Source organism: Denticeps clupeoides, unplaced genomic scaffold (assembly GCF_900700375.1).
Source record: "Denticeps clupeoides unplaced genomic scaffold, fDenClu1.1, whole genome shotgun sequence".
In the NCBI taxonomy this organism is placed as follows: Eukaryota; Metazoa; Chordata; class Actinopteri; order Clupeiformes; family Denticipitidae; genus Denticeps; species Denticeps clupeoides.
Window position 1 is genome coordinate 16,039 of NW_021629819.1, and position 69,466 is coordinate 85,504.

A 69,466-nucleotide genomic window follows, 5' to 3' on the forward strand; every position below is an offset into this window, starting at 1 on the left:
CTGCATAAAGAATTTATGCCCCTCTTGATGCAGCCCTCCATATATACCTAAGTACCAGAAAATAAATGTTAATGTTAATTAAAACCTGATGCAACAAAGTCAAATGTTTAATTTAATACATTTAACATGGAATAATTCACACCAGCTTTATGCAAATTACAATAGGTACATCTATATAATGGCCAGGCCAGGGTCGGACGTCTGGACAGCCCGGACCTTAGTCTCCAGGGACCACCGGAGAGGACCTAACATGCAATGAGGTGGGAGAATGGGTTCGGGGTCAGAGGATAAGGAATCTGCAGCGTGCTGTCGGGACAGTGAGGGACGGTAAGATAGTTGGAAGTTGAATTGTTCGAAGAAAATGGCCTACCTCGCCTGACAGGGATTGAGTTGCTTGGAAGCTTTGATGGTGATTAGGTTTTGATGATTGGTCCAGACATCTTACTTGTGTTTGTGTCTTGCCTTTTCCTTATGTGTTTTTCACGCAAGTAGTAAAATCTGTTGGTGTTACAAGAAACGCTGTCTCAGAATAAAACAATGGTGATTTCACCAGCCTCCTTGCACTGCTCCGTAACTCCGCATGTTCTGGCTGCCATCTTCTGTCCATTTAAGGCAGCACCCTTTCCACCACATCTTCCACCCTCTTAAAATCCAAGAATAAGACCATATAGCAATTTGTGGCTGAGGCTCTTTACCGGCCGCGGCAGGGTTCTTTTTTTGGTTTTAAGAAGGATGTTGAGTTAAGGCCCTGCACTGACTACCACAGCATCAACAAGATAGCAATCAAGAAACAGACCCCCCTAACACTCACACCACCCTCAACGCACTCTCGGGTGTTGGATCTCTGCTCAGTTTGATCAGTTTCTTGGTACATGCAGTTTTTCTTTAGAATGTCTAATGACACACTTTTTCCCGGGCGCCTTTCATGCCTGCCCACTGCTCACAAAGGGTGATGGTTAAATGCAGAGGGCTCATTTAGTTGTGTGCCCCATGTGCTGTGTTTGCAGGTTTTTGACACAGACATTGAATAAATATGCTGTGCTTATTCTCTGTGGCTTCATAATGGTAAAACCCCTCACTGTAAGTTGGGTCATCTTTTTACAAGCAAATATAAAAAAAAAAATCTGCATGTTGTATCCTGACTTGCCATACCCATTTTTGCTGTGGCCCTTGAAGCAGAATACTTTCAAAATGAGCCAATGTTGAGTGTATGAATATTTTTGAGAAGTTGCACCGAGGGTTACAAAACAGGGTTATATCATTTTCATTGGGAAAAAATAATAAGACAGTAAATACATTGAAATTGAACACAAAAAATAAATAAATAAAATCAATAAATGATTCATAGGTTATGACATTATAAGATTACAAAGTAAAAAATTAAGAAGTATTTTATGTTTAACTAGTATTTGTAACGCGAACCGGGACCAGAACGAGAGAGACGTGTAGGAGGAAACGAGAGACCTCAGTGCGGTGGGACGCAGGGAGGCAGGTAAGTTCCTCCACGTTAATCTGCGAACGGGGACGGCACGAGCCGCAACACCACACTGATGTTGTCGTTCGCGTATTAAGACATGATACAGGGCAGGACAGGGCGACAGGAAGGAGTTCGAGGGTCAGGAGAACAGAGAGGACAGGTACGGTCTTACTGGGTTGCAGGTTTTCGGGGCCGAGTCGAATGGCGTGCGTCATTCAATGACTGAGCAATTTGCAGCTGCTCTCCAGCCTAATATATAGGAGTCACGTTACCTCGTTTCCGTGTTACTCCCGGTCACATGACGAAATCATGTGACAGTACCCCCCCCCTCCAGGGCCGACCCCCGACGGCCCCGGAGCGGCGGCGGTACGCTGCCGGTACTCAGTCACCAGAGAAGGGTCCAGGATGAAACGACTCGGGATCCACGACCGTTCTTCTGGTCCATAGCCGGTCCAATGCACCAGGTACTGGACCACCCAGACCTCTGCGGCGAGAGGCAATAATGCGCTCCACAGTGTAGGCGGGTCCCCCGTCGACGATGCGTGGCGGATCCGGAGCCGGAGGATGAAGCGAGGATCGGACAAAGGGTTTGAGTTTACTGACATGGAAGACAGGATGGACGCGGATGGCAGGAGGGAGTTGGAGACGGTATGTGAGGGGGTTGATCCGACTGAGGATCTGGAATGGTCCGATGTATCGAGGGGACAGTTTGTGTGACTCAGTCCTGAGAAGTAGGTCTTTGGTGGACAGCCACACCCTTTGTCCCACTCGGAAGTGCAGTCGACGAGGGTGCCGGCGATCGTGCTGGGTGGACATCCTTCGGGAGGCGATGAGGAGGGCCGACCTCGCAGATTTCCAGGCCTTTTGGCAACCGCGGATCATCTGACGGGCCGAGGGGACCCCGCCTGCAGGCACCTGGTGCGTGAAGATGGGGGGCTGATATCCATGGCAGATCTCAAAGGGACTATGGCCGGTGGCGGAGGAGACTTGCAGGTTGTGGGCCAGCTCCGCCCACAGGAGAAACCCGGGCCAGGTGCGTTCTGACGCAAAGCACCGCAGGTATCGTCCCAGCTGTTGGTTGGCCCTCTCCACCTGACCGTTGGTCTGGGGATGGTAGCCAGAGGAGAGGCTGCAGGTCAATCCAATAAGGCGACAGAACGCCTTCCACACAGCTGAGACGAATTGGGGTCCCCGATCAGAGACGATGTCTTGGGGGAACCCATGGAGGCAGACCACGTGTTGAAGCACGAGGTCAGCGGTTGTGGCAGAGGACGGTAGGCCGGGCAGGGCGACCAAGTGGACCGCTTTGGAGAAACGATCCACTATGGTCAGGATGGTGGTCATACCACTAGCTTCAGGGAGGCCGGTGATGAAGTCCAAGGCGAGGTGGGTCCAGGGGCGATGAGGAATGGGAAGGGGACGCAGGGGCCCAGCAGCCGGAGTGTTGGGAGTCTTAGCCCGGGCGCAGACGTCACAGGCATCCACGTAGGCCTGTACGTCCCGCCGTACTGAAGGCCACCAGAATGCTCGGCGAATGAAGGAGAGGGTCCGTTGGCGTCCTGGATGGCCTGAGAGGACGGAGGAATGGCCCCAATGCAGTACATCAGGCCGGCAGGTATTTGGGACGTACAGGCACCCGGGTGGGGTGTTGTCTGGGCCAGGGTCGGATGCCTGGGCCGCCCGGACCTTCGTCTCGAGGGACCACCGGAGAGGGCCTAGGATGCGATGAGGAGGAAGGACGGGTTCGGGGTCAGAGGATGGTGAGTCTGGGGCGTGTTGACGGGAAAGAGCATCGGCCTTTTGATTTTTGGATCCGGGACGGTAGGAGAGTTGAAAGTTGAATTGCTCGAAAAATAATGCCCACCTCGCCTGGCGGGGATTCAGTTGTTTGGTAGCTTTGATTGATATGAGGTTTTGGTGATCGGTCCAGACCAGAAAGGGGGTGTCACTGCCTTGCAGCCAGTGCCGCCACTCCTCGAGGGCCCACCTGACTGCCAGCAGCTCACGGTCCCCCACCCCGTATCGCCGCTGTGCAGGGGTGAACTTCCGCGAGAAGAAGCAACACGGGTGCAATTTCCGGTCCGGACCGCGTTGAGAGAGGACGGCGCCAGCACCCACCTCTGACGCGTCCACTTCTACAACAAACGGAAGGGTAGGATCTGGGTGTTGAAGAATGGGAGCGGTGGTGAAATGACGACACAAAGATTGAAACGCTTGAATGGCCTCATCGCGGGAGCCTGATTTGTCTTGCATAACAGATGTCTGCAGGGGGAAGTGTGACATTCCTGTGTCGATGGTTGAGGGTGAAGATTCGACACCCCGGTTTTTACATGCCTTTTGTCCGACATCAACGTGCGAAGTATCAGCCGTCAGGACCGCCCACCCTCTTTGTCTTCACCAAATGGGAGGCACCGGGGGCGTGACATCAGAAACAACAGGTTCTGATTGGTCAGTGACAACTTCCTGTAGGCCAGTGACAACTTCCTGTAGGACAGTGACAACTTCCTGTAGGCCAGGGGTATAAAGGTCTGCGCACATGTGGAAAAGGAGGCCTCTGAGCTATCTTGCTCAGGGGGGTTTTTCCCTCAGAAGCCGGAAGGCTTCTGGGGCTTTTATCTTCCCTTCTCTTTCTCTTCTCCCTCTTTACCCTTTCTTCTCATGTTTACTTTCTCTGTAACCTTGGTACCTTTTTACATTCAATATTCACATGTAACTACAATAATTATTTACCGATGTTAATAAATTAGAAACTGTTCATTTTTAACCTCTGTTGTGCCATGCCTCTTTCTGCCAGGTAACATCAAATTGGAGTGGTTGAATACAGTGCTTTGTGTGGAGGGAGAAAGAGTTTTTTCTACACGCTCTATTCTCTTCTCCTCGCCACATGGTCTTCATGTGTGTGGTTTTTTACAGAATGGAATGACAAGGGATTCAAAATGACCAGTGGGGGTGATGAAGGCGGTTTTCCACTCGTCGCCCTCTCGGATACGAATCAGATTGTAGGCCGACCTGAGATCCAACTTCGTGAAGTATTTCGCTCCCGAGAGGGCGTCAAGGGCGGTGTTGGTTAAAGGTAAAGGTGTTCGATTTTTGACTGTGATTTTATTGAGTCCACGATAGTCCACACACGTTCGCAGGCCACCATCCTTCTTGGTCACAAAGAAGAACCCTGCCGCGGCCGGGGAAGTCGATGGGCGGATGGTGCCCTTTTGAAGCGCCTCTGCCACAAACCGCTCCATGGCCAATTGCTCTGCCTTCGAGAGGGAGTAGAGATGTCCTTTCGGGGGAGTGGTTCCTGGCAGCAGGTCAATGGCCATGTCGCCTGGTCGGTGGGGAGGCAGCTGGGCAGCTTTGGCTGGACTGAAGACGGCGACTAGATCGTGATAGCAGGAGGGGACATGGTCTAGGACAAGACGGGTCGGTTCTGAGTTCGAGGAGGCAGACGGGGAGGGCTGTGGCAGAAGGTAATGGCGATGGCAGTGCGCTCCCCACTCCAACACCACGCCCGATGACCAGGAAAGGTGGGGTTCATGGAGGGACAGCCAGGGGAACCCGAGGAGGAGTGGTGAGGTGATAATATTGGTCATAAAAAACTGGATCTTCTCCACATGCGAGTCGAGCCGGAGATGAAGAGGGACCGTGCGGTGAATGATGGGTCCTGCGGAGATAGGATGACCATCCACGGAGGTGATTGTGAGAGGACTTGGGAGGAGTTCCAGGGGAATGTGATGTTGTCGGATGAAGGAGTGGTCTATGAAATTTCCAGCCGCCCCGGAATCCACAAAGGCTGTGGTGGAGATGACTCGCTGATTACATTCCAGGACGGCCGGGAGAGTGAGTCGGGAGGTCGGTGGCATCAGATGTGGAGGAAGGGGCCTAGCTGGCCGCGCCGTGCTGATCTGCTGGGCGTCCTGTTTCCCCGGACGAATAGGGCAGGTCAGGCGGATGTGTGAGGGGGAAGCGCAGTATGCACACAAACCCTCCCGAAAACGCCGTTGCTTCTCTTCAGGCGTGAGGGTTGTCCGTCCCAGCTGCATGGGTTCCCCCCTATGGTCTGGAGGAGTGACGGTGGGCGGAAGTGGTGATAGAGGCGGTCGAGGGGTCTGATGCAGGGTCGGAGTGGGGGCCGCAGTTTTCGGGAGTGCCAGCAGGTGGCGATCAATCCGCATCGCGAGTTGTATGAGGGCCTCATACGTTGCTGGCATCTCCCGGCTGACCATCTCACCACGAATTCGTGGGGCCAGTCCCTCATAGTACATCATCCGGAGGGCGTGGTCGCCCAGCGGAGTCTTTGCAGCCAGGGTCCGGAATCTGGCGGTAAACTGGCTGACTGATGAGGAACCCTGGCGCAGATGGTACAGCTGTGACGCGACGTCTTCCACACCGTCCGGATGACAGAAGGTGATTTTTAATTCCTCCACGAATTCGGCATATGAGAGAGACGCAGAACTGGGGGAACTAATTCGCGCAGCCGCCCACTCTGCTGCGGAACCACCGAGCCGGGTTAGGAGTAAGGCGATTCGGGACCGGGCACTGGGGTAGCGGCTAGGCTGCAGCTCGAAAATCAACGAGAGAGCGGTGAGGAGCACCTCGCCGCTCCCCTCGGTCCCGTTCCAGCGCTCCGGGAGCGGCAAACTGGGTTCGGGAACCGCGGGGGGGCGAGGGCTCTGCGCCGCACTCGCCGCTTCATGGTCTCGGTGCGCGGCAGTCATCTCATGAACGCGCTACCGCAGGAAGCGAACCTCCTGCGACAGACTTCCAAAAAGATTCTCCTGCCGCGCTATTCGATCGCATAAAGCAGCGAGTTGTGAAGCGCGTAGTTGGGGCTCTGTCATTCTGTAACGCGAACCGGGACCAGAACGAGAGAGACGTGTAGGAGGAAACGAGAGACCTCAGTGCGGTGGGACGCAGGGAGGCAGGTAAGTTCCTCCACGTTAATCTGCGAACGGGGACGGCGCAAGCCACAACACCACACTGATGTTGTCGTTCGCGTATTAAGACACGATACAGGGCAGGACAGGGCGACAGGAAGGAGTTCGAGGGTCAGGAGAACAGAGAGGACAGGTACGGTCTTACTGGGAGCGGGTTTTCGGAGCCGAGTCGAATGGCGTGCGTCATTCAATGACTGAGCAATTTGCAGCTGCTCTCCAGCCTAATATATAGGAGTCACGTTACCTCGTTTCCGTGTTACTCCCGGTCACATGACGAAATCATGTGACAGTATTAAGTTTGCAGTGTATATGATATAGTTATAATGCTTTATTTTCTTGACTCCTCCTGCCATCTTAAATGTCCTCTTCTTGGTATTCAGCCAAGATCGAGTTACCAGCCTGGCACCTGTATTCCCCGTATTCAGTCGAAGAGCTGTAGCCTGACTGGATCGTTATCTTGACTGGAAGCTTCACATCCACCTCTTTTCTCACAACATTCACAGTGAGCTTAGTGTGTGGATGAATGGTGGCTGGTAGGGAAATCTTCACACCCTTCTTTTCCGTCTTGGTGTTGCTGCTCCCCTTCTCCACAGTGAAAGTGTTACTCACAGACACATTGACTTCTTACTTCACTAAACCAATATCAAACCCAAATGACATTCCCACACTTATCTGTGTAGCATTGCTGAAGTTGAAGCTCTCAGTAACAGAACCTTCATACTCCCAACTGAGCTTAGAGGAGAAGGTCTGCTCACGTTTTCCACAATTCAAACAACAGATGGAGTCAATGACGACTGATTTGGTGTTTTCCTCCTTTTTGTCCCAGAGGAGCTCTGCTCTTATCTTTGGTCTCCCAGGTTTAATGGGACGAACCCAAGACACTTGGGACGTAGTTGTCCAACTCTGGCCACAATTGAACCTCCACCTCTGTTTAAATGCTCATAGAGGACACATGCTCCTCTGTCCACTCGGCAGGAAGAAATCATATCATTGAAACTGCCAAAACATATGTTGGTCTCGCAGTTGAGGGTAATACTCTTACCCCCATAGTGTGGATGTTCATACAACATTATCTGAGGATTTGTCAGATTCTCTTTCACTTTTTCCATTGAAGAAATGGCATCATGCCACTCCACTGTTGGATATTCACCCTCCTCATAGAAGATGTATTCACCCCGATAGACCGGCTTAGGCCTGTAAAGTTAAGATTCTCGTACACAAAGATCTTGTTTACAGGATTTGAAGCCATTCCTGTACTCCTGAAGGTTGTGCAAGAGATGAGAGCAAAAGTATGTGTGTGAAGAATTCCTGCTTTTTTCATGAATTTTGAATAAAGCAAAGAAAACTTTAAGGGATCACTTTTGGGATCCAAGGGTTGCTACAGCAGCCTTGGACTCGCCAGGTTTTAATCACCCCAACTTGCTGCTCGATGGAACTCTTTATATGTTGGTTTTCTCCTTCACACTTTTGTCCTGCATTTTTGATGTCTCACTGTCCATGATGCTTTTCTGTTTCAGTGTTCGTTTGCTTTCTTTGTTTTCAGTTTATTCGCACTTAAATCACAATTTTCTTTGTCAGGCATTTGCACCTCCTTCACACGCCATGGCATAGTTATTAGACAAAAGATTAAATATACCAAAAGCACCAAAGACAGAACATAGGGAGTTTTTTGTAATTGTAAAACATGGCATTCATGTTCGGCAAGCATATAGATTTGGAAAACTAACAAGTCTGGAAATCATTTATGCATATCCCAATTTTAGTATCATGGTTCTGCCACGTCAACAGGTGGCATGCAGGGTCCCCGCAGACTGCGTGCTGCTGCAGCAGCCGCAGAGAAACACAAATAAGAATGGGGCGTTATAAATTGTGCTTGGTGGCCCCATTCATTTTTGAGGTCCAGGCTCCTGCCTGGTGTCATGTTTGCACTCTGCATGTAATAAATGTGAAAAAATTACAAACATCTTCTGGCGCATCCTTAGCAAGCTTTAAATACATAGAAAACTAAATTGTCATGTACAGACAGAAGGCCAGGAGAGAACTCTGAGGTCTCTGACTTGAGGCTTTTCCCCCATATTTTAAAAGTGCATAACTTCATTGTGGTGAAGATACAATTTTCCATTTAAAATTTAAAATCCTTAAAAATGAAGAATGGTCATACTGCTTTCCCACTTCAAGCACTGCCTTTTACTGCCATCTTCTGGTTCCTGTTTGACGTTTTTTAACATGGAATAATCAGGCTGTACTTGCTGAATAAGAGATTTTTGTGCGATTTCTAAATCATTGCAAAATCACTGTTGATGTCAACTAGGTCTTCTAGTATTCTGCTATATTTCGCTATCATGAGAGAAGGACTGAGGACCCCAAATCTCAAAAGAGATTTGATGAAACACATGGGCTAACAGGCTGACAATCGCAGTTTACCTGAAGAATTGACCAGGATGTGAGCCCCAGCAAGTTCTTAATAGGCTGTGTGAAGGTGCAGGGCACTGCAGAGGCTGATTTTAAGTGAAGTGAAAGTGAAGTGATTGTCATTGTGATACACAGCACACAGTGCACAAAAGATAGTGCAAGTACTGAGAGATAATAATAACCATTTGGCTAATATAAAATGCAAAAACGTTAAATGTAAGCATACATTCAATGTTTTATTTTTTAATACATTCTGACAGGTTGTGATTTCAGTTTTAGCAGCTGTAAATGTCAATTCCACAATTAATACAGAAAATGTGTAATTGCTCTCGCTTTTTCATAAACCTTTATGATGTGAAACATCATAGAAAATTCAAAAATTGCAAGACAAGAGAAAGAGAAGCAGTTTGCCGTAATTTGCTGTATTGTGTCTGCTGAATTCAATTAAATGCAAGCAGGTGAAGCAGGTCGATCAGGACACAGAAGAAATAGGTGGGGAAGTTAATCACAAAAATGAGACTATGATGCCACCTTGTGGGCCAGAAGTTGTCTCTATGCCTATTCCCACAACTTGAAGCAATGGCTCATAATATAGACAGAAAACATACAAGAAGTATCTGCAATATTATGACATGAAATTCATTAATAAATCATTGACACGTCAGAGAAGTGTAATTTATGAATTAATATTTTTTCTCAAAATATTTCGCCTCATTTGGTCAAGAGAGGTTTATCAATAACACAATATACACAGTATATATTGTCCGTTTCTGCCATCCTCTGGCTGTACCACATAGCTCTGCATGATAGACTCTGGCTATGTGTCCTGGCCCCCTAAAACAATAACATGCGACACTCACATTTGTGGTGACATTTCTTTGTGCTGGTGGGGCCGCAGGTGGGGAAGCAGGAGGGGAAGCCTCCTGCAGGAGGGGGGTTGAGAGCCAGTAGTGAAAAACTATGGTATTGAATCTAATTGTAACATAATTCAATCAGGTAAGGTTTGAGCATGTCATGGATGTAGGTATTTTTTTATTTTACAAATGACACTTATGTAAATGGCAATAAATGTCTAATGCCGTTTTCATACAGTGCTCTTTTTCATTTGATGTCTCTTCAGCCAACAGAAAGAAGGCAGACGCTCGCCAGACTGGGGGAGGCCCTGCGCCACCACCACTCACAAATGCTGAGGAGATGGCCCTGAGTCTGAACTCTGGAAGGCCAGTGGCTGAGGGAATTCCTGTAGGGTGTTCATCAGAGCCAGTCACTCCCCAGGACACAAATGTAAGAGGGCTGCACACACCCACACCCATACACACACACACACACACATATATAAAATGTACTTATTTTCTTTCATTTTTGGATTGGTCTCAAAAGATTCTGATGGCAATGTCTGCCTTTTGCGGATCCTCCTGTCTTAACAGAAACCCAGGCAGTTGTAAGTGTCCTAATTTCTGGTGTATTGAGTTGGGTACGTAATATTATAAAGTGTGCTAAACCAAATGCTCATCTTCTCAGGATGTAGGGGATGAGGACACCATTTCTGCTGATCCAGAGAGCACAGTTCAGTGATGTACCGTAAACGCCAGAGTTTAATTAAATGGAAGTCATGTACAACATAATGTAACCCTAATCTACTGTATTTTCAGTTACCAGTAAAGAAGTTATATAGAATGCATCTGCTTAAACAAATAGAAAAAAACAATCGACAGGTCCTAAAATCGAGATTCTGAAACACAAGCTACAGTTAAGGTGTGTATTGTGATTAGTGGATTATATAAAAGTTTGGAAAGAATATAGAATTTTAACAGTTGCTTTTTAATTTGTAGGGAATAAAGACCAAATAAATTGTTGTGACCTATTTTTTCTTTAATTTTCTTTTTTGTGGTGGTGGCTGAATTAATCAGAGAATGAATAGTTGCTTATACGGTCTTGGACCACGCTTCTATCCTGGAAATCTGCAGTGTGGATGGGGTCTTCCCCTGGGTCATGTATGTGTAGGGCAGGCTGTTGTTCCCCTTTAAAAATGGCAATATTATGGAGAACTACACATGCCACATTGATGCCGCAGGCCCTCTCAGGGGTGACCCTGAGGTGACGTAGGCACTGGCACTGCCTCTAGTTTTACTATGTGCCACACTGAATCAATGCTGTGGTGCTTGTTCAGGCTCTGGGTAAGGGGTTACCAGTGTAGGCTGGCATGGGTTGCCCCTATCCCCCAGTAGAAAGCAGTCAACTGCTTTAAAAGCAGCTGTAAAAAAAGTTTACATTGGTTTAGTGCTGCATTGAAGTGCCCAAGTGTGTAATGCATACATTTACTTACCACTGCTTAGGGTAGACTCACAATATATATTCGTGAGTCATTAACAGAGCCGATCCACTTGGCCTCAATATTGGTGATAATATGTGCAGCATCACATATGATCTTCACAGTGGAAAGAATAAGATATGAGATATAGTATTGCTATATGGTATTTCACCATTCTAAACTGCATGTAACTCAGTGTACCTCCACATTAATACTGTGGATTGACTTTCTGTTAACATAGTATGCCTCATTTTCACTTGGTGCAAAGATAGGAAAGATATGCGTGCCATCAATGCATCCAACCACATTGGGAAATCCTGAAGGTAATTTTGAATATTAGGTTACTTTCAGAGGGCACAGCAAAATTTCATTAACTGAACATATATATTTTTTCATATTAAAAACATTTGAACACTACAGACCAGCAATTCTGTAAAATTCCTCTTTGATGACTCCCAGGGGTTTGTGGCCAGGAAACACTACACAAATGTGCAGCGTTTCAGAGCGAAGCACACTTTCTGTACAGCTCTGCATACAGTGGCCTTACTAATATGCTCCGCATACCCGATATTCTACAGTAAGCTTCCATTAGTTTAGAGAATAAAACAGGTTCCTGACCAGGTTAGGTTCACAGAGTAAGTTACCACGGTAACTGACTCTGGGTAAAAGTTACCTCTCTTTCAGAAACAGGCTTGACTTACCCTGCTTTCTCGAGTTTGACAAACCTGCCACTTTGAAACGGAAAAACCAGAGTTTCTCTCATTTCAGGCTTAACATTTTTCACTTGTAACCTCCTTTCTGAAACAGGCCCCTGGTGTGTTAAACCACTGGTGACTCATTTTAAATGAAAACGAGGCTTTTCTTTCTTTTAGTTGTTTTAGTCACTGAGTTCTGAGAAAAACCTGAACTCTTCTGAAATTTGTGAAGACAATAATGCTTCTGATGTCTAAAAAGAGAACACATTCCAGAAATTAGATGTTTGTTTTCATTTCTTTAATCTGTATATACATATGTGTTATTTTATTCCATAATATATCACTCTGATCTCATGATTCTCATAGGTATTGCAAATCTGCTTATCCAGAATATACATAATTATTGTGTATTGTCTGTTCATAGTCTCCCTTTGATATCTCCTGTTATGGGAGATCACTGCTGATCAACTTGTGTGGTTGTCTGCATGAATAGAGTTTTTTTATGCTGGATGCCTCTCCTGATGCAGCCCTCCCTGTTTACCGTGGCCTCGGACCAGCATGAACAAATGCACAGTAACAGGCATCCCCAGTGGCATGTGATTGCATGTGGATAAAATAATTGTTTTGCTGGACCTTAGTTAATGCATAACTACAAGAAATTAACATTTGATGCATCAAAGAAAAAATGCTTAGTTTAATAATGCTAATCATTTAATAATAATTGCCACAATGACAATCACTTCACTTGTACTAATAAATTTAGGTTAACATATAGGAAAAATCACACCAGCTTTATGTAAATCACAAGAGGTACACCAATATATAAAGACTGACAGACTTACATTTTAAGCATTTTAGTTATGAAAAATGAAATCAAGAAATGCTCTATAGGTTATGGCGTATAAGATTACAAAGTAAAAATTAAGTTTATTATTAGTAAGTAGTATTTAGTTTGCTGTCTATATGATATGGTTATAATTCTTTTTTTTTTTTTTTTTACTTAAGCCTTAAATGTCCTCTTCTTGGTATTCAGCCAAGATCGAGTTTCCAGCCTGGCACCTGTATTCCCCGTATTCAGTCGAAGAGCTATAGCCTGACTGGATCGTTATCTTGACTGGAACCTTCACATCAACCTCTTTTCTCACTACATTCACAGTGAGCTTGGTGTGTGGATGAATGGTGGCTGGTATGGAGATCTTCACACCCTTCTTTTCCGTCTTGGTGTTGCTGCTCCCCTTCTCCACAGTGAAAGTGTTACTGACAGACACATTGACCTCTGATTTCACTATACCAATATTAAACCCAAATGACATCCCCACACTTATCTGTGTAGCACTCCCGACTGAGCTCAGAGGAGAAGGTCTGCTCATGTTTTCCACGATTCACACCACATATGGAGTCAATGACGACTGATTTGGTGTTTTCTTCTTTCTTGTCCCAGATGAGCTCTGCTGTTATCTTGGGTCTCCCAGGTTTAAGAGGACGAACCCAAGACACTTGGTTGTCAATCCAGCCTATGCTTGGAAATTTTCTTCCAGCTCTGACCAGAATTGAACGACCACCTCTGTTTGGATGCTCATAGAGGACCCATGCTCCTCTGTCCACTCGGCAGGAAGAAATCATATCATTGAAACTGCCAAAACATAAGTTGGTCTCACAGTTGAGGGTAATGCTCCTACCCCCATAGTTTTATTCTCATACAGTGTGATCTGAGGATTTGTCAGATCTTCTTTCACCTGTTCCAGTGAAGAAATTACCTCATGCCACTCCACTGATCGACATTCACCCTCCTCAAAGTAGAACTGGGCACCCTGACAGTGGGGGTGTTCGTATAACACCCATGGCTGCCCTATGACCTTCACAGAGGAGATACAGTCATTAAAACTAACATCCCGAAGGTCTGGACAATACTCAGTGAACTCCCGGCTCACTCCTTGAAAGTCAGGATGCTCGTACACAAAAATCTTGTTTACAGGATTTGAAGCCATTCCCGTACTCCTGAAGGTTGTGCAAGAGGTGAGAGCAAAAGTGTGTGTGTGAAGAATTCCTGCTGTATTTGTAGTGATCTTAGAGTGGGCTGAACTGCACAGAGCCAATCATCTTGTTTAGGAGGGTCTACCAGGTGTGCATTTTTTTCTGCACATTTCCTGATCAAAGCTGATGCCTTAGCTGCTCATAAAATTCAAAAGATATTTGTTTATTACTATTAATATCTTTTTTATTTCATATCTCGAGTTTGGTGGGTCCACCTGAGGTGGGCTATTTAACATCAGGTCTTTTCTGTTTTAATAGCTTTAATTTTCTGTCATTCATACAAGGGATCATTGTTGATCATGTCATCTCCTGGCCCACAGGGGGCACTGCATTTACATTTAAATTTAAATTTACATTTACTGCATTGCTCAAGAGACCAATGACCCAGAACTGAAACAAAACAGTTCATCATCCAATATTAAGTCCTGGAAGCCATGTTGGACGCTGCCCAAAAATTCTGTGTTTTATAAAAAAAATTACATTTGAATGCGAAAAGAGTTGTCCTTTAACGTTTAATAATTTATTGGGGTTGTCAGTCTAAATATTTTAAATAATTACTGACAGGATTAATGACATACTATTAATAACACAATTATTTTAGTTTGAAATGGTTTTATATAGTTTTTATAGTGTGATCAGTTGGGAGGAATATATGATTCTGATGACACAACCCAAAATGCTGAAAAATGTATTATGGCAAGGATGAATTTGGCGTAAGTGTCATAGGCCAAACCCAAAGATATAAAATAAAGGAAGCACAGCCATGTTAAAGTTAATTTGTTCTAACAAATTAAATATATATCTATACATGAGGCTTTCGTTCAGCACCTAACAATCAACTTGAAATGTGTGCTAATTGAAACAGTAGACATCTATAAAATCACCCTTAATGTACACTTCTTAACCTCCACCAACAAATTGTTGAAGTTGAACTTTATTTTAATTTCAGCTATATACGTGTTAGATGATACAAAGTGAAACAAATGATAATTTCTCCGGAACCTGGTGCTACCTGTAACATTTGAAGAATTAAAAAGTTTCATAGTGACATAAAGTGCACATGTGTGATACAGACAAACTGTGCTAGATAAAGTGCCAAGAGGGGACACAGGCAGTGCAAGAGTAGCTTTTAACTAAAACATGTAGACAACAATGAGACAGACAGCGCAAATAAATGTGCAAAGTAAATTAGTGCAAACATTGCATTTTGAACGGTGCGTTAATAGATAATATTACAGATGGATAATATCACTCAATATAACAGAGGTAGTGTGTGTGTCAGTGTCAAAAGTTCCTGTGTGTTCAGGTGTCTGACGGCCTGTGGGATGAAGCTGTTGCACAGACTGGCAGTGACTTCCCAAATGCTTCAGTTCCTTTTCCCAGATGGTTGGAGGGTGAAGAGTGCATGTGAGGAGTGTGTAGAATCGTTCACAATGCTGGCAGCTTTCCTGATGTGTGTGTGTGGTAAATATCCATTATGGAGAGACTCTGATTATCTTCTCAGCTGTTCTCACTATCCACCGTAAGTTCCCAAACCAGACAGGGATGGAGCTGGTTAGAATGCTCTGAAGAGTCCCTCTGTAGAAGGTGGTGTGGATGGGTGGTGGGGGATGGGTTTTCCTCAGCCTCCACAGGAAGTAAAGATGCTGCAGGGCTTTCTTGGCTGTTGAGCTGGTGTTGAGAGTCCAGTTCTCCTCTAGATGAACACAGAGGAACTTTGTGTTCTTGACTATCTCCACACAAGGTCCATCGATGTTCAGTGGTGAGTGGTCCCTCCGTTGTCTTCTGAAGTCAACAATCATCTCCTTTGTTATGCCCACGTTCAGAAATAGATTGTTGTCCATCAGTCGTTGCACCTCCTCTCTTTATGCTGACTCATTGTTCTTGCTAATGTGACCCACCACGGTTGTCATCGGCAAGCTTGATGTGGTTGGAGCTGTGCATCACTGCACAGTTGTGGGTCAACAGGGTGAACAGCATTGGACTGAGCACACAGCCCTGAGGAGCATCAGTGCGTAGTGAGGTGGTGCTGGAGACGCTGTTCTTGATCCGAACAGACTGAGGTCTCTCAGTTAACAAGTCCAAGATCCAGGGGTCATTGTCACAGTTTTTAGTCCTGTTTCAGTCCAGTTCACATACCTGTGGATGACTTCTTGTTTGATCATGTGGTGATGGACTTGAAGACTGTAATGTCATCAGTGCATTTGCTGATGTAGCTGTTCACTGATGTTGTGTACGCCTACAAGTTGATGATGTTGTCACCGTTGGTTGCAGCGTCTCTAAACATTGGCAGGGTTTGCAGTACGAGAGGAAGCAGAGAGAGCTGGCATTACCATGGCATAGCTGTACTGGAACTTGGTGGGTAGTAGAGGCAGCATGAGTCAGTGGAGCACCAAACAGGTCCATCCAAGGACGAGGCAGGGACAGAGACGGAGTGAAAGGTCAGCAACATCAGATGTGAAAAAAAGGGCATACAAGGTCAACTCGAAAAAAGGAGTCAGGAGCAGGTGGATGGCATGGAGCATTATCATTTTTGAGCACCGCCTTCGCATTAGCGCTGGGTGGAATGTACACTTTGATAATGAAAAGTGAGGTGAATTCCCTTGGTAGATAAAAAGGTCTGCATATCAGTCACAAAGTCCACCAGCGATGCACAGAGTTCTGGCACCATTCTGGCACCGCCGCCGCGGGCCGCACAACGCCGCATTCCTGTCGGCACAAAATGCTGTAAGCTGAGCTGAGCCACATGAAGATGGAAGAATTGTTTCTGATAGACATGGTCCTTGTTTTCCTGATGTCCATGTGTCTTTTTCTGGTGTACAAAAAAGCACCATTGCGAGCTGTTGCGCCATCGTCTTACCGGAAACAGGCCAACAGGCTAAAAATCACCCCCCCATAGAGGTAAAAAGAAATTAATTCACAGCTACACTGTTTAAGGTCCGTTACAGATCTGATTTTTGTCTTAATGGACCATGCTGCTGTCTTCTTATGCCTGTTTAAAAACGGAGGCCAAAACAAGGTTGCACAGTGGACTGAAGACTGGGAAAAAGGAAGTGTAATGTCACGGGGAGAGCAGCAAATGCACAGGACCCAGATGCAGTTTTGTCAAAGACTAAAATTTAGTCACAAAACAAATATAACTTTCAACAGAACCACTCAGCCACATTACCAGTTGAAATTCAGACAGTCATTAACGGGTGTACCAGAGTTTTAAAGGTGTGTGAGCAGACTGTGCACAGGTGTGGTGCATGGAGTAGGATTAGATGCATGGGGTCCTCAGATTAGATGCTCAATCCAATAGTGCAAGTGATCTGGTGCAAGGATGTATGGCAAGTGTGAGTGGTGCAGTAGCATGAAGCTGCAGGGAATCTCAATAACACTGTATTAGCCCCCTCCAGATTACCCAGGGAGCTGTTTCTCGCCTTCTTGTCCTGTGTTGGCGCAGAAAAATTTAATATGGAGAAGAGGTCAAAAGCACACCGCACATATGGGTGTGGGTCCTCCTCGGACGTCCCAGAGACAGAAAACACGAGCAGCACCTCCCATGGAATTGGTGGCAAAAGTTTGTTTTATTTAGGTTGATATTATTTAAAATATTTAACATGGTTTTTTTTTCGGTTTTTTTTTATTGAAGTGATTAAATGAAATACATGGTGCACACAATGAATTGTGTCCTCTGAAAACCCACAATTTTGATAGAGCATACCCTTGTTGGTTTTATCTTTGTTAGCTGTTTTTACTTTGTAGCACTTAGCAGATTTGGTTGAATGGAAAGTAGAACCACTGGGGGCTTAACAGAGGTCCTGGAGGTGTACATGACAGTTGACTGGAGGTGCACATGACAGGCCCCTTCTGTTCATCTACTGTCTCTGCTCTTCATGCAGAATCCTCTGTTGACCAGACAAGAAGCCTGCCATTACCTTGCTGTGTTGTAATCTGTCCCAGTGGCTCTTGTCCATGTGGTTCCTGTGCTGGTGGTGGCCACTTGAAATGATTCTCTCAGCGACAAAGAATGAATGACCCCAGATGTTATTGACAATTTAATTTATCTACTGCTGTGCTAATTTTTGATGCTTTATCTCTGTATCTCACAATGAAAAGAGTAAACCAACCTAAACAGGATAAAATTGAAGGAATCTGTCACACCTAATATTTTAGCATATTGTAAAGGTATATTTATAACTTAAAACTATATTTTTTTCAGTGTACTTCCAGCAGCTGAGTCTGCCTCTGTGGCTCTCTTTCCTAAGTACACTGAACAAACAGATAAATGCAACAACTTTTGCTCCCGTTTTCCATGAGCTGAACTCCAAGATCTCAAACATTTTCTTCACACACAAAAGATCCATAAATCTCAAATATTGTTCTCAAATATTGAAATCTGTTAGTGAGCACTTCTCCTTGGCCAAGAAAATCTATTTTATACTAAAAAAAAGTGAACACTTAAAAAAAAGTGAAAATGATCTTATCTCCTTGTTCCCACAAGGTGTGTAACTGATAACAGCAATACACACTGCTTTGATTGTCCTAAGGTGGAATAGTAGGAATTGTAAATCTTGCTGTCATGATTAGGGTTGGGCTATGAACTCTGTTCAGAGTTCAGGTTATACAGCCTGTTAATACTGAAGAAGAGATATTAACCATAAGAAGGGTTGGGAAGGTTACTTTTGAAATGTATTCCATTACAGATTACAGAATACATGCCCCAAAATGTATTTTGTAACGTATTCCGTTAAGTTACTCAATGTGAGTAATGTATACTTTGATTACTTTGGATTACTGAATACTTTGGATTACTTAATATATTGTCATGCTTTTTACAACTACATGAATGTTGCAATCACAGATAATAAAAATCCATGTTTTTCACCAACCATTTCTTTATTTATAAAGCTGAAAAGTGGAAGAGAAACATAAAATATGCCATTGAAAAGTATTTACTGTTATGGTCACCAACATATTACATCACTTAGTTAAAATAAAAAGTAGCCTTGCACAAGAAAAATTACCCTCTTTTTGATTAGGACCGACCTTCCTCATGGCAGAAAGCGGCCAATTACAGCCGTCTCCGTTCCACCCTCCGAGCGGCGAGGTTAAACTGGGTGAAGGCGTGTCACCTTTGTCAGGATCCGGTCCGAAATGGGGGTTACTCCGGTCCGGGTCAGGATCAGGATCCGGACCGGAGTTTAATTGTTGTCCTGTGTAATGTTCCCTAATCGTTTTCACCTGTGTTAATTGTATAAAGCTGCCCTGTTCGTTTCTGTTCGCTGTCAGGTCTTTGAAGTTATGTTCCGTGTTCACCAGTGTCTACGTCTCGGATGTCTCCCCTGTCCTGTGATTCACCATTAAACCCCTGTTCCGTGATGTCAGGTGAAAGCGTCCTCCATTCCTCGTCATTCCTCGTCACTCCTCGTCCTCCTCTACGTTCACCTGCCGCGTCATGCCCGCATGGACGTGACAACCTTACACACACTCAGTCCATGTGCACTGTAACAGTATAAAGAGCATGGTGTAATAGTGAATCAAATCATATTTATTTACAATTTCAGGGGTAGCATGGATTTATGGGCACTGAAACAGAGCACAAACTTGACGGACTGCGCAGATCTGCTAGGAAGCACAACTTGATAGGCAGCATGTTTCGATAAGAAATGATCTTATCTCCTTGTTCCCACAAGGTGTGTAACTGATAACAGCAATACACACTGCTTTGATTGTCCTAAGGTGGAATAGTAGGAATTGTAAATCTTGCTGTCATGATTAGGGTTGGGCTATGAACTCTGTTCAGAGTTCAGGTTATACAGCCTGTTAATACTGAAGAAGAGATATTAACCATAAGAAGGGTTGGGAAGGTTACTTTTGAAATGTATTCCATTACAGATTACAGAATACATGCCCCAAAATGTATTTTGTAACGTATTCCGTTAAGTTACTCAATGTGAGTAATGTATTCTGAATACTTTGGATTACTTAATATATTGTCATGCTTTTTACAACTACATGAATGTTGCAATCACAGATAATAAAAATCCATGTTTTTCACCAACCATTTCTTTATTTATAAAGCTGAAAAGTGGAAGAGAAACATAAAATATGCCATTGAAAAGTATTTACTGTTATGGTCACCAACATATTACATCACTTAGTTAAAATAAAAAGTAGCCTTGCACAAGAAAAATTACCCTCTTTTTGATTAGGACCGACCTTCCTCATGGCAGAAAGCGGCCAATTACAGCCGTCTCCGTTCCACCCTCCGAGCGGCGAGGTTAAACTGGGTGAAGGCGTGTCACCTTACACACACTCAGTCCATGTGCACTGTAACAGTATAAAGAGCATGGTGTAATAGTGAATCAAATCATATTTATTTACAATTTCAGGGGTAGCATGGATTTATGGGCACTTAAACAGAGCACAAACATGACGAACTGCGCATGCGCAGATCTGCTAGGAAGCACAACTTGATAGGCAGCATGTTTCGACAGAACACAGAACACGCTGCGTGGTCCACTCATTTAAACTGTAACGAAATACAGTTACTCATATTTTGTATTCTAAATATGTAACGCCGGTACATGTATTCCATTACTCCCCAACACTGACCATGAGCTGTTCTGTGACTTGTACATTTTTATCAACAGCTATGGGTTGTTTGTGTTTGTGGGCTGTTCAAGAGTGCTCTGGAGCAAGTTTTCATCCAGGTTGTCTCTGTACATTGCTGCCATCATCTTTCCCTCTATCCTGACTAGTCTCCCAGTTCCTACTGCTGAAAATCATCCCACAGCATGATTCTGCCACCATCATGCTTTCCTGGAGGGATGGTATTGGTCTGGTGATCAGCAGTGCCTGGTTTCCTCCATTCACGGATGATGGAGGCCACTGATCTTAAAAGCAGCAAAAGATTTTCTGTAACCTTCCCCAGATTTGTGCCTTGAGACAATCTTGTCTCAGAGGTCAGCAGACAATTCCATTGACTTCATGCTTGGTTTGTATTTAAAAATATTTTTAGTCACATGTAAAGGTTGGTGTACTTGTACCATCTATCCTACTTTGATTCTTTCAGCTTTTGCACCTGCCAGAATTTTTTTTTGTCATCCTGACAATGGACTCTTTCTCTTTTGAGGTTAGGAAAGCACTTCTGCTCCCTTAAAGCCAAAACAGAAAGAACGAGGAAGAGCTTCTTCCCTCAGTCCATTCTGGCCCTGCATCAGGTGCAGATCTGGTCTCTGTAATTCCACCCTTAATAAATATATAACCTTTTAGAGGTTGCATTGTATATAACTTTGATATTTTGTTATTTTAGTATAAAATAACAGGTTTCTGCATGCTTGAAAGCTGCCTGGTTTGGAAGAATGTGAAAGTGATCTTATCTCTTCATTCATCTTTCTTTTGAAATCTTTCTTTGAAAGTGAAGTGATTGTCACATGTGATACGCAGCAGCACAGTGAAATTTGTCCTCTGCATTTAACTCATCACCCTTGGTGAACAGTGGGCAGCCATGACAGGCGCACGGGGAGCAGTGTGTGGGGACGTTGCTTTGCTCAGTGGCACCTCAGTGGCACCTTGGCAGATCGGGATTCGAACCGGCAACCTTCTGATTACAGGGCCGCTTCCTTAACCGCTAGGCCACCACTGCCCCATTCACACAACATGTATAAAATATAACAGTCATACACACTGCTTTGAATGTCCTAAGGTCCTGATAAGTCAGGTTACAACATGTAGAGTTGTGCATATTTCTCTCATCAGTATTCTCTTCATTCTCTTCAGTCCACAGGTGATGAATGAGAAAACTTTCTGTCAGTAGGGTTGGGCTATGAACTCTGTTCAGAGTTCAGGTTATACAGCCTGTTAATAATGACGAAGAGATTTTAACCATAAACTGTCCTGTGAATCGTACGTTTTTATCAAAGGCTATGGGTTGTCTGTGTAAAATGAAGTTTATATCTATTGAGCTATATCTTAACTTCCTCAACCTTGGGGTGTGATAGGAAGGCCTGTGATATAAAGTACAGGCTGACATGCAGCAAGGTCTGTAGGAAACTCTCCCTTTTCTGGAGAAACTGAAAGTCAGTCAGCATTCCAATGTTTCCCATCAATTAACACAAAAGAACAAAAACCAATTTGTCACAACTATGCGGGCATGACGAGGCGGGTGTACAGAGAGGAGGACGAAGAGTGACGAGAAGACGAGGAATGAAGGACGCAATCACCTGACATCACGAAACCGGGGTTTAATGGTGAAGTACAAGCCAGGGGAGACATCCGAGACGTTGACACTGGTGAACATGGAACATAACTTTAACGACCTGACAGCTAACAGAAACGAACAGGGCAGCTTTAAACATTTTACACAGGTGAAAACGATTAGGGAACATTACACATGACAACAGTGAACCCCTTTTCGGACCGGATCGTGACAGGTTATTACAGTGCATCCGGAAAATATTCACAGTGCATCACTTTTCTCACAGTGAAAACAGTAAACACCTAATATTTTAAGCATATTGTAATCATATATTTAAATCTTAAAACTATATTTTAAGTTTAGCCTGCCTTTAATTTTTTTCAGTGTACTTCCAGCAGCTCAGTCCTGCCTCTGTGGCTCTCTGTCCAAAGTACACTGAACAAACCGATAAATGCAACACTTTTTGCTCCCGTTTTCCATGAGCTGAACTCAAAGGTCTGAAACATTTTCTTCATACACAAAAGATCCATAAATCTCAAATATTGTTCTCAAATCTGCCGAAATCTGTGTTAGAGAGCACTTCTCCTTGGCCAAGATCATCCATTCCATATTGAAAAAAGTGAACACTGGCCAGACTTAAAAAAAAGTAAAAAATGATCTCCATGTTCCCACAAGGTGTGTAACTGATAAGAGCAATACACACTGCTTTGATTGGTGGAAGGTGGAATGTTCACAGGTGATGACTTGGAAGTCTTGCTGTCATGATTAGGGTTGGGCTATGAAGTCTGTTCAGACAGAGTTCGAATCAGAGAGGAGCAGAGAGAGCTCTCTGTTCAGAGAGGAAGCAGTGCAGATCGTATGTTTCATTAATCAGCTGTCACAGCATAAGGAAAGACAGGACTGCCACCAAGAGCTGCTTGAACGTATCTCTTCTTTTCTGAATGAAGAAAAAGAGTTGTTTAATGACCAGAAGGTCCCTGATATTGTACCTCTACCAAATGCCACAGACATTTGGCACTCCACCAAGACACTTGGAACATCAGATCAGAGCCCCTACTGCAGTGGACAATAACATGCGACAAGGGAGTGAATATGAAAATGGAAAACATCTGCCAACAGCAGGGACAATGCAGTCTGGACATATACATACCCCCTCAACCACAGCCCCAATACAAGATGCCCAAGCTCATCCTGTTCAGTTATTTCCTCTGAATCTATTATGCCAGAGTTTATTCATCAATATTCCCAGGTTAAGAATACCACTACAGACTGCATGTCTGAAACACAACAGTACTTAGCTGCTCCTGCTTCACATCCCACTGTGCTTGTCTCAGAGGTCAGCAGACAATTCCATTTACATCACATGAAAAGGTTTACTTTCAAAGGTTTACTTTACTCAGGTGCAGGTGCAGATCCGGTCTCTGTCTCTGTAATTCCACCCTTTATAACTATGCGCTGTGCTTTAAAATCTGCACTATCCATATTACATTAATATCTGCTTTAATACACCACTGCATATTGTTCTTAAATGTGTGTCTTGTTGGTAATGCACCTGTACTTTTCCTTACTGGCATACTGTTTCTATTGTTTTTTTTTTGCAAAAAGCATTTAACTGCATGACATACAACATATTATGGCGTAGGTGACATAAACTCTGAATCTAATTTAGAGTTTGCATTGTATATAACTTTGCAACTGTGTATGTTATTTTAGTATAAAAAACAGGTTTCTGCATGCTTGAAGAATGTGAAAGTGATCTTATCTCCTCATTCACACACTTTTTCATCAGTGCATCAACTGTGACACTATCCATATAACTGTCATGATCCGGACCGGCAGGGGTGACTCTGGATCCGGAGTCCGGACCGGAGTTTCATGTTTGTCCTGTGTAATGTTCCCTGATCGTGTTCACCTGGTGTATATTTGTATAATTGTATAAAACTATCCTGTTCGTGTCTGTTCATCGTCGGGTCATTGTGCGTGTTGATGTTCCCTTGTCTCGCTTGTAGTTTGTATTAAACCCCCTGTCGCGTGAAATCGTGCGAATGCGTCCTCCTTTATCGCCATGTCCAGCCCACCCATGACAATCACATTTATTTTCGCATTAATACTGCACTCCATATCATGCTTAAATGTATGTCTTGTTGGCTTTTGTCATTCCATCATGTGACTTGGAGCAACACGGAAACGAGGTAACGTGACTCCTATAAATTGGCTAGAGAGCAGCTGCCAGCTGCATGACACACGTCATTAGACTCGGCTCCGAAACCCTCAACCAAAGTACGACCGTACCTGTCCAACATCAGTGTGGTGTTGTGGCTCACGCCGTCCGCGTTCGCAGATTAACGCGGAGGAACTTCCCGCCGCACCGAGGTCTCTTGTCTGATCCCGGTTTGTGTGACAGAATGACCGAGCCCGTACGCGCTTCAGATTTCGCTGCTTTATGTGATCGAGTAGTGCGGCAAGAGAATCTCATTGAATGTCTGTCACAGGAGGTTCGCTTCCTGCGGCAGCCCACCGAGTGCATGAAGCGACGAACGCTGCGCAGAGCCCTCGTCCCCCTGCGGTTCCCGAACCCAGTTTGGCGCTCGCGGAGCGCTGGAACGGGACCGAGGGTAGCGGCGAGGCGCTCCTCACCACTCTCTCGTTGGTTTTTGAGCAGCAACCTCGCCGCTACCCCAGATCCCGGTCCCGAATCGCCCTCCTACTCACCCTGCTCGTTGGTCCCGCGGCGGAGTGGGCGGCCACGCTAATCAGCTCCCCCAACTCAGCATCCATGTCATATTCCGAATTCGTGGAGGAATTAAAACACCTTTTGCCGTCCGGACGGTGTGGAAGACGTCGCGTCACAGCTTTACCATCTACGCCAGGGTTCTTCATCTGTCAGCCAGTTCACCGCACGATTTCAGACCCTGGCTGCAAAAGGCTCTGCTGGACGCCCACGCCCTCCGGATGATTTATATTGAAGGACTGGCCGCGCGAATTCGTGGGGAGATGGTAAGCCGGGAAATGGCAGCAACGTATGAGGCCCTCATACAACTCGCGCTGAGGATTGATCGCTGGCACTCCCGAAAACTGCGGCCTCCACTCCAACCCGGCACCGGACTCCCCGACCGCCTTTCTCACCACCTCAGCCCACCGTCACTCCTCCGGACCATAGGGGGGAACCCATGCACCTGGGACGGTACAACCCTGTCCTCAGGAAGAAAATGCAGCGGCGTGGCGTGGTGTTGGAGTGGGGAGCGCACTGCCATCGCCATTGCCTTCTGCCACAGCTCTCCCCGTCTGCCACCTCAAACCCAGAGCCGACCCGTCCAGTGTTGGACAACATCCCCTCCTGTTATCATGACCTAGTCACCGTCTTCAGCCCAGCCAAAGCTGCCCAGCTGCCTCCCCATCGACCAGGCGACATGACCTGCTACCGGGAACCACTCCCCCGAAAGGACATCTCTACTCCCTCTCGAAAGCACAGCAATTGGCCATGGAGCGGTTTGTGGCGGAGGTGCTTCAGAACGGCACCATCCGCCCATCGACCTCCCCGGCCGCGGCAGGGTTCTTCTTTGTTACCAAGAAGGATGGTGGTCTGTGACCGTGCGTGGATTATCGTGGACTCAACATAATCACTATAAAAAAAAAAAACGCCATTTCCCCTAACCAACACCGCCCTCGACGCCGTCTCGGGAGTGAAGTACTTTACAAAGCTGGATCTCCGTTCGGCCTATAACCTGATTCGCATCCGAGAGGGCGACGAGTGGAAGACAGCCTTCATCACCCCCACTGGTCCTGTCTTGTGCCTTAAAACGCGAACGACAACATCAGTGTGGTGTTGGTGGCTCACACCGTACGCGTTCGCAGATTAACGTGGAGGAACTTACCTGCCTCCTTGCGTCCCGCCGCACCGCGGTGTCTCGTCTCCTCTTACACGTCTCTCTTGTTCTGATCCCGGTTCGTGTGACAAGTTTATCCTTACTGTTTTTTTGTTGTACTGTTTTTGCAATGTCCTACTTTAAAAAACATTTCACTGCATGGTGTACTATGATTGATTGTGTATAAGACATAAAATCTGAATCAAATTTAAAGGTTGCATTGTGTTTAACTTCGCAACTGTGTATGTTTTTTAATGTGTTTATTAAGAATGTAAAAGTGATCTTATCTCCTCATTTTGATGGACAATCATATCTGTGCTTGCAGTGTCTCACAATGACAATCACTTCAATTTCATATCAGGCAAGCAATATCAATCTTAACAGACATCTTCACAGATATCTTCAACACATCGCTGAGTTCAGCCGTCGTGCCTACCTGCCTCAAAACTGCCATCATCCCAGTGCCAAAGACATCAACTGTGTCCTGCCTCAATGATTAGCAGCCCATAGCACTCACACCCATCATGATGAAATGCTTTGAGAGGCACATGAAGACACAGAATCTGGACCGTTTCAGTTCGCTTACCAGCCAAACTGCTTTCACACAACCCTCTCCCACCCCGACAAAAAAGACACTTACGGCAGAATGCTGTTTATTGACTTCAGCTCAGCATTCAATATGGCATATTTTGAATCCCATTGTATGTTTGTGGGCCTGTGCAGCAAGCACAGAGCATGACTTTCCATGCGAGTTCAGTTTAAAACTTTATATGCCCTTTCGATGAGCTCCTATCCTCACATGCACACAACGCTGCGAATATTTTCCGGATGCACTGCCATCGCAGAGATAAATTGGCTTTTGTTCTTTTGTGTTAATTGATGGGAAACGTTGGAATGCTGACTGACTTTCAGTTTTTCCTACAGACCTTACTGCATGTCAGCCTGTACTTTATTTCAAAAGCCTTCCTATCACACCCCAAGGTTGAGGAAGTTAGGATGTAGCTCAATAAATATAAGCTTCCTTTTACACAGACAACCCATAGCTTACAATTCTTACAAAACTTACAATTCACAGAACAGCTTATGGTTAAAATCTCTTCATCATTATTAACAGGCTGTATAACCTGAACTCTGAACAGAGTTCATAGCCCAAACCTACTGACAGAAGGTTTTCTCATTCATCACCTGTGGACTGCAATGAAAAGAATACTGATGAGATAAATATCCACAACTCATTATGCATTTATATTTTAAGCTCTTAATTGTAAACTAAAATCATAGAAATGTAATATGAATTGATATGCCTAAGCACACACACAAGCACACAGAGAAGAGCTGGAATTTTGGGAGTGAGTGTGAATCATTTAAACCAGCCTTTGATATAAAATACCCGAGTTTTAAATATTCACACAGTCTAGGTACCTTTTATTATCGTTGGCACGCTTGGTGGAGCTCAAACTGGTGGAGAATATGTGTGTTGAGTCTACTCACAACTTCCTCCAGTACTGTACCCACGATCGATGGCCCTTCCGCCGTCTGCAAAATAATCCTGTAGTCGGTGCAGTTCTTCATGTACCTTTATGCATCAGAAGTCCTCGCTCCTCGCGTGGTCCAAGGCCTCAGCAGCACCGTGCCGTCTGCTGCCGTGCGGGTTTTCCCGGCCTCCGCCACGTGCACAGAAATACGTGCACTTCTGTCCTGTGTAGTAATTGCTACTTTTCCAGAAAGTCGGCGAACCTCCGCCTTGCGCTATGCACCTTTATGCATGAAAAGATTTTCATCTCCGGAATCAGTAAAACTAAAATACGTGTGCAACCACTTGTTCTTTTAACTCAGCAGGCTTAAGCGAACTCCAGCTTCGCTAATTAAATTGCGGGTAAACTGTAAAACACGGCACCACTACATTGTCTCCTGTCTAGATAGATAGATAGATAGATAGATAGATAGATAGATAGATAGATAGATAGATAGATTGGGTGCGGTGCTATTATTTTTAGGCCCATATTATTATTATTATTATTTTATTATTATTATCATCAGTTGCGGTAGGTAGTCCTATCATCAATACTAGGCTATTGCTATATAATTATATGAGGTTACATGCTTTATTGTTGTTATGATTATTATTTTTACCACCATCAGTATAGGTCTATTATCTTCACTAGGCTATTGCTATAATTGGGAATTATATCTGATATTAATTTATGCTTTATTATTGTTGTTATTACTAGGCCTAATAGTAGGCATCATCTGCATTTTTTACAGAAGCTTGCAGGTAGGTGTTGTTAATGAGAGACCTGAGCCTGCTTTGCCTTGCAAAGATCCTCAATTCTTGGCTCAATGTTTGATGAACATAGCCTCAAATCATCCTCGATTTGTGCACGATTGTGGTATTTAGTTTTGAGTGCAGTCATTTTTGAGAATCCTGCCTCACACAAATATGTTGACGCAAAAGGAAGGAGAATCTTAAAGATGACGTCACAGAGTTCAGGATATTCCAGCATCAAGGCTGCGCAGAATGACAAAATAGGGCAGGAGCTAAAGACTTCCTTCAGTCTTCTGTCACTCTTCAGCTCAATAATATGTTCCTGCATATTAATTTATAGCTCATTTGCTGTGCACATAAAGGCTGGCAGAGGACCCCAAACAATCGAGTGTTAAGTGGCTGTGATTTGATGAGACTTTTTTTCATGGATTCGTTAAGCACGGAGTCAAAAAGAAGTGCTTCGCAATAAACCATGCAATGTGGGCACTTCAATTTCACAAGTGGAGCTACGTGCTGAACGCGAGCAGCTAGACCACGCTGACGCCCCGTCATTGCCTGTGCACCATCCATGCATAACTGCGTGATTCGTGCTTTCGAGTCTCCAAACACCACAAATGTCTCCAAAAACACCAGTAAAAGTCACTGGATTGTCGCTTTTGACAAAAAAGTTGCCAGGAGGATGAGTTGTTTGTGTTATAATCAGTGCTTGAAGTGGGAAGAAAAGGTGCCGGTACTCTCTTTGCATTGGCAAATCATTACATTTTTACAGTGTAAAACAAAACTTGCATATATTACTGTTACAACAATTTATTGTTATTCATTTATTACCAACATAAGTGTATTTAAACATGTTTGTGTGTGTGTGTGGCTGCGTGTGTTTCACAAAAACTAAAGGAAAGCTTTAACTGTAGCCTATATTCTGACTAGTTTATTTGTTTTATGCAGTTAACAATACAGTTCGACCAAGAGAGCTGACAATTGACCACCACTTAATTTACCATCACCTCACTAATTTCACACTGATTTCATATGACAAACAAGTTAATAATATTAAGTCACTTACATTTTTGATGAAATAATCACTGTTTTGGTCTATTTTAGCAGCGAAAATAGATCTGATGAATCCAAACAAAGATCATAAATTAGTTTTTTTTTTTGCCTCCCATCATGTGGTCCACTCGCACCTACTTGCAGCGGTTGAGAACCACTGTTTTAAACTATCAATTGTATGTTTTATGAAGCTGACAACATTACTGCTGTAAGTAATAATAATTATAGTAACCTTGGGTGGGGCATTTGTATAGTTTTTCAACTGAACATATTCTTAGAGGCTGTGATTTCAGCTGTAAAGGTCAATTCCACAATTAACACAGAAAATGTGTAATTGCTCTAGCTTTTTCAAAAGCCTTTATGATGTCAAACATCATTGAAAATTAAAAAAATGACACAGGACAAGAGCAAGAGAAGCATTTTGTGGTGATTAAGAAGTGCTGTAGTGCATCTGCTCAATTCAATTATATGCAAGCAGGTGAAGCAGGTCGATCAGGACACAGAAGAAATAGGTGAGGCAGTTAATCATAAAAACGAGACTGTGATGCCACCTTGTGGGCCAGAAGTTGTCTTTATGCCTATTCTAGTATTATATTCTGCAAACAGAAAACAGTCTCCCACAACTTGAAGAAATGGCTCATAATATAGACAGAAAACATACCAGAAAGATCTCCAATATGATGACATGAAATTCATTAATTTAATAAACAGACAGACAGTTTATCCATCTGCTCCTCTTGGTTGAGAGCCAGTTTCTGGACTAATGCAGTCACCTCTGTCAGTACGGAGATCTCTTTTACTTCCACCACCTTCACATCTACAGCACGCTCTGATTTCACGTGAACCTGGGAGTGAGCTTTTTTTTGATGTAGGTGTGGAACTTTCTAATTTCTCTTGACAGGTGCCGAAGCACAGCCTGCAGCTCACAAAAGCTCAAGAGCCCAGGCTTCATGGGAGCAATACTTGGATACACTTTATCTATTTACATTTAAGGCATTTATCAGTGGGTGGTAGAAGCCTAGTGAGTGACACTTGCCTATGAACCAGGAGACCCAGGTTCAAATCCCACTTACTACCATTGTGTCCCTGCATACAGTGGCCTTACTAATATGCACAGCATCCCCAATAATCTACAGTAATCTTCCCCTAGCAAAGAAACGTAAAGCTGCACATAGTATCTGCCCGGATGTAAGAGCGCGGCCACAATGGGTAATGTTAGTAATCTAAGAACGGATTAGATTATGGATTTATGTAATTGATTGCAACGTAAAACGGTAACGCTCAAACACAAATGTATGGAGAAAAGAAAAGAAATCCACTCTGGGTCTCAAAGTCCTTGCCCGGCGTCAATGTAATTCTCTTCGAATTAATACAGTCTCCTCATCCAAAAAAGTACATGCATTTCTCTTAACTGCTTCATCTTTAAAACAGGGGAGGAGACCAACAGAAACTCACAGATTAGAGAATAAAACAGGTTCCTGACCAGGTTAGGTTCACAGAGTAAGTTACCACTGTAACTGACTCTAAGTAAAAGTTACCTCTTTTTCAGAAACAGGCTTGACTTACCCTGCTTTCTCGAGTTTGACAAACCTGCCACTTTGAAACGGAAAACCCAGAGTTTCTCTCATTTCAGGCTTAACAATTTTGACTTGTAAACTCCTTTCTGAAATGGGCCCCTCGAGGCTTTTTTTTTTTTTTTAACTGTTCTGAAATTTGTGAAGACAATAATGCTTCTGATGTCTAAAAAGACAATGCAGTTATGACGTTTCCAGACATTCCAGAAATTAAATGTTTGTTTTCATTTCTTTAATCTGTACATACATATGTGTTTTATTCCATAATATATCACTCTGATCTCATGATTCTCATAGGTATTGCAAATCTGCTTATCCAGAATATACATAATTTTTGGGTATTTTGTTTTTGATGCAACAAAAACAAAAATGCTTAGTTTAATAATGCTAATCATTTAATAATAATTGTCACAATGACAATCGCTTCACTTTCAGTAATACATTGAGGTTAACATATGGGATAAAATCACACCAGTTTCACCAAATCACAAGAGGTACACCAATATATCAAGACTGACAGACTTACATTTTAAGCATTTTAGTTATGGAAAAATGAAACAATGAAATGCTCTATAGGTTATGGCGTATAAGATTACAAAGTAAGAATTCTGTATTTTATTAGTAAGTAGTATTTAGTTTGCTGTGTATATGATATGGTTATAATTCTTTTTTTTACTTTTACTGCATCCTTAAATGTCCTCTTCTTGGTATTCAGCCAAGATCGTGTTCCCAGCCTGGCACCTGTATTCCCCGTATTCAGTCGAAGAGCTATAGCCTGACTGGATCGTTATTTTGACTGGAACCTTCACATCCACCTCTTTTCTCACTACATTCACAGTGAGCTTGGTGTGTGGATGGATGGTGGCTGGTATGGAAATCTTCACACCCTTCTTTTCCGTCTTGGTGTTGCTTGTCCCCTTCTCCACGGTGAAAGTGTTACTCACATTCACATTGACCTCTGATTTCACTATACCAATATCAAACCCAAATGACATCCCCACACTTATCTGTGTAGCATTGCTGAAGTTGAAGCTCTCGGTGACAGAACCTTCATACTCCCGACTGAGCTCAGAGGAGAAGGTCTGCTCATGTTTTCCACGATTCACACCACAGATGGAGTCAATGACGACTGATTTGGTGTTTTCTTCTTTCTTGTCCCAGAGGAGCTCTGCTGTTATCTTGGGTCTCCCAGGTTTAAGAGGACGAGCCCAAGACACTTGGTTGTCAATCCAGCCTATGTTTGGAAATTCTCTTCCAGCTCTGACCAGAATTGAACGACCACCTCTGTTTGGATGCTCATACAGGACCCATGCTCCTCTGTCCACTCGGCAGGAAGAAATCATATCATTGAAATTGCCAAACATTAAGTTTGTCTCACAGTTGAGGGTAATGCTCCTACCCCCATAGTTTTGATCCTCATACAGTGTGATCTGAGGATTTGTCAGATCTTCTTTCACCTGTTCCAGTGAAGAAATTACCTCATGCCACTCCACTGATCGACATTCACCCTCCTCAAAGTAGAACTGGGCACCCTGACAGTGGGGGTGTTCGTATAACACCCATGGCTGCCCTATGACCTTCACAGAGGAGATACAGTCATTAAAACTAACATCCCGAAGGTCTGGACAATACTCAGTGAACTCCCGGCTCACGCCTTGAAAGTCAGGATTCTCGTACACAAAAATCTTGTTTACAGGATTTGAAGCCATTCCCGTACTCCTGAAGGTTGTGCAAGAGCTGAGAGCAAAAGTGTGTGTGTGAAGAATTCCTACTGTATTTGTAGTGATCTTAGAGTGGGCTGAACTGCACAGAGCCAATCATCTTGTTTAGGAGGGTCTACCAGGTGTGCATATTTTTTCTGCACGTTTCCTGATCAAAGCTGATGCCATAGCTGCTCATACATTTTGAAAGATATTTGTTTATTACTATTAATATCTTTTTATTTCATATCTCAAGTTCGGCTACAGGCGTGTCCACCTGAGGTGGGCTATTTCAGGTTTTTTCTGTTTGAATAGCTTTAATTTTCTGTCATATATACAAGTGGTCTTATGTCATAGCGATCATGTCATCTCATGGCCCACAGGGGGCACTGCAGTGCCCAAGAGACCAACGACCACGAACTGGAACAAAGCAGTTCATCATCCAACATTAAGTCCTGGCAGCCATGTTGGACGTTGCTTCCTCATTGTTGATTATTTCACTTTGCTGCTAAGCCTTACCCAAAAACCCCAAATTGCCCCCAAAAAAATGACATTGCCCAAAAATGATAATGCTCCATGCCATCCACCTGCTCCTGACTCCTTTTTTTCGGGTTGACCTTGTATGAAATGGGCTGGCCTTGGATTTTTGAGCCAACAAACGGAGCAGTTGTCTTGCGGGGTCTGCCTGACCTGGGCTTGTCAAAACCGTCTCCAGTCTCTTCAGATCTTTTTTTTATTCCTCTGTGCTTGACGCTGCGACACATTGAAGGTGTCTGCCACATCAGCAGTGGATCTGGTCTTCAGCCTCTTGATAATCGACACTTTAGTCTCAGGGTGAATCTTAGGCGTGTTGCAGTTGATGTGAAGGTCTAGTGTACTGGGTTTCTTTTTATACACACCTGAGACCTAATTATTCATTATTAGTCAATGAAGCTCATATGACAAGGCGACAACACTTATGTCTTTGCAAAAATTGACTCAATGGGCTTTAGCAAGCTTTCACTATTGAAATACTTTTTGACCATTTTGTTTTGCACTGAAATATTATTACAAAAGCTGTTGGGAATAAAATTAGCCTTTTCTTGTAAAAAAAACCCCCAACTTTTTAGCACTTGAGGTCAATTTGTACACAAGAGACAAGACCTTTGTCAGGGACTTTACGCTACATGTGACATGACTTGGCATGACTTTCTTCAAATTGATTAAGTCAAAAAAGTTGAGTGCGACACCAGAGATTAGTTAAACTACATATTTATGTATCAAAAAGATAATAAAGGGCCATAAACGTAGTAGGATAGCACATGCTATGACAAGGTAAGGATGGCACCTGGTGGTGCTGTGGCCCCATGACCTGACACTTGACTCGATGAACTAGCCTAAATCAGTAGCAATGAGAGCAGTGCAGGCAGTGAGTAAAGTACTAGAGTAATCCCATAGAGCTACCAATGCTTTGTTAATCAACTTCCCTTACACAGTTTGGACAGAGAATGATCCCTCTGATCTTGTAAAGTAAAATAAGGCCTTTCTTAAATCTGAGATGAAGGGTGTCAGGGTCCAACCTAAATTATTTTTGGGGTGATTTGTTGCCTCTTCATTGACATGGTGAAGAAGTTCCATGTGTGTCAGATTGTAGTCTTGAGGCAACAATCTGAGTCTTGAGACTCCACAGCCCACTTCAGTTTGCCTACAAGCCTCTCTCACTTGGAGACCGCTGGGAGCACTGTGAGAATCGTCTTCTTTTATTTGTCTCCCGCTGGAGAACACAGGAGTGAATCATCACCTCACAACATGTATTACCTCACCAACCCACCACAGTATGTGAGAACTCAGGGTTGTGTGTCAGACAGGGTGGTCTGCAGTAGGATGGGCCCCACAGGGAACGGTTCTGGCACCGTTCTTCTTCACCATCTTCATCTACACTGTAGACTTCACCTACAACCTACAAGATCTCTGATGACTCTGCAATAGCTGGCCTAGTCACAAATGGGGATGACGAGGAGTACAGATAACTGACTCGGGACTTTGACTAGTGCCAGCAGAACTACCTCCAGATCAACACTGGAAAGACCAAGGAGTTGGTGGTAGACTTCGCAGGCACAAACTTCCTCCATTACAACCACTGAACATCCAGGGTAAGGACATTGAGGCTGTGGAGAGCTACAGGTACCTTGGTGTTCATCTGAGCAATAAACTAGACTGGACTCACAACTCTGATGCCCTCTAAATGAAACGGCAGAGCAAGCTGTACTTCCTGTAGAGGCTCAGGTCATTTGGGGTGAAGGGCCCACTCTTTTATGACTCTGTGGTGGCCTCAGCTATCTTTTATGGTGTGGTCTGCTGGGGAGGTAGCATCTCTGCTGGGGTCAGAAAGAGACTGAACAGGCTGATCCGGAGGGAGAGCTCTGGTCAAGGATGCCCTCTGAACCCAGTGGAGGTGGTGAGTGACAGGAGAATGGTAGATAAGCTATCATCCCTTTTAGACAACATCTCCCACCCTATGCAGGAGACCTTGACAGCACTGAGCAGCTCCTTCAGTGGCAGGCTGCAGCAGAATTTTGACAATGAACGGGGGTATTTATTAAATGTTGACAAATGTTATTTCAGCTATATACATGTTAGATGGTACAAAGTGAAACAAATTATCATTTCTCTGGAACCTGGTGCTACATGTAACATTTGAACAATTAAAAAGTTACATAGTGACAAAGTGCACATGTGTGACACAGACAAACTGTGCTACATAAAGTGCAAACAGGGGATACAGGCAGTGCAAGATGTAGACAACAATGAGACAGACAGCACTAAATTATAGAAATGAGTAACAAATGCTCAAAGTAAAATAGTGCAAACTTTGAATTTTGAATGGTGCACTAATAGTGTGCAGTGGTGGAGGAAGTACAGAAGCTTAGTACTTAAGTAAATGTACAAGTAACCTGCAAAATATGTACTCAAGTAAAAGTAGAAGTGCTACATCAACAATCTTACTTAAGTAAAAGTCCTAAGTACTTACTTTTAAATTTACTTTAAAGTATATTTTTTAAGTAAAAGTACTCACACAATGGTTTGTCTCAACATCTGGGGTGTGCCATTTTGTAAAAGCATAGTACATATACTGACTTATGCCTGTACTGATGTCATTGCTCGGAATAATTACAAGCAATTATACAGTATATGTGTATTGGAAAGTTTGGTGTGCTTATTGTGCATGCACTCTGCAATACTGTGTGTACCTTAGAATTATGTGGATGACAAGTTATATACTAGGTATTACCCACTAATATACCATTAAGATAAACCAATCAGGACATGATATATCTTTAAATCATTTATGTACTTGCAAAACTATTCAACACTTCTGTTAAGAGCGGTAAAAGGGCAACACAACAGTAACCAAACACCAGTGGTGGGGTGGTGCTCTCAAGAATATGGCAGTACAAGTGGCATTGCGAGCCCTTTAATCAACTTCGTATCATCAGCACATTCTGTTCAACAAGAGTTGCCCTGGCTTGCATGAAAAAAAAATGTAGCGCAACTGTAAAACTAGTAAATACAAAGTTTATGTTCCAATGATTGCAGAAAAGCAAAAAGCATTGGCCTAATAATGGATAACACAACACTTAGTCAATACAAAAGGCAGATGTTAGAATGAGAAACAACAAAAATTTTGACCGTTGACTGGGGTGTGGCTCTCTTAAGAATATGCCAGTATAAATGCTATTCAGACCCCTAATCAACCTAGAATTATCAATACTTTTTGTTTAGTTTTTTCTTTAACAAAACACGAGTCTATATGAAAAACAGATGTAATTGTAAATCTTGTCAATGATCTATTATTTGCAGAAAAAAACAATATTGTGTAACTCAACACTTACAATACAAATACAAAAGGCAGATCTTAGAATAAGAAACTTAAAATGAAGGACCATCAAATGAAAACTTTACCACTGGCCAGGCCATCAAAGATCAGAGGGTGAAAATGGCTCTCTCACGAACATGAGAGTATAAGTGCCATTTGGTGCCCTTATAAGCACAGCATTACCAGTGATTTTTGTTCAATTTCAAGTTTTTTGACCCTAGCCTGCCTCTTTTTGCAGAAAAGATGTGCCCTGCTGGACTTTAGAGTATCTATGGAGGCAGCTGAGTTGGCCAGGTAGGCATCCAGCTGTCTTGTGGTTTCTTGGACATTTCCCTTCATATGGCCAAAGAAGTCCTCCTCCTCTGACCCAGAATGGCTATCTGGTGATGAGGCTTGGTACTCCTCCAAGTGACTCTTGGTGTAGTCCATGCCTACATAACAACAACCCAAACACAGAATACAGGAAACATTAAGCTTATATGAAGAGTACTGTCTCTCTAACCTTGTAAAAACCATTATTATCACTTTGGAATTTCCTATGATCTCCTAGATGCAACAACATATTTCAGATTAACTGGCAGGATCAGAAAAGGTTCTTTGCAAGGTTTCCTTATCAATTAAACACTTGCCAATGAAATGAATGATTTAAATTACTTACCCAACCTTAGCAAATCCTCATTGCTTGTCCACGATGTGCGAAACTTTGGAAGTAAAATTGCAGCAGCATGAGTTCAGGGTCAGCAAGCATGTCACCAAACCGCCATTGTATTCCTTCTTGAAGGGCAGAGATCAGTGGCTGGCAGAACTTGGATGACTTTTGGAGGCGGTCCAGCTTCACAGTCAGGACGGTTATAGTTGGTAACAGCCATCACATGTGGACATCCACCTCTGCCTGCAACATGTTGACTGCCATGGATACTGGGTTCATGGTTGATGCATATTCTGTTAAGAAAGCAAGTTCTGCAGGGCTGAACCTGCAATAAACAGTATTGGAATATGCAGAATGTCAACAAGTGATATAAGGAATTTGTCACACACCTAGATATACATAATGTTATTACACACATCATTCAACAAACTATTTTTAATTATGTCAGATTGTGTCTGCAAAAAGTTGTTAAAATATGAATTTGTGGCCTGTCAGCATAGATATGAAACAGACATGACTGATATGCTTATTGTGTACTAAGTTATCTAAATAATTATAGGCTCTACTACTGCAGTTCAATTAAACGAGGTGTAAATGATTAGTGAACAACAATATTATGGCACACAATCCATAGCCAACCACATCATAACTGTGCATCTGCTCCAAGTCAAACTTACATGGGGACTTTAAGTGCAATGGTCACTGCTCTGACAGCTCCTTCCCTACTTTCTCTAAATATCCTCAGTAGCCGCTCAACTGCAAGGAAGAGAGAGTTCTATCTGGTATCAACTGGACAGATGAGTTGCAGTTTGCACTCCCTTTCAATAACCTCCGCAGCGATAGATGAGCGGGCACTCTTATTCCAAAGAGCTGAGCACTTGGCAAATGCTGCACGAGACGTCTTCCTGTACACAACATTTGATTCAGCTTTTTTAGCATCCACAGTTGAGATCAAATTCAAAAGATGACAGGCACAACAGTGATGTTTTGGGAGTTGATATTCAGAGCACTCATCTTCTTCCTTCATCAAAGCCTCAACTTCAACACCCTCTGTCTCCTCTTCTGGATCATCTTCCTCCACACTGTCATTTACATTTTCCCTCTGTTCTTCAGTTAAACTTCCTTCATCTTCACATGCAAAAACTCTGAAGGCCTTAATAAAGTTTGAGGTTGTCAGGATTGCCTGCAGCTGGGCTCCACACCGGAATCCAATCCTGACGCCCCATAAATGCCGGAAGTTTCAGCCCGTTCGGGGTCGCTGGCATTTTCGTGAACTTTAGTTGGTAACACTGTTCGTAGTTTGAGTTCTGGCAATCGCCACACGCCTACGGGTCAGTTTTAGTTTGTCTGTATTTAAGTTAAATCGTTTTCGGCCACCGCGCCCGTCTTTATTTGTGTTTATTGTTTATTTAATAATAAAAACCCCTTCCCAGCATGTCAGACCTCTGCGCTTCCTTCCCCCGTAAGTCCGTAGTCGTGACAGAATGCCAGCGACCCCCCCAAAGGCGCAGAGGTTTGAAGCAGAGGAGAAGAAACGCCGCGAAGGACGCAGCCCGGCGCGGCGAACGCGGACGCCAGGGGAGAGACGCGCCGCCCGTTCTGGTGGAGCGTTTTCTCCCCGAGAAGCCGTGGTACGCGGCGCCGCGTGATGACGTCACCCCCGGGAAACTCCGCGAAACCCGGAAGCGACAACGTCGGCGGGTGAGTGGGCGGAGCGAGGACGTTGGCGTCGGCAGCAGCGAGGAAGTGACGTGGGCAGCGAGCGCAGAAGATGCGACCCCCACGATCTTTGCCATGTCGAGCCAAGAACTCTGCGCTCTGCTGGCAAGGCTCCCCGTGGACTGGGACGACACGGACGATGACGAGAGCACGGGAGACGAGAGTTGGGCTCCGCCCATCGCGCCAGTCTGCGATCGTCGCAAGGTCCGTGGGGACCCACGTCACTTCCAGGGGGGTGAGAAGCGACAACGGCGGTGTCCCTCCAGCGAGGAGGTGGGCAGGCTCCAGCCCGAATGGCCAGAGTACTGTCCCTGGGAGTTGATCGCACCCTGGGTCCAGGATGTCCGCAGGGTGGACGACCCTCGGAGTCACAGGTGGGAGGACACGGATGACGAAAGCGACAATGACGTGGATTTTCGTTGGGCAGTCGGGGCCGGGATGGCTCCACCCAGCGCGCGCGTCCGAGATTGTCGCGACATCCGTGAAGATCCACGTGACTTCCGAGGGTATGAGGTCGACACGGACCAACACGAGGATGACGCCGATTGGGCAGTCGGTGCCGGGATGGCTCCGCCCATCGTGCCCGTCCATGATCGTTGCGAGGTCCGTGGAAACCCACGTCAGTCCCAGAGGTGCGACAACAGTGAGGAGGAGGACAGCGATGCGGGGGTAAGCTGGTGGAACAGGGCGACAGGAGGTCGCCAGCCAGCAACTGCACTGCCGGAACTGCCTCACAGGGAAGATGCCCTCCCAGCTCCAGTCGCCGACCCGCCTTCCCTCTGCTCGGACGTTCCCCAGCTGAACGGCAGCGCATCACCAGCGCCCCCGCATGCTGGAGAAGACGTCCACCACCCCCCACGCCACACGGCCACCACCATCTCCAGCGACGTGCCCAGCCCTGTGTGGGACAGCCAAATGGTCCCAGGACCCTTCAGTGGGGCAGCAGACACGGACGAGATCACTACCATCCTCACGTGTCTGACTGGATCAGCATGGGGCTGGAGCACAGCCCTCTGGCAGCAGGGAGAGACCGACAGGAGTTTTCGGGACTTCCAGCAGAGACTGAGGGCGGAGTCTGATCGGCCAGAGCCTGAGCCAGGGATCGAACTCTGCCCCTCCACCACATCCAGCGCCAGTCAGGATCCGGGGCAAGAAGACCAAGCACTGGCGGGCGACGAGAAGGTCGCGCCTCCCGAGATCCTGGCTGTGCCCCCTGAGGAGGTCCCGGAGAGCCCAGAGAGGGAGCCAGACGACCCTCTCTTTTGTCTGTCTCTGTCTGTGTGTGTGTGTGTGCGTGGTATATGTGTCCGTATGTCGCCCCCACTTCCCCTCTTTGTGTCCACCAGATGGCGACCCAGCCGCGGAGCCGAACCCCAGGGAGGAGGTTCCTGACCCGAATGTGCTGGTCCAAGGCGAGGTGGACAAGCCCCAAGGTACCCCTAAGTCCAGCCGGGGGGGTGCTCCCCCAAAGAATTTTTTGGGGGGGTGCAGTTCGGGTTGGGGACTCCTCCTGAGGGGAGGGGAGGTGGGGAAGCGATTGAGCTGGGTCCTCCGGTAGCCAGTGAGGAGGGCGGGCCAGGCATGGGCCTGCGTCTGCCTCCAGAGGGGTGGAGCGCCATAGAGCCCCCGGGTAGGCATGAGGACCCAGCTGGGACAGGCAGGAAGAGGGCCTGCTTGTCCCAACGGACGCAGAAGGGGCTAGCCGGATGGTCTGGCAATGCCCCCCCCTTGGCACCAGGGCCGGGCAGCGAGAGGGGCTGCATAGTCCCAGAAGGCACCAGCCTGGGGTGCCTGGAACAGTCGCCGGAGGTTCTGGGACAATCTCCCTGCGCGGTGCAGGGGGTGACACAAGACGTGTCAGAGGGGACGTGTGGAGACAGGGCCCACACATACCCAGATGGATCGGCCCTGATTATTGTGTGCAGGTACGAGAGTCCAGGGCCGCCATGCGGGGACCACGCCGGGGAGCCAGGGCCGAGGGTCCGGGGCCGCCACGCCTGACCACGCCGGGGGAGCCAGGCCGAGGGTCCGGGGCCGTCAACGCCTGACCCACGCCGGGGGAGCCAGGCCGAGGGTCCGGGGCCGTCACGCCTACCACGCCGGGGGAGCCAGGCCGAGGGTCCGGGGCCGCTACGCTGACCACGCCGGGGAGCCAGGCCGAGGGTCCGGGGCCACCATGCGGGACCACGCCGGGGAGCCAGGCCGAGGGTCCGGGGCCGCCAAGGCGGGACCACGCCGGGGAGCAGGCCGAGGGTCCGGGGCCGCCACGCCGGACCGCGCCGGGGAGCCAGGCCGAGGGTCCGGGGCCGCCACGCCTGACCACGCCGGGGAGCCAGCCCGAGGCACCGGGGCCGCCACGCCTGACCACGCCGGGAGCCAGCCCGAGGCACCGGGGCCGCCACGCCTGACCACGCCGGGGAGCCAGGCCGAGGGTCCGGGGCCGCCACGCCTGACCACGCCGGGGAGCCAGCCCGAGGGCACCGGGGCCGCCACGCCTGACCACGCCGGGGAGGCCAGCCCGAGGCACCGGGGCCGCCACGCCTGACCACGCCGGGGAGCCAGCCCGAGGCACCGGGGCCGCCACGCCTGGACCACGCCGGGGAGCCAGCCCGAGGGACCGGGTCCTCCAAGGGGAGGATACAGCAGGGCAGGAGCCTGTGGTTGCCGCCGTCCGCCCCGCCGCCTCCCACTGATGGTACTGTTGGGGCTCCGAGGACGTAGCCCTTGGAGGGGGGGCTCTGTCAGGATTGCCTGCAGCTGGGCTCCACACCGGAATCCAATCCTGACGCCCCATAAATGCCGGAAGTTTCAGCCCGTTCGGGGTCGCTGGCATTTTCGTGAACTTTAGTTGGTAACACTGTTCGTAGTTTGAGTTCTGGCAATCGCCACACGCCTACGGGTTAGTTTTAGTTTGTCTGTATTTAAGTTAAATCGTTTTCGGCCACCGCGCCCGTCTTTATTTGTGTTTATTGTTTATTTAATAATAAAAACCCCTTCCCAGCATGTCAGACCTCTGCGCTTCCTTCCCCCGTAAGTCCGTAGTCGTGACAGAGGTATTATCTGTAGTGGTCCTAACAATTTTTTCACGGACGCTGTATTCTGTATGAATGTCATTGAGAGTACTGGCTAGCATGTCATAAGTCTGCATTGCATTCTTCACTCCATCTTTCATTCGCTTTGTGTGCTAATCTATTCTCTCTCTCAATGTTGTACGTGACATGACTGGGTAATCTGGGTGATTATGCTGCATTAAATTAACGAACTCACGCTGTTCTACTACACCAAAAGGGTGCAAAAAAAAAAGTTGACCACCGCAAGGTCCATGGTCTTCTGAGAGGCTTTGGTGTTGTCAAGTTTCCGCTGCTTTATTGAAGAACCCTCACCAGCAGATGATGTTCCCCTCTTTTTAGTTGCAGTTGCAGCCAGGTACTCCTTCAGAAGTGATCTGTGCTTTCACTATAATAGATAGCAAAAATAACAATGATATACTGTAAGTGTTAATTATTCATTCTTACAATTTAATTTAAAACATTTGTAATCCTAGATCTTCGAACAAAGTAACTAGCACAATCAAGTATATTATTAGGCCTATTTACTGTGCTAAACTATGTATATAAACCTTATAATTACGAGAGAAATATGTGACAAACCCAGGAAATACAGGAGTGTTGGTCTATTGTGATCACATCTCTAGTCTGAGATGACTACTGATTGTGAAACAGGCGGAAAGCACCCCTTCCAGCCAAGCTGGACCAGTGTTGTGCATGAACGGTTCATTGAACGCGTTCCTGTTTTTCGTGAACGCTGAACTGAACGAATCAGTTTACAAATTATGAACGTGAATGTGAATGACGTTCACTCTGGCGAGACTGAACGGCGCTCACGTTTTAAAGTTTGCTGATCACAGGCTAGCATGGCTGGTGCTTCGAGTCCGAAAAAAAAAAATAAATAAAGAGCGAACGTGAACTAGTTCGTTTTTTTAGCTGTGAACTGGCACAGCTGTGAACTTCAAAATTGTAAAAAATTAACTATGAACGTGAACTAGTTCTTTTTCAGTGTGAACTGGCACAACACTGAGCTGGACACTATGCTAGCAAAGACATTAAGCTATCTTCTCCGAGCTAATAAACCAGTTTTATCCTACCACCGTGTTAAAAAAATGATGAAGCTACACTGGTGTGATTTTTATACTATTTCTGTAAGTCAACATACATTTCGCTAGATAATAGTATCATAACATGTCATAACATACCCAAAAGCATAGCATAGCATAGCTTACCTCTATATGTTTTTTCAAATTTGAAGGGGAGTTTTTAAATGCCAACAATTCTTTATGTTGAGGCTGGCATGGGATGCAAAGAAATCGCAAGGACTCATTCTTTGTACTCAAATAAATTTCTTAAATACGGCCAAGGATTTCTTTGTGATTCAGAGCTGCAGGGCTCGTGTTCATGCTCAGTTGATGCAGGTTCTGGGTCCATGTGTTGAATGTCTCGTCTTCTTGAAATCAAGCCGGTCTACCAGCTCGTGCTGCAACTGACGCGCGCTCTGCCATCATTGGAGCTAATAAAGCCTGACTGGTAGGAAATGGCAAACAACGGCAGAACGCAATAAGCTAACTATTATTCCATGCAAGATTTTGAGGAAATTGTGTTCATAAAATGTAACGAGTAACGCATAAATTGTAGAAATGTAGTGGAGTAGAAAGTACAGATTATGTAAGTAATGGAGTAAACTAAAAAGTATGCATTATTATTTTTGCTTAAGTACAGATATGTAAAAATCTACTTAAGTACAGTAATGAAGTACAAATACTTTGTTACATTCCACACTGAATAGTGTGTGTGTGTCAGAGTCAAAAATTTACCAGAGTGTTCAGGATTCTGATGGCCTGTGGGATGAAGTTGTTGCACAGTCAGGCAGTGAAGGCCTGAATGCTTCAGTACCTTTTCCCAGATGGTAGGAGGGTGAAGAGTGCATGTCAGGGGTGTGTAGAATACTTCACAATGGTGGTGGCTTTCCTGCTGGTGGCTTTTCCTGCAGCATGTGTGGTAAATATCCGTGATGAAGGGAAGAGAGACTCTGATGATCTTCTCAGCTGTTCTCACTATCCAACGTAGGGTCTTGTGGTCCAATACGGTGCAATTGGTTAGGATACTGTCGTCACGAGTCCCTCTGTAGAAGGTGGTGTGGATGAGTGGTGGGGGATGGGCTTTCCTCAGCCTTCGCAGCAAGTGAAGATGCTGCAGAGCTTCTTGGCTGTTGAGGTGGTGTTGAGATCCAGTTCCTCTAGGTGAACACAGAGGAACTTTGTGTTCTTGACTATCTCCACACAATATCCGTCGATGTTCAGTGGTGAGTGGTCCCTCCGTTGTCTTCTGAAGTCAACAATCATCTCCTTTGTTTTGCCCACGTTCAGAAATAGATTGTTGTCCATCAGTCGTTGCACCTCCTCTCTTTATGCTGACTAATTGTTCTTTCTGATCACTGCACAGTTGTGGGTCAACAGGGTGAACAGCATTGGACCGAGCACCGAGTGTGGTGGTGCTGGAGACGCTGTTCTTGATCCGAACAGACTGAGGTCTCTCAATTAAGAAGTCCAAGATCCAGGGGTCACTGTCCCAGGTTTTAGTTCTGTTTCAGTCCAGTTCACATACCTGTGCAGTCATCCACAGGTTTGATCATGTGGTGATGGACTTGAAGACTGTAATGTCATCAGTGCATTTGCTGATGTAGCTGTTCACTGATGTCGTGTACGCCTCCAAGTTGATGATGTTGTCGCTGTTGGTTGCAGCGTCTCTAAACATTTGCCAGTCAGTGCACTCGTATCATTCTTGAAGAGCAGAAACGACTGCTGCAGGCCAGGTTCTCACCTGCTTCAGAACAGGTTTTGTGTGTTGGACAAGTGGTCTGTATGCTAAATTAGCATAATAGTGATGTGGTCTGATTGGCTGAGATGGGGCGGGGCTCCACCTGGTATGAACTGGTGAATTTAGTGTAGACAATATCCAGTGCGTTATCCCTTCTTTTCGCAAAGTCCACATGTTGATGGAATTTAGGGAGATCTGACTTGAGAGTTGGATAGTTAATCTCCATAATAGGACTGACTGAAGAGCGTTTCCCGCACTTCTAGTTTCTGAGAGAAAAGCCAGAAACCAAGCTGCAGAGAGGCCGCCTGGTCCATTTAGAAAACAGGGAACGCCTCTGTTGACCAACAACAACAACAACATTGTTGACACCCCCCACACTTGACCCTTCTGCACACAAGGAAAATCTTCACACAAAAAAAACTGTAGGCGAGAGATAAAAAGAAAAGAAGAAACCCTGTGAAACAGAAGGAGTGATACAGAGAGGGACCCCCTTCCAGGGTAGAGTGAGCCTGCAAATGGTGTCAGATCAGGGTTTCTGATGATTTGTCCAATAAATAAAAAAAAAAAGTCCAACAGTTGTATGGTTGAACAATTCCAGAGTGTAGTCCAGTGTAATGGTCTACATTATGATGTTACTGGTACATTTGAAGATCCCTTAAGCTGTAGTTGTTACGGTGGTGGTGGCTGTGGTGACCCTCTGGTTTGTTTCATGCTGAGTCAGGAACCAGGATTTATCTGCTGTTCTCTTCACTGGAGTTTGCCAGTGGGCTGTGTGCTTGATTCCGTGTCTCAGAGAAAACAAACAGAAGCAGCGGCAGACGGTTGATTTGTACGACTGATTGTGAAATATGTGGTAATAGTAGGATATTGGTGCTGCAGTGGCCTGGTACCCTAACTAGGACAGCCTAACTAGGGAATTTAACACTGTCTGTGTCTAACAGGGTGACTGTGTGATAAATTGGACTTTATAATTGACACTGTCAAAGTGAAGTGAAATGTGTGTCTGGGACTTTAACAGAAGGCCTGAGAAAACAGATGGATTAGATTTAAACACTGACACTGTGTCTGAGTCCTGGACACTGACTGGCAAGCCGTTCCACAACTGCGGAGCTCTATATGAGAAGTATCTGCTCCCAGCTGTGCCCTTCTGTACTTTCGGTACCAGAAGTGACCCCGCACCTGTTGATTGAAGGGGGTGGCGGGTCGTAAAGAAGAAAGTTGATGAGTATCCACGGTCTAATGTCCTTCAGACAATTCTCTATTCTGTTCAGGTGCTGCCTCTCATCTGGCATTGCTGACAGATACAGCTGTGTGTCATCAGCGTAGCAATGAAAGCTAATACCATGTTTGCGGATGACGTCACCTAAAGGTAACATGTATAGGGATAATAGTAACAGACCTAGGACAGAACCTTGTGGAACACCAAATTCTACTTTACTATGTGAAGATGAATGACCATTGATGTCCACAAACTGATAACGGTCGGTCAGATATGATCTGAACCATTCAAAGGCCGTTCTCTTAATCCCAATAACATTGTCTAACCTGGCAAGGAGAATAGCGTGATCGATAGTGTCAAACGCTGCACTCAGATCAAGCAGGACAAGCAGCGAGATGTGTCTCTGAGGCCAACAGCAGTTCATTAACAACTTTAACCAGTGCTGTCTCAGTGCTATGATGAGGTCTAAATCCCGATTGATATACTTCATGGATATTGTTACAGTCTAGGTATGCGCTCAGCTGCTGGGCTATGACTTTTACTAAAATTTTTGATATAAATGGAAGGTTGGATATTGGTCTATAATTTGAAATCTGACTGCGATCAAGATCAGGCTTTTTAATCAGGGGTATAATGACTGCTACCTTGAACGAACTTGGTGCATGGCTGGTGCTAAGCGATGAGTTAACAATTTTGAGGATAGGATTTATAATATCGGGTGCTACTTGTTTAAGGAACCTTGAAGAAAGTGGCTCCAAAGCGCAAGTACATTGATAAAATCGTTTCTACTATGATGATACTGAGTGGTAGTATCCGTTTCTGTCTTATTCCTGGTTATATTGGCTCTAGTGTTAAACAGGAATCTGGAATTATTATAATCTCTTACTACCTTCCTTTTGAGGAGAGCGACATTATCTAACGTACTATGCAGTGTACGTTAGACAGGAGGCCTGCCATTACCTTGCTCCGCCGGTGTTGTAATCGGTTTCCTGTCCCAGTGGCTCTTGTCCATGTGGTTCCTGTACTGGGGGTGGCAATCTGAACTGATTCTCTCAGCGACAAAGGATGAATGACCGCATATGTTATTGACAATTTGTCACGACTACGGACTTACGAGGGAAGGAAGCGCAGAGGTTTGACATACTGGGAAGGGGGTTTTATTATACAATAAAAAAAGAAATACAAATAAACAATGGCGCGGTGGCCAAAAACGATTTAACTTAAATAAATAACTGAAACTAACCCGTAGGCGTGTGGCGATTGCCAGAACTCAAAACACATGAAATTAAACCAGGTCAAGTTCGTGCAGAGAGTCCACGAAAATGCCAGAGACCCAGAAGGGGCGGAAGCTTCCGGCATTTATGGGGCGTCAGGATTGAAGTCAGGTGTGGAGCCCAGCTGCAGGCAATCCTGACAGAGCCCCCCCTCCAAGGGCTACGTCCTCGGAGCCCCAACAGTACCATCAGTGGAGGCGGCGGGGCGGACGGCGGCAACCACAGGGCTCCTGCCCTGCTGTATCCTCCCCTTGGGGACCCGGTCCCTCGGGCTGGCTCCCCGGCGTGGTCAGGCGTGGCGGCCCCGGTCCCTCGGCCTGGCTCCCCGGCGTGGTCAGGCGTGGCGGCCCCGGTCCCTCTGGCCTGGCTCCCCGGCGTGGTCAGGCGTGGCGGCCCCGGTCCCTCGGCCTGGCTCCCCGGCGTGGTCAGGCGTGGCGGCCCCGGTCCCTCGGCCTGGCTCCCCGGCGTGGTCAGGCGTGGCGGCCCCGGACCCTCGGCCTGGCTCCCCGGCGTGGTCCCGCATGGCGGCCCCGGACCCTCGTACCTGCACACAATAATCAGGGCCGATCCATCTCGGTACGTGTGGGCCCTGTCTCCACACGTCTCCTCTGACACGTCTTGTGTCACCCCCTGCACCGCGCAGGGAGATTGTCCCAGAACCTCCGGCGACTGTTCCAGGCACCCCAGGCTGGTGCCTTCTGGGACTATGCAGCCCCTCTCGCTGCCCGGCCCTGGTGCCAAGGGGGGGGCATTGCCAGACCATCCGGCTAGCCCCTTCTGCGTCCGTTGGGACAAGCAGGCCCTCTTCCTGCCTGTCCCAGCTGGGTCCTCATGCCTACCCGGGGGCTCTATGGCGCTCCACCCCTCTGGAGGCAGACGCAGGCCCATGCCTGGCCCGCCCTCCTCACTGGCTACCGGAGGACCCAGCTCCATCGCTTCCCCACCTACCCTCCCCTCAGGAGGAGTCCCCAACCCGAACTGCACCCCCCCAAAAAATTCTTTGGGGGAGCACCCCCCCCGGCTGGACTTAGGGGTACCTTGGGGCTTGTCCACCTCGCCTTGGACCAGCACATTCGGGTCAGGAACCTCCTCCCTGGGGTTCGGCTCCGCGGCTGGGTCACCATCTGGTGGACACAAAGAGGGGAAGTGGGGGCGACATACGGACACATATGCCACACAGACACACACAGACAGAGACAGACAGAAGAGAGGGTCGTCTGGCTCCCTCTCTGGGCTCTCCGGGACCTCCTCAGGGGGCACAGCCAGGATCTCGGGAGGTGCGACCTTCTCGTCGCCCACCATTGCTTGGTCTTCTTGCCCCGGATCCTGACTGGCGCTGGATGTGGTGGAGGGGCAGAGTTCGATCCCTGGCTCAGGCTCTGGCCTATCAAACTCCGCCCTCAGTCTCTGCTGGAAGTCCCGAAAACTGCTGTCTGTCTCTCCCTGCTGCCCGAGGGCTGCGCTCCAGCCCCATGCTGACCCAAGCAGACACGCGAGGATGGTGGTGGTCTCGTCTGTGTCTGCTGCCCCACTGAAGGGTCCCGGGACAATTGGGCTGTCCCACACGGGGCTGGGCACGTCGCTGGAGATGGTGGTAGGTGTGTGGTGTGGAGGGGGGTGGACGTCTCCTCCAGCAGGTGTGGGCGCGATGGGCGGAGCCATCCCGGCACCGACTGCCCAAACGGCGTCATCCTGGTCGTCGTCCGTGTCCACCTCGTACCCCCAGAAGTCACATGGGTCATCATGGACGCCGCGATGATCTCGGACGCGCACGCTGGGCGGAGCCATCCCGGCAACGACCGCCCACCGAAAATCCACGTCATCATCGCTTTCGTCATCCGTGTCCTCCCACCGGTGACTCCAAGGGTCGTCCACCCTGCGGACATCCTGGACCCATGGCGCGATACGCTCCCATGGGCAGTACTCTGGCCATTCGGGCTGGAGGCTGCCCACCTCCTCGCTGGAGGAACGCCGCCGTTTTTGCCGCTTCTCACCCCCCTGGAAGTGACGTGGGTCCCCACGGACCTTGCGACGATCGCAGACTGGCGCGATGGGCGGAGCCCAACTCTCGTCTCCCGTGCTCTCGTCGTCGTCCGTGTCGTCCCAGTCCACGGGGAGCCTTGCCAGCAGAGCGCAGAGTTCTTGGCTCGACATGGCGAAGATCGTGGGGGTCGCATCTTCTGCGCTCGCTGCCCACGTCACTTCCTCGCTGCTGCCGACGCCAACGTCCTCGCTCCGCCCACTCACCCGCCGACGTTGTCGCTTCCGGGTTTCGCGGAGTTTCCCGGGGGTGACGTCATCACGCGGCGCCGCGTACCACGGCTTCTCGGGGAGAAAAGGCTCCACCAGAACGGGCGGCGCGTCTCTCCCCTGGCGTCCGCGTTCGCCGCGCCGCGTCCTTCGCGGCGTTTCTTCTCCTCTGCTTTCTACCTCTGCGCTTTTGGGGGGGTCTCTGGCATTCTGTCACGACTACGGACTTACGAGGGAAGGAAGCGCAGAGGTTTGACATACTGGGAAGGGGGTTTTATTATACAATAAACAAAGAAATACAAATAAACAATGGCGCTGTGGCCAAAAACGATTTAACTTAAATAAATAACTGAAACTAACCCGTAGGCGTGTGGCGATTGCCAGAACTCAAAACACATGAAATTAAACCAGGTCAAGTTCATGCAGAGAGTCCACGAAAATGCCAGAGACCCAGAAGGGGCGGAAGCTTCCGGCATTTATGGGGCGTCAGGATTGAAGTCAGGTGTGGAGCCCAGCTGCAGGCAATCCTGACACAATTTAATTTATCTACTGCTGTGCTTATTTTTGATGCTTTATCTCTGTATCTCACAGTGAAAAGAGTAAACCAGCCTAAACAGGAAAAATTTAAGTAATCTGTCACACTTAATATTTTAACATATTGTAAACATATATTCATAACTTAAAACTATATATTAAGTTTAGCCTTTCTTTAATGTCTTCAGTGATCCTGCCTCTGTGGCTCTCTGTCCAAAGTACACTGAACAAACAAATAAATGCAACAATTTTTGCTCCCATTTTCCAAAGATCTGAAATATTTTCTTCATGCACAAAAGATCCATAAATCTCAAATATTGTTCTCAAACCTGTCGAAATCTGTGTTAGTGAGCACTTATCCTTGGCCGAAGTGAAAAATGATCTCCATGTTCCCACAAGGTATGTAACTGATAACAGCAATACACACTGCTTTGATTGTCCTAAGGTGGAATGTTCACAGGTGATGACTTGTAAATCTTGCTGTCATGATTAGGGTTGGGCTATGAACTATTTTCAGAGTTCAGGTTATACAATCTGTTAATACTGAAGAAGAGATTTTAACCATAAGCTGTTCTGTGAATTATAAGTTTTTAATCTACAGATATGGGTTGTTTGTGTACAAGAAAGCTTAAATCCACTGAGCTATATCCTAGCTTCCTCAACCTTTGAAAGGAAGGTGTGATAGGAAGGCCTGTGATCAAAAGTACAGGTTGATTTGTTACCTAATGTTGTGCTTTTCAGTGACTGTGCAAAAGCAACATTTTATACAAACAATAACAGACATTTCTTGAACATTCAGGTTAAAATTGATGTTTTTAGTGTTATTTTACAATCAATGCAACACTGACCTGCTGTAGTGAACGATTTTTCATATAATCCTTATTATACACTCTGGTGCAAATTAAGTAACCTTATAAAGGATGGCTTGTGTCTTACGTTGTATATGTAGAGGCAGCACGCAGGAGTCAGAAGAACAAGGAACTCAAGCTGCATCTTTATTTCATAAGTTATTAGTTAGGCATAGTGGTCACAAACCGAACTGGTCCTGACACTCCGGGTCAGGTATTTCTCATGTTTTTGTGTCCATCGTGTGCCTAATTATCCTTGAGTGCGTTCGCCTGTGTCGCTAGTATAAGTATAACTTGAGGGCCCGTCCACACAATAATAATTTTCTCCAAAATGGGTTTTCAGTTTCTAAATATGTCAATGTAACTCCCCGCTCTTGCGCCTTGTTTTGCATATAGTTCTCTTCTGCGATGGGTTAAACTGTCAGATCGCGTCTCCAGCCTTACCTTTTCATTAGAGAGGACTTCTTGTAGTTGCTTTATGAGGTCCTGTAGCCACTGTAGCACAACCATGAACATGTTATATGCCATTGTTGTATGTATGATGTGCTCAAGGGTATTAGCCCAACCTCCAACCTGACCAATATATCAGGGACGTGTCGTGGAGCTGAAGATGAAATAAGGCAACTTTCAGACCATGATGCCATGATGCGGCACAAGAGTGATTTAGCAGCGGTCTTGTGCATGCACTGTGGTTAAAGTTCATGCCAATTTCTTGTGCTGAGCCCCATGGCAAGCGCAGCATATTGAACGCAATTTGCTGAACTCAATGACTGAGCACTGAATTGTGGGCCGCTAGACTTTTAGGAATTACCTGATTAGGACTTCCCAGAGCGGCACTTTCACCCTAACCCTTAATGTGTCTAGTACCTGCAAATGTCCTGTCACCAGAGTGTTCCCTGTGTTCCATGTAGCGATTCTCTCTGTGTCTATGTGCTTGTTCAGAATGCTACAGTTCTAAATAGAACAAGGAAATTTGACCACATCACCCCAGTCTTACAATCACTGCACTGGTTACACATCAAATTTAGAATTGACTACAAAATCCTACTTTTGACCTATGAAGCTCTAAATGGTCTCGCCCCGCAATACCTGAGTGAACTTTTAGTTATTTACGACCCGCCATGCCCGCCATGCAGGGTCACTACTGGTACCCAAAGTACAGAAGTTCATAGCTGGGAGCAGATCCTTCTTTTATACAGCTCCGTAGTTGTGGAACGGCTTGCCGGTCAGTGTTCGGGACTCAGTCTCAGTGTTTAAATCTAACCTGAAAACACAGCTATTTTATCTGCCCTTTTGTTAAAGTTCCAAACAGAGTGTCAATTATAAAGTCCACTTTATCACACAGTCACCCTTGTTAGGCACAGACAGTGTTAAATTCACCTAGTTAGGCTGTCCTAGTTAGGGTATCGGGCCACTGTAGCACAAATATACCATTAAAGCCACATATTGCAGTATCAGTCGTACGATGCCACCGTCTGCCGCTGCTTCTGTTTGTTCTCTCCGAGACTCTGAATCAAGCGCCCAGACTACTGGCAGACCCCAGTGAAGAGACCAGCAGATAAATCCTGGTTCCTGACTCAGCATGAAACGAACCAGAGGGTCACCACAGGCACCACCACCGTAACAACTAAAGCTTCAGGGATTTTCCGATGGACCAGTAGCATCATAAGGGACATGTATTGTACACCATGACAATGGACTATTTTGGACTTCTCCACCTATACAACTGTAGGCCTTATTCTCTTATTGGACAATCACAAACCTGCACTGACACCACTTGCAGGCTCACTCTACCCTGGAAGGGGGTCCCTCTCTGTATCACTCCTTCCCAACGTTTCTTCCTTTCTTTTTTTCTCTCTCCTAGAGCTTTTTTGTGTGGAGTTTGGGCAATATAATAAATAAATGTTGTTGATGTTGTCTGCATACTTCTACCATCTATGCCACTTTGATTCTTGCAGGTTTTGCACCTGCCAGAAAAAATTTACAGTTAATTTGTCATTCTGTCATCCTGACAACGGACTCTTTTCTTTTTTGAGGTCAGGGAAGTGCTTCTGCTCCTTTAAAGCCAAGACAGAAAGAATAACGAAGCGCTTCTTCCCTCAGAATATTTGGGCCCTGAATCACTCCATATTGTTCTTAAATGTATGTCTTGTTGGTAAGGCACCTTATGCCAGAGTTTATTCATCAATATTCCCAGGTTAAGAATACACTACAGACTGCAGCACCATCCTGCATGTTTGAAACACAACAGCAGCTCCTGCTTCACATCCCACTGTACCATGTTCTGTACAGAATCTACAGCTGAAACTCACCGCCTGCTGCTACCGCCAGCACGTCACACATTAGTAAACTGTTGGTCTCTACAATGCTCACCGGTTACACCTGCTATATGCTATATGACGCCACCTGGACTTATCACCTGTGCCCAATCCGGACAGCGTTTAAAAGCCGCACGCCACATGCCTGCGGGTTAGTTTAAGTTGATTCCCCCTTTTTTTACCCGTTTTTGGCCACCGTGCCGTTATTTGGCTCCAGGCGATCGCTACAGCTGAAGCCAGTTCTGACCACCTTTAAAAGACTGTACCCCTTCTGCAGCTCTGACATTCTGTCACGACATCAAGCTGACGGGGGAAGGAAGCGCAGAGGCAGGACATGCTGGGAAGGGGATTTTATTAATAATTATTAATAATAAAAAAATTACAAATAAACAATGGCACGGTGGCCAAAAACGGGTAATAAAGGGGAATCAACTTAAACTAACCCGCAGGCATGTGGCGATTGCCAGAACTCAAAATACTAACACAGTTGCAAGGTCAAGTTCACGAAAGTGTCGCCGCTCCCAAAGGGGCGGAAATTCCCGGCTTTTAAACGCTGTCCGGATTGGGCACAGGTGATAAGTCCAGGTGCCATCAATCCTGACAGGTCAACAGACAATTCCATTGACTTCACGTTTGGTTTGTCTTTAAAAACATTTTTAGTCACATGAAAAGCTTGGTGTACTTGTACCATCTATCCTACTTTGATTCTAGCAGGTTTTGCACCTGCCAGAATTTTTTTTTTATTTGTCATCCTAACAATGGACTCTTTCTCATTTGAGGTGAGAAAAGAGCTTCTTCCCTCAGGCTATTTGGGCCCTGAATCAGGGCCAGGTGGAGATCTGGTCTCTGTTTCTGTAATTCCACCCTTTATAACTATGCAGATTTTAACAACAACTAACTGCAACAACTATGCAGTTTTTATCAACAGCTATGCATGCTTGAAAGCTGCCTTGTTTGAGAAGATAAGATCACTTTCACATTTTTCCAAACAAGGCAGCTTTCAAGCATGCAGATACCTGTTTTTTATACTAAAATAACGTACAAAATTTCAAAGTTATATACAATGCAACCTCTAAATTAGATTCAGAGTTTATGTCCCCTACACCACAATACATTGTGTGTCATGCAATTAAATGCTTTTTGCAAAAAAACCCAAAAAACAATAGAAACAGTATGCCAATAAGGATAAAGTGCAGATGCATTACCAACAAGACACACATTTAAGAACAATATGCAGTGGAGTATTATAGCGGATATGAATGTAATATTGATAGTGTCACAGTTGCAGATTTTAAAGCACAGACAACCCATAGCTGTTGATAAAAACCTACAATTCACTGGACAGCTTATGGTTAAAATCTCTTCATCATTCTTAACAGGCTGTATAACCTGAACTCTGAACAGAGTTCATAGCCCAAACCTACTGACAGCAGTGATGATTCTCATTCATCACCTGTGGACTGCAATGAAGAGAATACTAATGAGAGAAATATGCACAACTCTACATGTTGTAACCTGGCTTACCAGGACCTTAGGACATTCAAAGCAGTGTGTATGACAGTTAAAATTTATACACGTTGTGTGAATGAGGAGATAAGATCACTTTCACATTTTTCCATTCACACAACGTGTATAAATTTTAACTGTCATAGACACTGCTTTATTAGTATTCTCTTCATTGCAGTCCACAGGTGATGAATGAGAATCATCACTGCTGTCAGTAGGTTTGGGCTATGAACTCTGTTCAGAGTTCAGGTTATACAGCCTGTTAAGAATGATGAAGAGATTTTAACCATAAGCTGTCCTGTGAATTGTAGGTTTTTATCAACAGCTATGGGTTGTCTGTGTAAAAGGAGCTACATGTGAACTTCCTCAACCTTGGGGTGTGATAGGAAGGCCTGTGATATAAAGTACAGGCTGACAGGCTGACATTCTGGAGAAACTGAAAGTTGGGCAGCATTCCAACATTTCCCATCAATTAACACAAAATAATAGAAACCAATTTGTCTCTGCAATGGCTATTACAGTGCATCCGGAAAATTTTCACTGCGCATCACTTTTTCATCAGCGGATCAAATGTGACACTATACATATCACCTTCCCGGGGCGTTACGTGACACTAATACCCTGGCGCTTTCACAGAAAAGCCACTGTGCCATCCGCACAAAGATGTGGAAAAGATAAATTCACTCTGTGATGCCTCCACTCTCCATGTGGAAGCAAGGCTAGATTGGACAGAAATTGTACCATTTCAGAGATCGTTTCCGTGTGGACCAGGCCTGAATGTGTCTAGTCCTTGTACCTGCAAAGGTCCTTACAGCCGAGCATTCCCTGTGTTGATTCTCTCTGTGCTTCATGTTGATGCAAAAGCGGAACATAAGCTGATTAAAGGAAGGTTCTATGACCTTGATGGGCACCATCTGGGGTGAGCTTGTGTTTCGACATTGTAGGTCCCGTGGTATAAAAGCTGTGAACTGCTATCAGGAAGTTGGGAGTTCTTCTTGCGAGTTCCCCCCATGGCCATGGTAAATAAACTTGGAAAATCAATTCAGTTGACTTCCTTTATTGCAGCTCCCCAGACGGGAAATTTCACGCCACACTCATACACAAACAATCCATAAATCTCAAATATTCATCTCAAATCTGTCGAAATCTGCGTTAGTGATCACTTCTCATTGGTTGAGATAATCCATTCCATACTGAAAAAAGTGAACACTGGCCAGACTTAAAAAAAGTGAAAAATGATCTCCTTGTTCCCACAAGGTGTGTAACTGATAACAGTAATGTTATATCATGTTATCAAAACACTGCTTTGATTGTCTAAATAGAACAAGGAAATTTGACCACATCACCCCAGTCTTACAATCACTGCACTGGTTACACATCAAATTTAGAATTGACTACAAAATCCTACTTTTGACCTATAAAGTAGGGCCTGTCAAAACCCATTGAGACATACTGTATGTGTATTGGGCTATATAAGAAATAAATGTTGTTGTTATTCTACCATCCATCCCACTGATTCTTGCAGGTTTTGCACCTGCCAGAAAAAATAAAAAGTTAATTTGTCATCCTGTCACCCTGACAATGGACTCTTTTCTTTTTTGAGGTCAGGGAAGTACTTCTGCTCTCTTAAAGCCAAGACAGAAAGAATGAATGCTATTTGGGCTCTGAATCAGGTGCAGGTGCAGATCTGGTCTCTGTCTCTGTAATTCCACGCTTTAAAAAATCTGCGCTGTACTTTAACATCTGCAACTGTGACACTATTCATATTTCCTTCATATCAATCATCATTGTTGGTAATGCACCTACTCTTGTTGGCAATACCCCTATTATGCCAGAGTTTTTTCATCAATATTCCCAGGTTAAGAATACCACTACAGACTGCTGCACCATCCTGCATGTTTGAAACAGTATGTAGCTGCTATCGCCAGCACGTCACACATTAGTAAACTGTTGGTCTCTACAATGCTCACCAGTTACACCTCGACTTCAACCATAAGAGCCTGTAGTAGTGGCAGGAGTTACTAACTCCAAGAGCTGCAGACATTTCTGTCCTCATAACCTCCCATAACTTTTTTTGCAGTATATTGTAATGCCATTTTGATTAAGGAACGTGCCTCAACGGTTAATGAACAAAGCTTTATCCAATGGTCTGAACATGTGGAGATGCTGTGTACAGTTTTAACACGGTACACGTGTACACGAGTCAACGCGTCTCACTCTAAACCTGGCAAAATGTGAATTTGGAAAAGCTACAGTTATCTATCTGGGGAATCAGGTGGGGCATGGTCAAGTTCGTACACTTGAAGCAAAGAGTTTCCTACACCCACCACTAGACAGGAGTTGCGTAGATTTTTGGGGAAGGTCAACATGACTGTCAACATGCTTTTAGAAATTCAAAGGCCAATGGGTGATATGTACATGCATGCATTTACCACCTTATTCTTCACGGTGGGAGCACTCGGGTGAATTTTCGGGCGAGAACGTCTATGGCTCAACAAACAGCCGTTCATGATCCAGCCTAACACTGCCTGCACCTCATATGGTCCATCATCTCTACTTTTCACCACTTTCCATGCGCCATTGCATTCACACAGTGAATCTTTGTCAAGCTGTGACATCCCCAAACAAGAGGTGTCAAAAGCCAGCAAATGGCTTGGGGTGTCATGATGAGGAAGACAAGGTCAAATCCTGATTGGTCTGTGGGAACTTTTTGGAAGTCAAATGTATAAAAGAGTTTTCTCTTGTGGACTGAGGTTGCTCTTCACTTCCTGCTCCATCAGGAGCTGGGAGGTTCTCCCCAGGGTTTCTGAGTCTTGCTTTCGCTATGCCTCTCTGCAGCTTGGTTTTTGGCTTTTTACTCTCTTCCTCTATCCCTTTCTCCTTTATGTTGGGTTTCTCTGTAACATTGGTACCATTTTTACATATAAAATTTACATGTAACTGCAATAGTAATCTACTGGTGTTAATAAACTAGAAACTATTCATTCTTGTAACCTCTATTGTGCCATACCTCTTTCATGCCAGTAATATCAGACGAGTGTTTTAAAATTAGAGGTGGTCATAGATTAATTTTCTTAATCTATATTAATCTCACTGTAATCTTGTAATTAATCTAGAGTAATCTTGTCACGACTACGGATTTACGGGGGAAGGAAGCGCAGAGGTTTGATATGCTGAGAAGGGTTTTTATTATTAAACAAACAATAAACACAAATAAAGAATGCCGCGGTGGCCAAAACGGGAAATAAAGGGGAATAAACTTAAACAAACCCGCAGGCGTGTGGTGATTGCCAGAACTCACAACATAACACATAAAGTCTAGTTCATGTAGAGTCCACGAAAATGTCGTCCCTTTCGAAGGGGCGGAAATCTAGGGGTTTTATGCACCGTCAGGATTGGCCACCGGTGTTGAGCACAGATGCAGTCAATTCTGACAAATCTAGATTAATATATATTAAAATGGCTCATTTGAATTCTGCCGAAGGCATTCAGAATATGTGCACTACCCAAATAATGACTAAAAGTAAGTCTTTGAGAACAGGTTTCTCAAGCCGGGTGGCGCATTAGACCAGGGGCTCATCTCCTGTTTCCAAAGTGCATCACAAACTGCTTGAGAAAGCTGTTCTAATTGGTGATGAAAATAAATTATGTTCAATAAGATGTACTTGTGTTTACCAACTGTTTATTCAGTTAAATAGCTCCATCCATGTTACCACGTCACGTTTGATGTGATAATTTCACAGTTCAAAGACTCGTTCTCGCCCCCTACAGTGCAATTCGGCTAGGTATACATCCGTGATAAAATATCAAGGTGAAAGTAATCATAGTGTAGCGGTTCTTCTTCTGCGTTGTGTAACTCTTTGATTTTGTTTCTTGAACCACAAATGATGAGCTGACACCCAAGAGATTGTCTGTGCAAAGTGTATTCTGTACAAAAAGCAAGGTCTCGTCAGAACATCGCGTCATACATCACGTCTTTCTGCACCTCTCTCTCTCACAACTCACGCCATGTGTCCAAGAGAACTGAACATTAACATAAAGCATTCACAATTTACAATACTGCATTCCTGTACAAAAAGCAAGGTTGCGTCAGAACATCGCGTCTTTCTGCACCTCTCTCTACAATATACAGTATTAAAAGAACATAAAATGCAAAATATTCCTAATATGTACATAAATTTAAATGAAAGAAATTACTTTTGGCACACAAACCCCACGCACCTCACAACTCACACCATGTGTCCAAGAGAACTAAACCGGGTCTCAGAAACAAAATAAAAGTCTTTAGGAAATAAGAAACTAAAAGACACAAGAAAGAAGAAATATACTTATAAATCTAGTGTAACCATTTAACTCCGGCACAATAGCTTGCGTAGTATAGATCCAGCTCCCAACCCAACTTTGTGAATAGATTAACGACCGATATTTTTTTTTCCGCCCGATAAGAGTCTCACGTTAACGCAGCACATTAACGCGAATAACGGCCCACCACTATTTAAAATACAGGGCTTGTGTGTATTTCTTTACATTAGAAAAGAAAAATATAAGATAAAAATGATTTCCTTAGATATGTGAGACAGCTGATATATAACTAATTTCTTTTCAATCAAAATATATATTACATATAATAAATTAATCAATTATTTTCATAATGCTCTATCAACTGCATTTGCACCTTGAAAGTATTCTGTTATGGTGGTATCACAAGTGTTGACTGAAAGAGAAGCTGTAGGCCTGCAAATGTGGTGGTAGGTACGGTTACAACTTGCAATGGATTTCAAAAGCTGAACAGCTCTTATCTGTGTTAGACTTAGGTTATCAGTTTGTTCATTGTTAGGTTCTGAACTTTGTTCAGAATTTATACATTTACACTGGTTTATAAAAAGCAAATATAAACACTGAGTTACATTAAAAAAACACATTCTCTTTGTGAACACTTAGTATGATGAATGGATTTCTTTTTTATGAGAAAGAACCAATCATCTCATAAGCATGTTTGCACCAAAGTAGTCAACCATTAACTAAAGCCTCCATAAGATCTTATTTCCCAGAATATTTCTTCCACAGTGTTGATTTCATCGATGGACTACTGCTATGCATTCATGAGTGACCTCTAGTCTCTGCAATCTGACCACTGCCTAGGCATAGCCTGTCACGTACCAGAATAATCCAAATGGCTATGCTGGTGTTTTGGGTAGTCCACACCAGTGTCCTATTTATATTGTGTTGTTCCTGCTGAGCGGGGAGAAAATTTTACATACTCATAGTGGGGTGTCATTGGTGTGTTGTGCAATATGAGTTCTAGGTTCTTGCTGTAATGCATTGTGGGTATACATACCTAAAGAAAATAAAAAAGAGAAACATATTGAATATCTGAAGATTTGTTAAACGGCATCAACCATAATCTTTCAGTGTTCTACTCACACCCCTGTTACTTCCCTGGGTTTTTTGTGTCTGATTGTCTTTCTGTTGTTTTTGTGTGTGTGTGTGTGTGTGTGTGTGTGTGTGTGTGTGTGCTTTCTTTTTTTTTTAAGCCCGGAAGGGGCAGGAGTGCTCTTCCCATTGGCTGGTGGCTAGTCTTCAGATGCCAGGAGGCCAGATAAGAGGAGGCCTGAAACAAGAAGACGGTAGCGTACTGCTCAGAGGGGAGAGATTGGAATTGTTGTTTGTTCATTGTGCTTTGTTCTTTACTTTAATGTTGGCTCTTCCTTCTACGTGTACCCACCTCTGCCAGTGTGTGTATTGGTATTGTAAGAATGGACATCGCGGGAGCCTGCTTTGTCTTGCATAACAGATGTCTGCAGGGGGAGGTGTAACATTCCTGTGTCGACGGTTGTGGGTGAAGATTCGACACCCCGGTTTTTACATGCCTTTTGTCCGACGTCAACGTGCGAAGTATCAGCCGTCAGGACCGCCCACCCTCTTTGTCTTCACCAAATGGGAGGCACCAGAACATCAGAAACAACAGGTTCTGATTGGTCAGTGACAACTTCCTGTAGGCCAGTGACAACTTCCGGTAGGCCAGTGACAACTTCCTGTAGGCCAGGGGTGTAAAAGTCTGCACACATGTGGAAAAGGAGGCTCTGAGCTATCTTGCTCAGGGGGGTTTCCCTCGGGGCTTCCCTTCTCTTTCTCTTCTCCCTCTTTACTCTTTCTTCTCATGTTTACTTTCTCTGTAACCTTGGTACCTTTTTACATTCAATATTCACATGTGACTACAATAATTATTTACCAGTGTTAATAAATTAGAAACTGTTCATTTTTAACCTCTGTTGTGCCATGCCTCTTTCTGCCAGGTAACATCAAATTGGAGTGGTTGAATACAGTGCTTTGTGTGGAGGGAGAAAGAGTTTTTTCTACACACTCTATTCTCTTCTCCAACACCACATGGTCTTCATGTGTGGTTTTTTACAAATGGTGATCCCGACGTGATACCTATGCTCGGATGTGGATCTGTGACCGTAAGTCTCTTTTATCTGAATTTTACTGCATAGGGAGGAATAGAATCTATGTGATTTAATTTAAATAAAAGGATCTACATATCCTAAAAGCCCGGGACCGTAGAAACCGAGGCATTTCTAAATCCAGATCCACTCCGACAAGGTATAAAATGAACATAGACTAATTACTGTATCACTTACAATGTGGCATGTAGATATGGCTGGCACAATAGATGAACCCACAAACCAAACTGTAACCAGTAATAACCAGGATTTGTGGCATTTTAGATTACTGGTATTACATTGAACATCATAAACCATGTCCCACGGTGAACAATTTGATAATAACTGATCAGGGATTGGAAATTGCACTGTTAAACTTAATTGTTTTTATTTTAAATTCATGTTCAGTATGATCAACATGTTTAGGATCAGAATTTAAATTTATGTGAAACTGTTTCTCTCTCTGAACACCTCAACAATGCCATAATCTCAAATAATAGCTTTTAGTGATAAAGGTGTAATTCTCTAATCACATGGCAACAAGCGGGATTTTATTTGTGTTTATTTTTCCGGCCACTGTTGTTGATTGAACTTCGTTAAGCCGATGCAAATTCGCAGAGTTATGAATTCCCTAATAAAGGTGTAATTCTCCAATCACATGGCAACAAGCGGGACTTTTTTATTTATTTGTATTTATTTTTCCGGCCACTGTTGTTGATTAGACTTGATAAGCCAGTGCAAATCTGCGGAGTTATGAATTCCCTGATATCATTTTAAGCCTCCCACTATATTTACATGTTTTTTGCATTACAGTATCTGATCATTGTTGTCATTTGTTTTTCTGGTTTGGTTTTAATGTACGATGAACACTGTTTTTCTACATGCACAATCTGTATGCAAACCTACAACCTTTTAAATTCATCACACTCCAGACAAAGAACCCAACCAAGTGTGAAAAGCCCTGGATCAAGTTGAATATTCTATGTATGCTGCTGTGTTTGATCTATGTCAAGAAGGCAGGTTTCCCTACAAGGGTGACCTCAGACGCCTGAGGATCACAAAGGACACAGAACCACAACTATCGGCTACATTTGAATTCCCGACTGACCAGGAAGCAAGCAGATACACAATCATGACCCAATTGTGATCCCCATGGACCCTGAATACTCGAGTGCCCCAGGGGATCAACCGGCCGTCTGTAAGAATGGACATCGCGGGAGCCTGCTTTGTCTTGCATAACAGATGTCTGCAGGAGGAGGTGTAACATTCCTGTGTCGACGGTTGTGGGTGAAGATTCAACACCCCGGTTTTTACATGCCTTTTGTCCGACGTCAACGTGCGAAGTATCAGCCGTCAGGACCGCCCACCCTCTTTGTCTTCACCAAATGGGAGGCACCGGGGGCGTGACATCAGAAACAACAGGTTCTGATTGGTCAGTGACAACTTCCTGTAGGCCAGTGACAACTTCCTGTAGGCCAGTGACAACTTCCTGTAGGCCAGGGGTATAAAAGTCTGCACACATGTGGAAAATGGGGACTCGGAGCTATCTTGCTCAGGGGAGTTTCGGAAGGCTTCTGGGAAGTTTTATCTTCCCTTCTCTTTCTCTTCTCCCTCTTTACTCTTTCTTCTCATGTTTACTTTCTCTATAACCTTGGTACCTTTTTACATTCAATATTCACATGTAACTACAATAATTATTTACCGGTGTTAATAAATTAGAAACTGTTCATTTTTAACCTCTGTTGTGCCATGCCTCTTTCTGCCAGGTAACATCAAATTGGAGTGGTTGAATACAGTGCTTTGTGTGGAGGGAGAAAGAGTTTTTTCTACACACTCTATTCTCTTCTCCAACACCAAATGGTCTTCATGTGTGCTTTTTTACAGTATGTGCGTGGATTCCCCTTTGTTAGAGTGTCTGGCTCTGTGCCGGTGTTGTATATAGTTCTTGAGTGGTTGAGGGTTTAATGGTGGTGTGTAAAAAGCACTATTTGGATTGATTGCATACATCACATCCCGCACTGTAAATAAAACTTTTGTTGCACATTAGTCTGGCCCATGTGTCCCTCCTTGTCTCTGTTCATATTGTCATGATACATATTCATGATGCATAATATTTACCTACTTGGACCAAATTTCAGTCAATTCAGTCGGTTTCTGTACCAATGAGCCAGTGGTGGCATAGTGGGTTGTTCATGTCCAGCTACAGCCCTTTTTGAACAGAACATTTGGACATTTGGACATTTACCAGACGCCCTTATCCAGAGCGACTTACAATCAGTATTTACAGGGACAGTCTCCCTGGAGCAACTTAAGGTTAAGTGTCTTGCTCAGGGACACAATGGTAGTAAGTGGGATTTGAACCCGGGTCTTCTGGTTCACAGGCGAGTGTGTTACCCACTAGGCTACTACCTACCAGAAATGGGTTTAAATCACATCACAGTACAGAATCAGCTCTGTTAAAAGTTTTTAATGACATTCTCTTAACAAATGATTCTGGGAACTCTACATTACTTGTGCTTATCAATTTAATGGCAGCTTTTGCCTCACAATTATTAAAAGACCTACCAATCAGTGTCAGACAGCCGCCGTCAATCACTGTTTAAATCTTGTTTAAAAAACTCACATCCTGGCTTTTAACCCAGTGTGAGGTGGTTCATATACAGTGTTCTTATGCAGTGTTTTATTTGCTTTCTTAGGCAGTCCTTTCTTAACTCTTTTACTATGTTGCCTTAAATGTTTAATACAATTATTGAATTTAATTCAAATAGCTGCATGTTTTCTCTTTTACTCTGTTTTCTTTTTATTCTTTATTTTTAATTAACTTTTTGTCCATGTCCGTCCTGTTCCTGGTAATTAATTTCTTTGATTTAATGTACAGCATTATATGGAGGTGGTAGAGTATTCCCTAACCCCATCTGGTGGGACCATTCCCTTGCAACTAAAAGCCAAGAAGCTGGCCTCCACAATCTCATGTGACAGACACAGAGGCCCGACAGTTGTACTGACAATAGACCAATCTTGAATCTTGACAGAGGCTGGCCTCTCCCCTGGCTTCGCAGACAAACAGCTGCTCACATGACCGGAAAGCCTGAGTACGGAGCACATACGCCTGCAATGTTCAAAATGGGCAGAGCAGATGAAGGCACCTCTCCATGTCCGTCACAAAAGGTGGTCGAGGAAGGGAGGGCAGCTCGAATGGCAAAGAACTGAAAGACTTTGGCATATCTTCAGGCACATAGGCCATATTTGTAATTTTAGTCCTTGTTTACACTGCAGATCTTGATGCTCAATTATTAATTGTTGCCGATGTCTGATTTTTTTTACCTTCTTTTTACACGTTAATTGTGACCCATATCCAATTCACTTGTTTACACTTGCCACACAATAGCCAAGATGGACGAATGTGAAAATATGCTTAATACTAGCTCTGCGATATATGCAAAGTTTGCCAAATAATACGATGACTTTGAGGCGGAGAAGAAGGAAAAGGGCAATTATTGCGCATATGCTTCAGTTATTATGGCCTCGACCATACAGAGGAATGTCTGGGTGCGTGAGAGATCTCAGGATTGGTGGGAGAATATTGTGGCGGGCTTTAGCGAGGAGCAGTGGGTCCGAAATTTTAGAATGAGCAAGCCAACTTACGATTTGCTGTGTCAACGTTTTCATTTCTCTCTTACAACGACACAACATTTCGCCGGGCTTCCTTTGCAGCCGAAATATCCTCAAAAAAAGATTTGTTTCTGTAGGAGCCTTTAATTTTAGCTTGAACTGACTATTCTCCCTACAGGCTAAGAAGGCATGTAACTTCAGCCATCGACCACTGCTCTGCACTTTCCTCCCCCATGTTTCTTCTGTTTGTTGTTGTTTGACATCATTAAACCAAAATGAAGTACTAAATTGTCACAGTTTTAATGACGTACAGAATGCAATGTCTACGAAAATCCGATCTGCCTATTTACAGTCGCATTGGCACATCTGATTTATATCTGATTTATTTCCACATATGAACGAGGCCTGAAATCGATCTCAAAATATCCAAATGCACGTGTTTACACTTTACACCATCATGGAACAGATCCGATCTGTCGCAAAAAATCGGGATTGGGTCACGTTTAACTGACAGTGTAAACGAGGCCTTAGTATCACCAGGTGCAAAGTGCATACACCTCAGGTGAGGTCACCCACTCGCATGGCTGATGTCCACGCCAGCAGCAATGCAGTTTTGTACGAAATGACCTTAACCATCAACCATCAATACCAACATGACAAACTAAAATAGCTGCCATATAAACCTTTATAGTTGAAAATGAGTGACCTTGCTCCAGCAGATCCTGCAGAAATGTTAGAATGCCCTCAGTGGAAAAGAGAAAAAAATAATAATAATCAATTTTGGAATAAGGTTATAACATACTGAGTTTCCACAGACTTTTGACACAGAAACATTAAATAATAATAATAATGTGCTGTAATCATTCTTTGTGCTTGTGCAGAGCTAGAACCACTCACTGTAAGTCAATCATGCATGCTCAGTGCACCATGCTTTTACAAGAATAAAAATATCCTGCATGTTGTATCATGATTTGTTATGCAGCATATTTGCACTTGGAGCAAAATAATTTCAAAATGAGCTAATGTTGAGTGCATCAGTATGTCTTATAATGTGCAAAGAGGCTTGTAAGACAGGGTTATATGGTTTTCTTTCAGAAGTTTGTGCTTGTCCTGTTAACATTTCTCCAAATTCGAATTCCTGTTTTATTGTCATGTGTACAGTGAAACTTAACTGAATGCCTATCTACAGTCAAAATGCATGATGCTGATCTTATGATACTCATAGGCATTGGAATTTTTTTGGATTTGTTGTCTCCCTTCCACTTTCCCTGTTAGGAGTTGCCACAGTAGATCAACAAGGGAGGTTCTCTGCATAAAGAATTTATGCCCCTCTTGATGCAGCCCTCCATATATACCTAAGTACCAGAAAATAAATGTTAATGTTAATTAAAACCTGATGCAACAAAGTCAAATGTTTAATTTAATACATTTAACATGGAATAATTCACACCAGCTTTATGCAAATTACAATAGGTACATCTATATAATGGCCAGGCCAGGGTCGGACGTCTGGACAGCCCGGACCTTAGTCTCCAGGGACCACCGGAGAGGACCTAACATGCAATGAGGTGGGAGAATGGGTTCGGGGTCAGAGGATAAGGAATCTGCAGCGTGCTGTCGGGACAGTGAGGGACGGTAAGATAGTTGGAAGTTGAATTGTTCGAAGAAAATGGCCTACCTCGCCTGACAGGGATTGATTTGCTTGGAAGCTTTGATGGTGATTAGGTTTTGATGATTGGTCCAGACATCTTACTTGTGTTTGTGTCTTGCCTTTTCCTTATGTGTTTTTCACGCAAGTAGTAAAATCTGTTGGTGTTACAAGAAACGCTGTCTCAGAATAAAACAATGGTGATTTCACCAGCCTCCTTGCACTGCTCCGTAACTCTGCATGTTCTGGCTGCCATCTTCTGTCCATTTAAGGCAGCACCCTTTCCACCACATCTTCCACCCTCTTAAAATCCAAGAATAAGACCATATAGCAATTTGTGGCTGAGGCTCTTTACCGGCCGCGGCAGGGTTCTTTTTTTGGTTTTAAGAAGGATGTTGAGTTAAGGCCCTGCACTGACTACCACAGCATCAACAAGATAGCAATCAAGAAACAGACCCCCCTAACACTCACACCACCCTCAACGCACTCTCGGGTGTTGGATCTCTGCTCAGTTTGATCAGTTTCTTGGTACATGCAGTTTTTCTTTAGAATGTCTAATGACACACTTTTTCCCGGGCGCCTTTCATGCCTGCCCACTGCTCACAAAGGGTGATGGTTAAATGCAGAGGGCTCATTTAGTTGTGTGCCCATGTGCTGTGTTTGCAGGTTTTTGACACAGACATTGAATAAATATGCTGTGCTTATTCTCTGTGGCTTCATAATGGTAAAACCCCTCACTGTAAGTTGGGTCATCTTTTTACAAGCAAATATAAAAAAAAAAATCTGCATGTTGTATCCTGACTTGCCATACCCATTTTTGCTGTGGCCCTTGAAGCAGAATACTTTCAAAATGAGCCAATGTTGAGTGTATGAATATTTTTGAGAAGTTGCACCGAGGGTTACAAAACAGGGTTATATCATTTTCATTGGGAAAAAATAATAAGACAGTAAATACATTGAAATTGAACACAAAAAATAAATAAATAAAATCAATAAATGATTCATAGGTTATGACATTATAAGATTACAAAGTAAAAAATTAAGAAGTATTTTATGTTTAACTAGTATTTGTAACGCGAACCGGGACCAGAACGAGAGAGACGTGTAGGAGGAAACGAGAGACCTCAGTGCGGTGGGACGCAGGGAGGCAGGTAAGTTCCTCCACGTTAATCTGCGAACGGGGACGGCACGAGCCGCAACACCACACTGATGTTGTCGTTCGCGTATTAAGACACGATACAGGGCAGGACAGGGCGACAGGAAGGAGTTCGAGGGTCAGGAGAACAGAGAGGACAGGTACGGTCTTACTGGGTTGCAGGTTTTCGGGGCCGAGTCGAATGGCGTGCGTCATTCAATGACTGAGCAATTTGCAGCTGCTCTCCAGCCTAATATATAGGAGTCACGTTACCTCGTTTCCGTGTTACTCCCGGTCACATGACGAAATCATGTGACAGTACCCCCCCTCCAGGGCCGACCCCCGACGGCCCCGGAGCGGCGGCGGTACGCTGCCGGTACTCAGTCACCAGAGAAGGGTCCAGGATGAAACGACTCGGGATCCACGACCGTTCTTCTGGTCCATAGCCGGTCCAATGCACCAGGTACTGGACCCCCCGACCTCTGCGGCGAGAGGCAATAATGCGCTCCACAGTGTAGGCGGGTCCCCCGTCGACGATGCGTGGCGGATCCGGAGCCGGAGGATGAAGCGAGGATCGGACAAAGGGTTTGAGTTTACTGACATGGAAGACAGGATGGACGCGGATGGCAGGAGGGAGTTGGAGACGGTATGTGAGGGGGTTGATCCGACTGAGGATCCGGAATGGTCCGATGTATCGAGGGGACAGTTTGTGTGACTCAGTCCTGAGACGTAGGTCTTTGGTGGACAGCCACACCCTTTGTCCCACTCGGAAGTGCAGTCGACGAGGGTGCCGGCGATCGTGCTGGGTGGACATCCTTCGGGAGGTGATGAGGAGGGCCGACCGCGCAGATTTCCAGGCCTTTTGGCAACCGCGGATCATCTGACGGGCCGAGGGGACCCCGCCTGCAGGCACCTGGTGCGTGAAGATGGGGGGCTGATATCCATGGCAGATCTCAAAGGGACTATGGCCGGTGGCGGAGGAGACTTGCAGGTTGTGGGCCAGCTCCGCCCACAGGAGAAACCCGGGCCAGGTGCGTTCTGACGCAAAGCACCGCAGGTATCGTCCCAGCTGTTGGTTGGCCCTCTCCACCTGACCGTTGGTCTGGGGATGGTAGCCAGAGGAGAGGCTGCAGGTCGATCCAATAAGGCGACAGAACGCCTTCCACACAGCTGAGACGAATTGGGGTCCCCGATCAGAGACGATGTCTTGGGGGAACCCATGGAGGCAGACCACGTGTTGAAGCACGAGGTCAGCGGTTGTGGCAGAGGACGGTAGGCCGGGGCAGACGAAGTGGACCGCTTTGGAGAAACGATCCACTATGGTCAGGATGGTGGTCATACCACTAGCTTCAGGGAGGCCGGTGATGAAGTCCAAGGCGAGGTGGGTCCAGGGGCGATGAGGAATGGGAAGGGGACGCAGGGGCCCAGCAGCCGGAGTGTTGGGAGTCTTAGCCCGGGCGCAGACGTCACAGGCATCCACGTAGGCCTGTACGTCCCGCCGTACTGAAGGCCACCAGAATGCTCGGCGAATGAAGGAGAGGGTCCGTTGGCGTCCTGGATGGCCTGAGAGGACGGAGGAATGGCCCCAATGCAGTACATCAGGCCGGCAGGTATTTGGGACGTACAGGCACCCGGTGGGGTGTTGTCTGGGCCAGGGTCGGATGCCTGGGCCGCCCGGACCTTCGTCTCGAGGGACCACCGGAGAGGGCCTAGGATGCGATGAGGAGGAAGGACGGGTTCGGGGTCAGAGGATGGTGAGTCTGGGGCGTGTTGACGGGAAAGAGCATCGGCCTTTTGATTTTTGGATCCGGGACGGTAGGAGAGTTGAAAGTTGAATTGCTCGAAAAATAATGCCCACCTCGCCTGGCGGGGATTCAGTTGTTTGGTAGCTTTGATTGATATGAGGTTTTGGTGATCGGTCCAGACCAGAAAGGGGGTGTCACTGCCTTGCAGCCAGTGCCGCCACTCCTCGAGGGCCCACCTGACTGCCAGCAGCTCACGGTCCCCCACCCCGTATCGCCGCTGTGCAGGGGTGAACTTCCGCGAGAAAGCAACACGGGTGCAATTTCCGGTCCGGACCGCGT

General features: G+C 45.3%; 1 protein-coding gene and 2 long non-coding RNA genes across 3 annotated transcripts; 1 reads left to right on the forward strand and 2 right to left on the reverse strand.

Annotated features, from left to right (window-relative positions):
- Positions 1–6,340: 6,340 nt before the first annotated feature.
- Positions 6,341–10,530, forward strand: LOC114775161 (uncharacterized). Its single transcript, XR_003744985.1, has 4 exons — positions 6,341–6,396; positions 9,941–10,104; positions 10,201–10,261; positions 10,342–10,530. It is a non-coding gene; the product is annotated as an uncharacterized LOC114775161 (long non-coding RNA).
- A 20,644-nt stretch (positions 10,531–31,174) lies between these two features.
- On the reverse strand, positions 31,175–32,554 carry LOC114775162 (epidermal differentiation-specific protein-like). The gene has a single exon (XM_028966453.1). The coding sequence runs from the start codon at positions 32,508–32,510 to the stop codon at positions 31,491–31,493; it is 1,020 nt and encodes a 339-aa protein (XP_028822286.1). The 5' UTR covers positions 32,511–32,554; the 3' UTR covers positions 31,175–31,490.
- Positions 32,555–35,813: 3,259 nt separating this feature from the next.
- On the reverse strand, positions 35,814–42,642 carry LOC114775160 (uncharacterized). Its single transcript, XR_003744984.1, has 3 exons — positions 41,993–42,642; positions 37,016–37,331; positions 35,814–36,788 (listed from the first exon to the last, which is right to left on the reverse strand). It is a non-coding gene; the product is annotated as an uncharacterized LOC114775160 (long non-coding RNA).
- Positions 42,643–69,466: the final 26,824 nt, after the last annotated feature.

Excerpts from the sequence above, each read along its gene's own strand:
- LOC114775162 (XM_028966453.1), bottom strand. The coding sequence starts at position 32,510 with ATGGCTTCAAATCCTGTAAACAAGATTTTTGTGTACGAGAATCCTGAC.